We start from the raw sequence: 72,089 nt of genomic DNA on the forward strand, positions 1-72,089 counted from the left end.
TTCCATGCAATGGCAACATATTTCTCTTGCTTGGCGTATCTTGGAATAATTCTTTTGGAATTTTGTTATTTGGTCATTTTAAATGACTAGGGTCTTGCATTGAAGCAAATTGATAAAATGATTCTTAGTTATGCCTTGACAAGAGTTACATTTCATTTTATTCTCTCAATATTTCACCTTTCAATTTGACATTGAATTGAAGAGAATCTGTCCTAATTTGTCACAACTACTTTTCCTTACAATGTATGGAAATCTTATATATCTTTTTGTGTTGACTTCACAGTTGGTCCTTGGCATCTTTAGATGCATCCTTTCCTTCTTTAAGGTTTCTTTTCTTTTTTGAGTGTTCTTTTACAATTTTCCATGGAAATCTACCCCATTCTTTTCAAAATAGGTGCAAAACCTTTTTTTCTTTGAAATTAGAAGAAATGGTCACATATTTAGCACTTCAGCGATGCCAGATAGGAAATTCAAAACTAGACAAAACTAAGAAATTTATGTATCTTGTCTCAATCGTTGGTACTAATTTTAAATTTTAGCGTGTTTGAATTAGCCCAAAAGAGTAAGGTTTTTTGGTAAAATATCCCCCAATCAGTTCCCATGGAATTTTTAGATACCATAAATGGTTACATATTTAACACTTTAGCTATGCTTGATGGGAAATTCAAAACTAAACAAAACTCAGAAAAAGAGGTATCTTAGTATGTTTTACCCGTTGGTACTGAATTTAATTTTCATTGTTTGAAATAACATCAAGGAGGATTTTTCAGTTTCTTTGAATTCAGTGTATTTTGGTAGTTTGTAGATTGCCACATTTTTTTTTGGCTTTACCTCATAACCTATTTGGAAATGAAGTTTATTTGCAGTTTGAAGGATAGAGAAGGGAATGCTATTTCTTACTTGTTTGAATTGTTTTATTGCAAAATTTGATTGACTTTATCATACATTTTTTGGGTATATGTTGAAGTTTATTTGCAGTTTTAAGGATAAAGAAGGGTAAGTTATATATTTCTTGTTCGAATTGTTTTATTATAAAAGTTGATTCACTTTATCATACACTTTTTTGGTATGGAGGCTTGTTTTGTATCAGTGGTTGCCAATAAGTAGATATTTGTAAAGACATTAACTTAAAAGAGCTAGTGAAGGTATTCATTGGAAATACTATATCTAGGGGTAGAGAGTTCTGACTATTTTGACAATGTGAACGCGAAGATTCAGGAATGAAACTCACTGGAAAGCAATTGAAAGATGGATGTGCCCTTGTTGATTAATTATCCAAAAGGATTCTACAATTAATTTGCTGCCTTTCCTCAATTGTGGGATGGAATTCTGTATTTAGCTTTGAGTGGCAAAACCATTCTTTTGAGGTGGAGATCTTGGGCACCATTAAGGAGGGTATACAAGTTAAGCTAGGCAAAGATACAAGTTGAAGAGGGCATACATTCTAGCTACTAACAATGAATCTTGCTAGAAAGAAACTGGAGGATGGTTGTACCTGAAGTGATTATAAACATCCAAAAGAAATCATCTTTTCACTTGGTTTTGTGTTTGAGAGGTGGAATGCATATCTTTGTCGAAACTCTAATTGGGAAGACAATTACTCTTGACGTTGAGATTTCAGATACCATGAACAAGGCCAAAATTCAAGGCAAGGATGGAATTCCTTGAGATCATCAAAGATTGTTCTTTGTTGGGAAAGCAATGTGAAGATGATAGTAGAACTCTGGTTGATTATGGCCGATAATGACAGTTAGAGGAATCTACAATGCTTCTTTTCCTTCATTTTTGAGGGGGTATGCAGATTTTTGTGAAGACATTCATTGATAGGAGTATTACAGTTGACGCTAAGAGCTTCCACAATATTGATATAGTGGAGGCCAAATTTCAAGATGAGGGAATTCCTCTAGATATGCGAAGGTTGATCCTCTGTTAGGAATCATTTTGGAAGGATGCATTTGGTCCTTTGTGGTGGGTTTTAGAAGTTGTATGGCAAGTGATGTTGGGAATCATAAATTTTTAGTTGGGGTTGTAATTCGTTAAGAATTATGGTTTGTTTTAGTACTTAGCTAATTTTCAAATGTAAATTTGGTTTAATATTTATCTAATTTTGTAATATAAGTTTGGTTTTAAATTTTAAAGGTCGTTGCTATTATCTAGTGATCCGTTGAAATCAATTATTATGCCTTCTCATGTAGAATACATGTGTTTTTCCTCTTGGAAAATTCATGAAAAACTTGTTTTATGCTTTTAATGATGCCTAATGTATTTTTTAATTTATCTAAATAGATAATATGCTTCTCAATGTGTTCATGTGGTATGCTATATTTTTAGGAGGCTAAATTTCAAGATAAACAGGGAATTCCTTTAGGTCAACAAAGGTTGATCCTTTTTGGGAAGCAACTTGAACATTTATTCATAAGAATCTTTGGTTGCATTGTGGTATGCAAATAATCTAAGGTGTCTATCAAATCAGTTGATTGTTTGACTTATACCATTGTCTTTAGTTACTCGGTTGATGATATCCGTGTTGATGGATTTATGTAAATGATTAAGCCCTTTGTAAGATTTAGTGGTTTGATTTTAATGTAAAAAAATATTGTCCAAGAAACATTTCTAAAAATATACTAGAATGTTAGTGTGACTTAATGTGATTGTAAGTATGTTATTAATTATTAACAAATTTGCTTTTGTGACACATTTTTCCATTATTATCAGAGTACATGTCTTTTATAGGCATATCCATTTCATGTAGTTTGCATATCTTTTAAAGGCATTTTGCGTGAATTCAAAGTCGCGATGTGCGATGCTAGAGAAGAATGGGCTTCGGTTTATTTGTTTTGTTGTTGAAGGCACTCATTATTGATTGTGGAAAACCTAGGTCTTACGCTAAAAATGATGAATTACCACTTTTTTTTATTATTATCTTACAATAAAAATGATTCAATTTATTTATAAGGTGGTTTAATTGGATTAATATTTTCTTATCAAGTAAATGTAGGGTTTAATTATTTCAATTATTATATTTTAATTGGGTTACTTTTTTTTATATGATATAAATGTTTAGTTGGGAAATCTCTTTATTAGGTTTATTTTTATTTGTTATAATATTTAATATTTTATTTATTATAATATTTAATATTTTATTTATTAGGTTTATTTTAATTCATCATAACAATTATTTAATTACTCTAATAGTTTATATGTTATTTCTAATTTTTATATTTAAACATTTATTATTATTATTATTATTATTTAATGAAAACAGTTATACTTTGTATTAAAATAAAGCCAAAGCTTGTTGGCCGGTTACATTCAGGAGGCCCAAGAATCGGCTATCCTCAACATATAGATAAAATAACACCGTAATCCTAATGTTTTGGATCTTCTTAACTCCGTTAGCTGAGTCGATTTCCTGAATTTCCCGATGCTTGTGAATACAGACAAATTGTTGAAGTAAAAGGCAGTAATACATGAGAAACAAAATTATGGGATTAGATCCCAATCTTCAACCCCATCTCTTATCCGAATGCCAACAGGAAGAAGGACAGCTTTGTTAGCTTCCTCATCTGCTTCCTTATTATTCTGACGAAGAATGTGGAAAAAATTCATCTGAAAAAAGGAGCCAACTAGCTTTCTTATTTTGGAAACCACTCTTGCTAGCTGAAAGTCCCTAGGGGAAGTGTTGTCCACTAGGATTTGAATCAAGGATTGGGATTCACCAAGAATAATGACTTTTCCAATACCAAGATACTATAATTGCTTAAAGTCGTGCAACAGGTCCATGGCCTATGACCCAAACCCAGGCATACCCTGTTCTCTATGCTGCCATCCTATTTAAACATTTATTATTATTCATAATTAATTATTTATTTAATGAAGTAATTATAATTATTATAATAATTTATTTATTGTTTATAATTTATAATTATTATTTGCAATTATTTATTATAATACTAATTTTAATACATATTAGGCTTAAATATTGATTATAATAATTCACATTAATAATTAAAAAACTCTTCATTGTTTTGAGTTTGTAACCTTTACCAACATTAATGTACCCGAAACTTTTAAGCATTGTTGATATGAAGTTCTTATTGAGTAAGATGGTGTTTGATTCATTTTCATTTGTTTGAAATGCTATGTTTTAAATGAGTAAAATTTTGTATAATATTGTTGAGAAATTCATTTATTTTTTATATTTCTTTATTTACCATTTATTATGATAATTATAATAATTTATTATGTTTATTTTTAAATATTTATTATAATAATTTAATATTTATTAGGTTTATTGTTAAATATTTATTATAATTTTTTTATAATAATTATAATTATTTATAATTTATTATGATAATTATAATAATTGATTAGGTTTATTTTTAAATATTTATTATAATAATTTAATATTTATTAGGTTTGTTTTTAAATATTTACTACAATATTTATTTATTTATTTACCATTTATCATGATTATTATGTACCTTATGTACCTCAAAACTTCTAAAGCATTATTGATATAATGTTCTTATTGAGAAAGTTTGTGTTTAATTCATTTTCATTTGTTTCAAACACTATATTTTAAATGGATTAAATTTTATATGATATAAACAGTTATTGTTGGGAAATCATTTATTTTTTATGTTTATAATTATTATTTACAATTATCTATTTATTTATAATTTATTAAGATAATTAGAATGATTTATTATGTTTATTTTTAAATATTTATTATAATTATTTATAATTTATTATAATAATTTATTTATTTTTATTATGTTTATTATAATACTTTTTCATTAACAAATAAAAAAGCTTCTCTTTGCTTCGAGATTGTGATCTCTACTAACAGGGTCAACCACGTGAAGGTGGAAGCTTATGTGTGCCCCAAAAACTTGTGTGCATTGTTGTTGGTATGAGGTTTTTAACATATCAACATGCACAATTGCTTTAAGTTAAATGATTAATAATATTATGATTTGTTTTTAAAATATATTGATTTAATATGTTAAATACATTAATAAAATTTATGTATTTTTTAAAAATATATTAATTTTACAAGTATGAATGGAAATTATGATAAAAATTTATAATTAATCATATTAATGTTTATAAAAATAGTTATTAATAATATTTTTTATTTTTCTCAAGAATAAGTTAAAATTATATGTAATAAAATGTATGTATTTTATTGTAAGTGTTAAAGTTAAATGGTTAGCTTTTAAATGATAAATGCAAAAAATTGCAAGAAAAATCATTTAAAAAAATAAAAATAAAAAAAAATCAAAATATTTAAAAGTTTGAAAATTTAAAAATAATATATATTATTTTATAAAATAATATAGTGACAAATCAATACACCAAACACATTACAATTTCAAATTTTATACAAACATACATCAACAAACATAACATTGATAAAACCTTTCTAACATACACATGCAATATCAACACAAAGAAGATAAACATTGCAAATTCAAATACATGTTCAAATTAGAACACATAACCAGACATTGACCAAACACACCTTTCTAACATACACATGCAATATCAACACAAAGAAGATAAACATTACAAATTCATATACATGTTCAAATCAAAACACAACCAAACATTGACCAAACACTTCATATACATACGTAAACAATTTCAAGTAAACAAACATACATATACAAATTAAAAAACAATGGACTTAACAAACCTATATTAAAAACACAGAATACAATTAATCACAATTACAAATCAATACACCAAGCACATTACAATTTCAAATCACATACAAACATACATCAAGAGACACATTACAATTTCTATTTTGTGTTTAATTCCAAATCACATACAAATATCCATACAACCACTTTGGCATAAACATACAAAATATAAATTCAAATAAACAAACACACACCTACATTATATATACACATTCAATTTTACAAAATAAAATTCATTGCAATCACAATTCAATATAAAAAACACACATTACAATTTCTATTTCATGTTTAATTCCAAATCACATTCAAATATCCATACAACCACTTTGGCATAAACATACAAAATACAAACTCAAATAAGCAAACACACACCTACATTATATATACACATTCAATTCTACAAAACAAAATTCATTGCAATCACAATTCAATCACAAAACACTATATACATACATAAACAAATTCAAATAAACAAACATACATATACAAATTCAAAGGAGTAAGCAAATCTACATTAAATACACACAATAAAACTCATCACAACTACAAATCAATACACTAAGCACATTACAATTTAAAGTCAATACAAAAACAAACACTCAAATATGCTTATGCAATTTTAAATAAGTAAGCACACAATACATTAATTCAAACCTAGATTATATCTACACATTCAATTCTACAAAACAAAATTCATTGCAATCACAATTCAATACAAAAAACACACATTTGCAATCACAATTCAATACACAAAACTCACATTACAATTTCTATTACGTGTTTGATTCCAAATCACATACAAATATCCATACAACAACTTTGGCATACACATAAAAAGTATAAATTCAAATAAGCAAACACACACCTACATTATATTTACACATTCAATTCTACAAAACAAAATTCATTGCAATCACAATTCAATACAAAAAGCACACATTAAAATTTCTATTTCGTCGCTAATTCCAAATCACATACAAATATCCATACAACCACTTTTCCATAAACATACAAAATACAAATTCAAATAAGCAAACACACACCTACATATATATACACATTCAGTTCTTCAAAACAAAATTCATTGCAATCACAATGCAATACAAAAGACACACATTTGCAATCACAATTCAATACAAAACGCACACATTACAATATCTATTTCGTGTTTAATTCCAAATCACATACAAATATCCATACAACCACTTTGGCATAAACATGCAAAATAAAAATTCAAATAAGCAAACACACACCTACATTATATATACAAATTCAATTCTACAAAACAAAATTCATTGCAATCACAATTCAATACAAAAAGCACACATTACAAATTCTATTTCATGTTTAATTCCAAATCACATACAAATCTCCATACAACCACTTTGGCATAAACATACAAAATACAAATTCAAATAAACAAACACACGCCTACATTATATATGCATTCAAATTTACACAACAAAATTCATTGCAATCACAATTCAATACAACAAACACATTACAATTTCAATTTGTGTCCAATTTCAAATCACATACAAATATTTATACAACCACTTTGGCATAAACATACAGAATACAAATTCAAAAAAACAAACACACAACATAGAATTTAGATTCAAAATATTAAAATAAAACATTTTCAAAATCACAAATATCCATACAACCACTTTGGCATAAACATACAAAATACAAATTCAAATAAGCAAACACACACCTACATTATATATGCATTCAAATTTACACAACAAAATTCATTGCAATCACAGTTCAATACAACAAACACATTACAATTTCAATTTGTGTCTGATTTCAAATCACATACAAATATTTATACAACCACTTTGGCACAAACATATAGAATACAAATTCACAAAAACAAACACACAACATAGAATTTAGATTCAAAATATTAAAATAAAACATTTTCAAAATCACACATAGACATACAATTTCAAATGAATAAATACATATTACACAATTCAGAATTTTATCAATTATATATATAATCTTATTTAACTATACAAAATATAAAATTACACACCGGAAACAAAAAAGACCTTTAGAAAATCAATAAAAAAACAAAAATAATATAAAAATGAAAATTAAATTGAATAATTTGTTTAGTAGAGAGATATTTAGTGTTTTTTTATGTATTTGTGTAAAATTGTATAATTTATATGTGTGCAAATTTTTTTTAAATATAAATTCATATAATTGAAATGTAAAATTACATGTTTTAAATATAAATGCTATAAAGTAAATGTATTGTGATATGTATGAGTTTAAGGAAAAATAATCAACCCACAAAAAACTCTACACTACTCTAAGAAGAATGGGGCCCCATCCTCCTCGAGCATTTGGAAGGAGTTAAAACTCCTTCCATTAAAAAAATCACTTTATTAATAAGTGTATGTACATAATTTTCTCACAATATTGAGAAAAGAAAATAACTACATCAATATTTCCATTGATCAAAACCATAATGAGAACACAACCATTGCTGTGAATAAATCTGCAATACAACATATAAATATTACTTTGAGTAGAACCCTAACGAAAAGCCATCTCTGTAAATAAATCTGCCACACAACATATAAATATTAGGAAAAAAACACATGAAAAAATGAAATATTTTTAATGAAGTATATTGCAAATTTTGTATTTTTTCTTATATATATATCTCTTCTATTATATACTCAAATAATGAAAATGAATGTACCTTCATTGGTACTTTTCAGAAAGTATAAGTAAACCCTTATTTAGGTGCAACTTTTGTAAGCAAACCTGCCATTAAAAAAGAAATATAAAAAAACAAAATACAAAATATTCTTTTTCCATATAAAAATGATAAATATAATTTATATAAAATATATATTATAAATTATAATTCCTTTTAATAATATAATTAATATGTTTTCTATTAAAAAAAATCAGAGCTGACATTGACCATCTGCCCTGGAAATCAGTACAAATGGCAGATGATGATTTCATATATACACGGACGTGATGGGGGCGTTGAATTAGACGAAGAGGTTTGTAATCCAGAATTCCCCACTGAAGCGAAAGAGCTGAATTATTAATTTAACCCTAGATAGGATCGAAGAAGAGGATTTCCATTAATGAGTTAAGTTTAATTGACATGTTGCATTGTTTTCGGAAAAAAAAGAAATTTAATAAAATGATGCGATGAGAGCTCTTTAATACCAGGAAGTTGAAATATGGTTTAAATCAACAACAGCTTATACCAACAGGTTACACAGGTTCTGAACAAAAAGAAATTTAATTAAATGATGCGATGAGAGCTCTTTAATACCAGGAAGTTGAAATAGGGTTACACAGGTTCTGAACAAAAAGAAATTTAATTAAATGATGCGATGAGAGCTCTTTAATACCAGGAAGTTGAAATAGGGTTTAAATCAACAACAGGTTATACCAACAGGTTCATCTGAAGATCTAGTTCTATTAGACAAATGATTACCCAAATTGATACCTAAGCTTACCCTAGAATATTGCGTTAACCCTGATCCCTAGCCACACAATTACTCAATATTTCATTCATTCAATCACTTGGTCAATTCACCATAGAGCGAGCTCAATAACACCATAAAGAGTACAGGTGGCACAACACACAGCCAGAGCAGGGTATACCAGAAAATCACGGGAAGCAGATTTACACAAAAAAAAACAGGATATACTGTAAAACTAACACGACAGATTAAACCAAAAAAAGCAGGGTATACAGTTAAGCTAACACACTACATGGTATACCCAAAACCATGGATTAAACTACTAACATACCGCACAACTATAGAGGTTGTACCAAAAAACCATAAACATAACACACCGCACCAATGATGCTTGAATTGGCATGGGGAGATAGTGGTTACATATGATAAAAGCAGATTTGAGAAATGAATGAAAAATTAAATCTACTAAAAGTGGTGGACGCATCAGGTTTAAACCATTGAGAAGGACACCGAGCTTTAAGTTTAATAAAAATGATAGAGATGCAGAGCCCCACACATATATATATATATACCTGGAATTGGGATTCCATACGAATGATTTCATTTTTCAGCGAGGTAGGCTTTCATTTCACTCATTTCTGGTGCAAATGGCTAAGACTTTACAATTAAAAAAGAGTCAGGTTAATTAAAAAGAATTGCTTCTGACAATGGAGCAGATATTGGCAGAAATATCAAAATTAAATGGAGTTCGATTCAAAATACAGGGTAATCAGATAGAATTCCTTCTGACAACGGAGCAATGGAATTCGATTCATACCAATATTGAAAGATTATTGATCTCTATGAAAGAAATAAATGAAAAAATAAATCTAATAAATGTGGTGGACGCATCAGGTATAACTATTGAGGAGGCAGAGCTTTAAATTCAATAAAAATGACTGATGCACCACGTTTAAACTAATTAACAGGGGAGATGCAGGCCAATTTATATATATACCTGGATTTGGGGTTGGTAGTGATGATTCCATTTCTTCAGCGAGGTAGCGTTCGAACCGCAGCAACGCCAATGATCTGTTTCCTTCATTCATTTCTCAGCAACACTAGCGACCTGTTTCCTTCCTCCACTCATTTCTGGTGTAAAAAAGAATACAGAGCAATTAAATAGGATTGTTGCTGACAAGAGAGCAGATAAATTAAATGGAAATCAATTTATACCATACCTAGAAAGATCATTGATCTCCGTGATCCCAAGAATTGTAAACAACTCAACTGCCATTTTTCTTGCCTCCAATATGTTTCACTCTGGCCTCCTCCTCTATCCACACAGACAGACATGGACTCAAACTCGACCTAGACACAGACCGACCCAGACTCGAACCACTCAAACCACAGACTGACCGACCCAGACTCGAACCACTCAAACCACAGACTGACCGCCCCAGACTCAAACCACACAGATAACCCACAAGGATGCCAATCTGAACATAGACAGAGGAGGAGGAAAATGCTGAGAACTGATCAGACTTTGAGATATATATAGCCATTCTCCATCTTCCTTCAACGGCTATATATTTTTGGCGCCTACCTCCTCTGGAACCCTACACCGGATATATATATTTCCGGCGCCTACCTCCTCTGAACCGTCCACTGGATACATATTTCCGGCTGGTACCATCCACCGATTATGGATAGAAACGAATACCTGCTGTCTATTCAAATTTTCAAGTTCCAACTCATCCTTCTTGTTTTTTGGGAAGCCACTACCTCCTCTGAACCGTCCACCAGATACATATTTCCGGCTTCTCCCTTCCCTGAACCATCCACCAGATACATATTTCCGGCCTGAACCTCCTCTGAAACCATCCATCGATAGAAATGGATCTTTGTTGTCTGTTCAATCGAGCTCACCCTGCTTTTTATCCCTTTGCAGCTTTTTCTTTGGTTCAATTTTTTACCTTTTTTAAAGAAATGCCAAATGCACATTTTTGCCATATGGATTTGCATGTTAATTTGTGAAACAATTTTGTTTTTAACAAGTATAAAAAAAGGCAATGGCAAGTGAAATTATATGTATATTATGTGGGGTAACAATTTTTTTCAATGAAAGACTAAAGTTTTTTATTTTGATAGGAACTAGCACAATAAGTTAAATGGTTGGTAAAACTTATTAGGAAAAAAAAAAAAAAACACCTTACCTTATAATATATTTCACATTGCCAAAACTATATATTATTATTATAACAATATAAATTATCTTAGAAAAACCATAAGAATTAATTAAATTATAACTCTATTTAAGATAATAATAATAGTTGTTATTAATGATAAAAAGACTTAATATTAGTATGTTTGAAATAACCGAGATGATTAGGAGATTTTTGTAGAAAATTCCTTAATCAGTTTCCATGTACATTTTGTAGTCATTCGTATTAAGGATTTGATTTCAATATCTTTTGGTAGTTTGTAGAATGGGCCCAAATCTTTCTTCTGGATTTACCTCAAAGCTTGCTAATGGAAACAATTTTTAATTGTAGTTTTAGGAATAGAGAAGGAAAAGTTGTCCTAATTGTTTTAATTTTTTTTATTGCAAAAGTTGTTGATCTCATCATACCCTTTTTTGTATGGGTTAGGTTTGTTTTGTATAATTAATTGTCAATATGGACATATTTTTGAGGTCACTCACTAGAAAATTGAAAGATTTAGTGAAGACATTGGCTAGGGAGACTATAACTCCAGAGGTAGAGAGTTTTAACACAATTGACAATGTGAAAGCCAAGATTCAACACAAGGAAGACATTCTTCTTGAACGAGAAAGACTAACATTTGCTAGAAAGCATTCGGAGGATGGATAAACCATCACTAATTAAAATATGCAAAAGGGATATGCTTCATCCGTTGCTTTCTCTAAGAGGTGGAATGCAAATCTTTCTTAAGACTTTGACTGGAAAAAACCATTATTCTTGAGGTGGACAACTCAAACATCATTCATAATGTTAAGGAAAATATGCAAGATAATTATAATTAGGGCTTACCTACTAACCGAAAATGGTTAACCTTCACTTGCAAACAACTAGAGGATGGTGGTACAATCACTGATTATAACATCCATAAGGAATACATTCCAATTGGTTTTCCATTTGAGAGGTGGAATGGAGATCTCAAAACTCATAAGTAAATCTAATTGGTTTTCTCTTTGAGATGTGGAATGCAGATCTCAAAACTCTAGATGGGAAGAAAATTATTCTTGAGGTTAATAGATCAATTACTATCAATAATGTCAAGGCTAAAATTCAAGACAAGGAATTCCTCCAAATCATCAAAGATTTATTTTTTCTAGAAAGCATTTTGAAGATGACAAGTTTGTAGTTTATTATAATATTCATAGGAATTCATCTTGCTTCTTATCCTTCACCTTCGAGGGAATATGTAGATCTCTGTGAATATGTTGATTTTTAATACTATTATAGTTGATGTTATGATCTCTAATACAATTGACAATATGAAGGCCAATATTCAAGACAAGGAAGGAATTCTTCCATATTAGCAAAGTTTGATCTCTGTTGGGAAGAAACCTTAAGACATAAGGACTTTCACAAATTTATTTTGAAGGAATTGTGGTGTAGGAATTTAGTTCTTGACTGTATTCTAACCACTTGTAGAAAGTGTACTGAGATTTACACTCTCTTGTATGGTAAAGCAAATCATTCAAGAACCTTTTATACAACACGAAAAATAGGGGTTTGAAAATGCTCTGTTTAGTTAGTAGGAATTGTACACACAGAACAAGAACTGAACTATGATCACATGAACATTTCAGGGAATATGAAGTTTTGTAGGCAACGATTTAATTGGTTTTGGTTTGCTGGTTTAATTCAATTCTAGGAATGCCCAAATTCGATTCACTCACCACAATACACAGGGATAACACAATGTTCACTTTAACATCGATTCCAAACAAAACAATAATAATGGTAATGTGTGTTACATGAATCTGCTTTGTATCCACATGTGGAAAGGGAGCTTGGGAAGGTCGTTATACTCAAACTTGAAGATCCAGATTCTACATATCACAATGCGCTCCATTCCTATTATTGTTGGTTTCACCACAACCACAGGATATTGTCCCAACCTTTCAACACATTCATTCACTCATTGACATACAAATTCATAGAAACAAAAATTAAAACCAAAACGCGTTGCGAGAAAGACTAGAAGTTGTTCTGTGTACTATAAATTGTGAATTTTAATAGAACATTAACAAATGTATTTGTAAAGCCTCCAGTTCATTGAGAAAATAATTTCACAGTTCATACCTTGGAACAAAATTCATAGAGGTTCTTTATACTGTTAATTTGTCCATGTTTCATTGCAGAGCCCCTTCGTATTTTTTTTTTTCACTCCCGAAAAGAAACCCCAAATCTAGATTTTTGAAGTTCTTTTTAAATATCCCCCAAATATCTGAGATCAACTACTCATAACCTAACTGGATCCTTTTTTTAAAATTATTAACTGAATCGTACTTGTCTAATCCTTAACAAAAGATATAATTTCTAATTATTATTTTTTCCTCCAATTTATCCCAACAAAATAATGACATTCAACTATTGCTCAAACATGAAACTAAGACTCCTAGAATCAGAGTGGGGAATTTTTTTTAAATCCACTTGCATCAAATTCAATCTCCACCTTGTTCTTTGTCTACATGGTGGCATGTAGATTTTTGTCAAGACATTGAATGAGAAGAAAATCAGGTTTGAACTTGAGAGTTTTGACATAATTGACGAGGACAAGGATTAAGAGGGATTATCTCCATATCAATAGAAGTTTATATTTCTTACGAAGCAACATGAAGATGGAAGGATTCTTGCAGATTACAAAATTAGAATGAATCAACCCTCCACCTTATTCTTTATCTGCATGGTGTTATGGGTATTTCTATCAAGATATTGATTGGTAATACTATTACTCTTTGAGTCGATACCTCCAAATCGATTGATAATGTCAAGGCTAAAATCCAAGACAAAGAAGAGACTCCTCCTAACTAGGGAAGCCTTTTGATTGTTATAACCCTCTTGAGATCAACTTTTACACTTGCTTGAGACATAATCTGACCCAAAATCTTCCCTTTAGTGACACCGAAAATGGTCTTCTTAGGATTTAAGAATATGCCAAACTTATGACATCTCTAAAACAATTGTCTAAGGTGATCAAAGTGACTACTTCCTTCTTTGGAAAATAATAGCATGTCATTGAAGTAGAAAACTATAATTTCATCCATCAAACCCTTGAAAAAGCAATGACCATGGCATGCTAGAATGTACTTCCAACATTAATGAAACAGAAAGGCATCTTATGATATGGATATGTGTCCCAATGAGTAACGAATTTCGATTTATGAAAATTAGAAGGTTTGAGGATATCTAATTGTAGTCTGGGAAACTATTTAAAAGACACATCAATTGGACACGATAGAATTCTTGGAGGATTTCCTCCATAGGTGCGACATGGTAGTTGTATTTTAATGAAAACTTATTCAAATGTAAAAAATAAACACATAAACAAATATCCCTAGTTTTCTTCCTAACTAAGACCAAATTGGATATCCGCTGTGAGTAATGAATTAAGTATATGACTTCTACTGCTTCCGTATTATCTAATTCATCCTTAATTGTTTGTTCCAAACTAGGGTTTTTCTTCCTATGTTTTTCCTTATAAGGCTTTGAATAAAGAATTATAGACATTGAATGAAGTATTTATTACATATTGAATACTTTGAGGTCCTCATAGGACCAAGAAAAAGCATCCTTGAATTCTATTAAGAGTGAATCTATGAAGTAAGTGAAGTGACAAGGGGAACATTCCGACCTTATAAAAATCATCTTTCGATTTTCTCATGTTCCCATGTTTGTAGGGGTAGTTTATTCTGCCTTCCTAATGGATTCACTATTAATATAGGTGTATGGGTAGAAGCATCATTATAACCAAACATGGATATCCCAAGCATACTCTTATTGGTTTTCGATTGAATTATATCATTGGTTCCTCTTCTATCTCATGGAAAACGTGCAAGTCTTTGAATTCCTCATTTGAAGGAATCTACATAAATTTTCATTAGTTTCAAAATATTTCCAAGAGTCAAAATTTATTAGGTAATGCAACCCTTGGGATCACATAGAAAGACTCCAACACTAGATCCTTGCTTGGGTTTGGCACCATCAAAATCCATGTTAAAAACCATTTCATCTTGTTCATGATTAGGAACATGAAGATATTCTTTAGATAGAACACTATAAGCAACCATCCAACTTTCTCAGTAAGGCACATGTATTATGTAGAAGGAAGTAGGTAAAACTTGTTCTCGATATTTTAGCTCTATCATGATGACAACTTTGCAACCTATTGATGAAAGGTGAAGTGGGTTCCTTCCATCAAATAGAAACCCTATTTGACCTTGGTGAACCACTCCCTTCCTAAAAACATGCCATATGCCTTAGGTATTTATGCTACACTCACATGTATGAGCATGCTCACATTAGGAGCTTGATTAAAATAAATGGATAAACCTTTCATATAAACCATTATTTCTACAATTCTTGATTCCAAAGCTAGTAGATATTTACAAGGACCTATGCACTCAATACCTATTCTTCTCATAACTAAAAAAGGCATGACATCATGTCTTGCTTATGTGTCAATGACACAATTATGGAGCAAAAAATTAGAACTCTTTACTAAAACATAAAAAGGAGGAACTCTAGGATCTAAATAAATAACATTATATGACTCCTTTGGTTGAGAGGATGCATCAATCAAGTTAGAGAGTGAGTTGGCATACACCACTTGGTTAGAACTATGAGTGCCCCATGCATTTAAGAGGAGGAGTTATGCTCAAGACCCCTCTGAGGGAATTTGGTTGAACTTACACAAGGAGTGTAGAATTATGATATGAGCTAAACTATTCATAGTTCAACCCTTGAGAATATCCAATGAGAACGATTTGAATCAAGAACTCACTCAATCGACACAAAGTAAACAAATTTTGAGGGGCCCTACTATTGTGAGAATCACCAATACTTCTTCTTGAATCTTGTTAAGCTAAATGAGATAGATGAATCTTGCCCTAGGTTTATAGCCCTTGTATTTTATAAATGATGGAGTAGTGTTTTTGGGTAATAAGTTTTGGGGATTTGCGTAGAGGAGCATCGCACAACAAGATTAGCTAAAGGATAACACACAAAGGTGTGAAGAATAAGGAAAGTCGTTGGCAAAATTTGTATGTACTAGCCCATAGTAATGTTTACTTTCCCATAGTAATATTTACCAACCCGTAGTGATAATTTACTACTAAGGGATTTTGGTCGGTTGGGTCCACATGTAAATCTAAAAATAGATTAAGGTAGAGGGGTAAATGGTATAACTTGTTGGTACATCTTGAGATGGAGACATATAGTCTTGCGCTGCAATGATAAATGATTCACTAGGATGGTGAGCCACAATGGATATGAATGTGATGAAAGATTCATTATGTTAATAGAAAGATCGAAATTTGGCCTATTATGTGTATTTACACAATGCTTAATGGCTTACCTATTTTTCATAATATTATCACTTTAAATGTATGCATAATGGGATTACTATACAAAATTTGGGTATAGTTCACTTTTTTTTATGAATAAACAAGTAATAATATGTTGAAGATAGGCAATGCTAGCTTAAGGTCCCTGCATCCTTCATCACTCAAAATTTTTTTATGTTCCTATAGTTCCCCCCAGATTCCTCTGATGATCCTTCACTTGCTTTAAGGCATTGCCGAAAGAGTTGGTGTCTCTAGGGGTTTTGTTGAAAAATTCTCTCGAACCCCTGGCTTACCCTTGCGTGCTAAAAAATAGTTCCATAGTCAAGATCAAGATTTGTGGATGATGGGGATGTGGATACCTACTAAGGAAGCGATACAACTGGGTGAAGGAAAAAGAATACGAGTTCTCTATACAATAGACTAGAAATCAATGAATTAGCCTTGAGAAATGGATGCAAAAGTATGTTTTTACATATTTTCATGAAATATTATTTGTTGAGTTTCCAATTATTTTGGTTGAGTGGTTAGAAAGTGTTGAAAAGTGTGCAACAAGAAATGCTTGTTGAGAGTGCAACAAGATGATGGAGCTTAGTGAAAAGAGTCGCCTTCACTAAGTGGGCCCGCAGGCTATTTTTGGCGCAAGTCTATTTTTAGACATATGGATCATGTCTATGGATTGCAGGTTGCTGTTTATGGATGATTGGTCAAGTTGGGAAAAATAGATGGACTTCTATTTTTGATGAAAGTTTGAGTGATCACAGTGTGAGTGATCAAAGTCTATTTTTAGACTGACTGTCAAAAATAGAAAAGTCAAATATTATTGTCTCATAATAATATTTGGACTATAAACTTGATCTTATTCTCTTGGAGCACTTCAGTTTGAGCTACAGAGGTGGCACATGCAGCTGTCAGAAGGAAATACGCTTTTCTTATGAGTCAGTTGAGTTGTTGCATGCATGACTTCAGTTAGAACTCAATCAGTTGAGTCTGGTGGAGTTGATTGTGGAGTTGATGGAGTTGTGTTCAGTTTGACTTGGTTAAACTAGTTGTAGTTAGTCTAACTACACATAGACTAATGATGAGTTGTTAAACTAATTATTAACTCATGATGCAGCTAATGAATACATCAGTTAACTCAGTTGCATGTCAGTGCATGTTCAGTTCAACAGGGACAGGTGGTAGAGAATGAGATTGCTATCAGTTGTGACTATAGTTGTGCACCAGATCTTGCACAATCAAGGGATTGAGTATGCCAATGAGTTTGCTCACATATTTTCCCAGTATTGTAGCCTTTTCTCACGTCCAACAAAGTGTGAGTGATTATCTTGAGGTGAAATACAAGTTTGGGAAGCCATTCTCATCAGTTCTTGAGCAGGTATTGAGCAGTGGAGGCAAGCAAGCAGTGGAATAGATTTGGAGATCAGATCTTAGCTGTATTGTGTGTAACAGGTGGAGCTGGTACTGGATTGCTTGTGATAAGCATTGTACTTTGTAATGTTACATGATTCAATCAATATAATATACATATAGTTGGGGTTTTTAGCGAGATGCTTTCCCCGGGATACATACTGTGTTAATGAGTTTGATTGATGCTTCTATGTGCGCCTGTGAATGTTTATGCTTCTGTAAATTGATGATCAACGTAGAGGAGCTTATGTATTGTGTATGTATTCTGCAATAGTACATGATCAGGATAATATCCATTGAATATGTGTCATATTATTCAAAATTTCGACAGAAAGGTTGGTAGAAGAGCACAAAACTTGGTGCACTATTGTAGAGCGTAGTTGGACCCCAAAGGGTTAACAACATAAATAAAAAGGTTTCTCGTGTAGTTGTTTTTTGGTTTAATAGTGTGTTGTAAGGCTATATTGTTGAATTTGTTGTAATTTAGGGTACTTAGTCATATAGTGTAGCTAAATGGAACTTCTTTAAGGGACCACGAGGACGATATTTGATATTGTTGCCTACATGGATAAAAATGATGTTGTGTGAAAAAGGGGTTATGTCACTGGAATCTGACAACATGAGTAGCTAAATTTCTTTGTGTGCAATGGGAAGACTAGGGGATGACCAAAGAATGACCTGAGGGAAACATATTTTTGGGATGCTATAAAGAACTAGTAAAGGCCGAATAAGTTGAGAATGTTGAGGCATCATAGGGATAAAAGTGCAAAGAATTCAAGAAGAGTAAGAGTGCGCGCATCAATGCAGGAGGAAAGTGATACGAAAGAGGTAAGCGAAGTGTTGCATAGTGGGATAAGATCTCAACTATGTTTTTCATCTTTGCAATTATTTCAAGTTATGTGGAATATCCCTAAGAGGCTAAATTGAGAATCAATTTCCCGAATTTTTGGCAAGGTTATGTTATACACAAATATTTATGATAGGATCAATTTGTTTTTATCATACTTCTAAATGAATGGTTAGATTATTGTCAATATTTCATACAATTGAAGTTCTTTTTTTTATTCTAGAACCTTAGGAATATTATTCCTCTACGTTTTCTGCAATAACAAGTCTTAAATCACTTAGTGAATGTTGTAGTATTTGTTAAATTTTCTCTTTTTCCTCCTCTCGCCTTATTTAAAAAAGAAAAAAAAAGAAGAAAAAAAGCCTATCTCAAGGGAACAATAGACTCCATATCCCATGAATACCATAGTTTGTCATTTTTCTCATTTGCAAAATGTCAGATGCAGGATATCTATTCTATGTATCCTCTCTCCCTGCATTATTCACCACCCCACAACACCTCAACACTTATCCAATTTGATGGTTGTAGGATGTCGGATGCAAAAAAACACTTTTCCTCAACAAGCCACTCTTATCCTTCACTTCCACAACCTTTGTTTCGTCTTTTGCAACACCCAAAATATATATTTATCCACTTTGTTAGGCCCCTATACTACTAATGTAACCCCTTATTGTTATTAGTACAACCCCCTTATTATATTTTTGTACCCATGTAGTCCCCATATTGTTACTATTGTGCCCCATAGAAGCCCACTATTGTTATTATTGTGCCCTTATATTATTATTGTTATGTCGGCTCTGATTATATTATGACTCCTTAGACTCCTATATATAGAAAGGAGGTCTTGTCATTTGTATCATCAAAGAATCATTCATTTGTGTAATGTAAAGGAGGTTTCCCCCTCGAAGAGGCTGAATTCTAAGGCGTTGATCTATCTTTTCTATCTTTTTGTGAGCTGGTTTCATAACATTTGGTATTAGAGCTTTGGATTCTAGGGTTTCGCTGCTCCAAATAGTTCATCGTGGCACTTTGGCTATAACTTTTTTTCTGCGACGTTTCAGAAGCGAAAAAAAAAACCCATTTGAGATGAAATCGCACTAAACCTCGGGTCCGAATTTCAGAGCTTTTTGCGCTAAAGTTGCAAAAGATCCCAATTCAAACAATATTTCTAGAACTTGAAGAGGAAGGAAAAATCATATTGGAACCTGGGGCAGTCACAGAAAAAAGAACCCGACAACTACGAAATCGATCAATTTCAGAGTATCTCATCACGTGGAAGAACTTACCCATTGAACATTCCACATGGTAGGACAAGAATATCCTACAGAAGCATCAAGAACTACTCAAGCGTTGAGGACAACACTTTTTGAAGGAGAGGGGCATGTCAGGCCCCTATACTACTAGTGTAACCCCTTATTGTTATTAGTACAACCCCCTTATTATATTTTTGTACCCATGTAGTCCCCATATTGTTACTATTGTGCCCCATAGAAGCCCACTATTGTTATTATTGTGCCCTTATATTATTATTGTTATGTCGGCTCTGATTATATTATGAATCCTTAGACTCCTATATATAGAAAGGAGTTCTTGTCATTTGTATCATCAAAGAATCATTCATTTGTGTAATGTAAAGGAGCTTGCCCCCTTGAAAAGGCTGAATTCTAAGGCATTGATCTATCTTTTTTATCTTTTTGTGAGCTGGTTTCATAACACACTTCCATACTCGAATTCTACACAATGCAAATTATAGGATACCTCATCTGCAACTTCATTGTACCACCCACCCTACATATTGCATTTCCACATCTGTCATTTTTCATCTTGCATTAGTTAGATTATGTAATACCCCTTTTTAAAACCCCAAGTATTTTAATTGTAATTAATACTTATAATGTTGGAGATGGCTAGCATGGATATCTTGATAGACTTTATTTGATGTAATGTGCATTTTATTTTATATATTGCTAAAAGTCTAAATAAGGGAGTAGTCAACACAAATCTTAATACCTGAGAGGAAATTGTGAAGAGGAATGGGAATTTTCCTATCGTACCTTGAATTAAATGTCTAGTTTTCAAATTTGGCAAAAGAAATACCCAACTACCAACAATTATGGAAAGGAGTTAGGAAGTGGTGTTGAACTTATCCAAAGGTATTGGCTACATACCCATTCTAGATACATTTGAAGTAACCATGTAGCCCAAGAGAGGGACCCCAAATTTTGATGCAAATAATTGTGTAGTGTGGTGGTATGTAAATAAGTAGAGTAAATGTAGAGAAGGGTGTGTGAACTAGAGAAAATCCATGGGATCAAATCCACAATGAGTGTTGAGACTATGTCTATGAACAAAATCATCCAATAAGCCTTTGAGTCATAGAAAATCCTATGTGGAATTGTGATTTTAACTAAATTAGGATGAGGAAGTTAGTGTGGAAGATTTTAAGCTAATCTTGAGGAAACTTTTCTAAACAATCGTATTAACTAATCACGTAAGGCACTAAAAGGGGAACTACTAAGGAAAAATTGGATCAATGAGGGACTCCCTTTGTGTTATGTAGTCCCACAATGGTCATACTATGAGTTTTAATATGATTTGTAATGCAAAATTGAAGGTGATGGAAAAATTGCTTCAAGATGCTCACAAATTGCTCCAAGATTTGTTTTGGCAAATGCTTCTTCAAATGCTTCACTGCTTACATACTTTTACTTCATTGTTCAGAGTTATAAGTTCATCACTGTCTCAACATCCAATCTTCACATTCATCACACAAGTCCAAGGTTGCAATGGGTAGAGGCCTAAATGTGTATACACTCCACAGGTCAAAGCTCCACTGAGACTGCAATACCCAAGATCCATCGAGGTTCAATCAAACTACTGTAACTTTTGCACCAGGTCTTAACTCCAAGTATAAAACAAGGTATGAATGTTGAGTACAAGATCTTGTGCCTTATCCAAGAGACTGTGTGGGAATCCAAGCTTCTGTGGAAGATTTTGAGGTTCTCTGAAGGAGTCTGAGGTTCTGTAGTTGCCTGTGGTTAAGTCCAAGCCTCCACTATAGCTGCTTCAGTTGTCGAATAATTCCAATCTGATTTATAACCCAATCAAAATTTGCTTCTTCTTCTTGGCCTTAAGCTTCTGTTCCTCGGTACTATAAAGTTCTTGAGTTGTGAACTGTATCTTACTCTCTGTGATGGATGACCGAGATAGATGATAGAAATGAAGTTTTGTGGTTTTATTTATATACATTGTGTTATGAAAATGAAGGGATGTGACCCTTGGAGGGAGGCCGACATGACTTGGATGGGTATCAAAGGTTTGGGTATCAGAATCTTTAACATGACACAATGTGCAAAACTTGCGATATAGAAAAGTTTCGACGCAGCGGGCGCGATATTATATTAAAATGTTATGATAAATGCAATCGGGTTCACAACCATATCGACAATCAGAGATTAGGTCTTATCGGAGGTGTCATTTCAAAAGTTCCGATAAAGTGGCGGATGCAATTTGATAATTAAATTATTAACTTAAATCAAATCGGGTTTGCATATCGGAAATAAGAGCTTAGGTCTTATCAGAGGTGTCATCTCAAAAGTTCCAATAAAGTGGCAGATGTGATTTAATAATTTAACCATTAACTTAAATCAATTCGGGTTTGCATATCGGAAGTAAGAGAAAATCAGAGGTTATATGATATCACATATCAAAGATCGGAGGTTTTGAGTGGTCACACATAATAAAAACGTCGATATGATGTTTCTCTGATAGGGTTTTATTATATGCGTTGTGTTATATATGATCTCAATTGTCATGTCTTCAACTATGTCATCATATCATCTCCATGTCATCATATGGTCCTCCATATCATCATGTGGTCTCCAACCATGTCATTATATGTCATCATCAAGTGTATTCATTCATGTATGTCATCTTCATAAGAACTTTCATCACTAGGGTATTTTGATCAATGGGAATCTTCATAAGAACTTTCATCAGTATGATCAATGGGAATCTTAGGGAAACATCACGGATCATAAGAATTTTCCATCACAAACAATGTCATATTGACATCAATGACAACCTTGACTAATATGAGGATCCAATATGAGGTTCTGCTATGAGTCCTAATAAACTAGGCAATTTTTTCAGGGGGTACAAGAGTGGTTTGGCGGAATGAGAAGGGGGGTCCCGCAATAGATCTGGGTTGTCCACGTAACTTGGTGGTATTATGAGGTGGTTTCCCATGTTCCCGCCCCCCATGTTAGCCCACGACAATCCTGGGAGGCCCTACAATCTTGTTGGGCCATAAATCTGCTCATTCCCATAATAATGTTATTTAAAGGTGGTCGCTTGTTAAATGAGGGGCCCATGGTAGTCATGGGAGGCATCATAATCCTATTGGGCTATAGATATTTCCATTCTCTTGATCACGTCATTCAAAGGTGGTCGCTCATTAAATGAGGGCCCCATGGTAGTCTTGGGAGGCCCCGTAATACCGTTGGGCCATAGATCAATCCATCCCTGAAATTGTATCATTTAAAGGTTGTTGCCTGTTAAACTAGCACCACACACAATGAAAAGTTGAAAATACACATTGAAAAAATTGGTGGATGAAGGAATTTTCTAGTGGCAACAGTAATGACCAATTCAACATCAAATTCTGGTATCATAGAATATTTGTTCTTGAACATGGCAGAAAGAAACAAAGGAGTAGCTCGAGGAGCAAGTGGAAGGAGATTTGTAGTTAGAGGAGCAGGAAGATGGAGACTTGTAGTGAATGCATCCTTAGAACAGGAGATGAGGCACACTTAAGAAAGGTTGGTAGAAATGCAAATTTCTCAGAGATGCCACTGAAGAAGGAGGGGAATCAACATAAGAGAAAATGCTAAATATGATAGCCAAAATGAGCACCAGATCAAAGATGGAAGTATTTATATATGAAGGTAATTTAAATGTTGATGAATTGATGGATTGGATAGATGCCATGGACAAGTATTTTGATTATGAAGAAGTAAATGAGGCAAATAAAGTGAAGTTTTTTTGTCATAAGGATGAAAGGAAACCAAACCCTATGGTGGGATGAAGTGCAGGTAGATAGGAAAAGAAAAGGTAAGTCCAAAATTAGAATCTCGGATAGAATGGTGGTAAAAATAAAAAATAAATTCATGCCTAAGGATTACCAGTTAAATATTTTCAGGCAGTTGCAGAACCTTAGACAAAAATCCACGATATGAAATAATATACTAAAGAATTTTATAAATTAAACATTAGAGCTAGACACATTGAAGAGGATGTTTAGGAAATTGCTAGATATCTTAATGGCTTGAGGTATGAGATTCAATATGAGATTGGTATCTTGACTATGAACATAGTCGGGATACTTACGAAGCTTCTTTGAAAGATGAGGAAAATATTTCTAGGAAACAAAGTTAGAATAGCAAAGGAAAAGGTCATGCTAGAATCAAAAGACAATCGAGTAGCAAAGAAAGATTTCAACCTCCAAAGGAAGAAGGTGGGAGTTCAAATAAGAAGCCACCAAGAGGAGGTGACTTTAGAGGAAGAATATCTTTCTCTAGAGGCAGAGGCAAATATTACCAATGCATATGCTATAAATGTGGACAATTGGGCCATATGTCATGGGGATTCCAAAAGAATACTCCAACATGTCAGAGGAGTGTACATGTGGCATAAGCTAAAGAGGAGGATGTCAATACAATTTAAATTGAAGAAGTTTTTGAGACATGAGAATCCTTGTTGTTGAAGAGAGTTTTGATTAAATTAGAAATGGAAACTAAGGAACCATCCCAGTGGAAAAGAAATTTCACGACCCTGTGCAAGTCAAGAGGTAAGTGTTGTAAGATTGTAAATGATAGTGGTAGTACAAATAATCTTGTTTCTACAAAGATGGTAAAGTAACTATATTTAAAAAGAACATTGTTTGGTCAATTTAGTGTGTTCTAAATTTCTATTTAAAATGTCAATCCGGGATTCATAAACTGACGAAGTGAAGTGTACTATATGTACAAGATAACCATTTCCTTAGTCTTTTGTCGTTTTTGAGTTTTTTTAGTTTGTTTTTGGATTTATCTTTCCCTAATGTGTGATGGCGAAAATGAAAGTTAAGTATGGATGATAATGGTGATTTCTATAGTGAATTTCCAAAACTTAAAAGTGTTCAAAAAGAAAGCTTTAAAACAACTGTAATGAAATCAATTCTTAAGAGGAAGTAAATGTATCAAACAGTGAACTAATGACAATGGCCCAGTATCCTTGCTGCTGAATGAAAAATAAAGTAAAAACTGAACTTAAAGCAACTCAAACTAAAAGCAAAGCAAATAATTCACACTACTTCAACTCTTCAGATCCTTTACCCTTCAGCGCAATCTACCTTGTGGGAAGCAATCATGAACAAGTCAAGCAATATGATATCTAAATGGCAAGAAATTAAATTGCATAAAGGAAACTAATCACACTACTTCAACTCTTCTGATCCTTTACCCTTCAGCTCAATCTACCTTGTGGGAAGCAATCATGAATAAGTTTAAGCAATATGATAACTAAATCACACTACAATAAATAATATTCTGATTCCTTACTAATAGAGTCACTTGACTATAGAAAGAAACCATAAACAAATGAGTAGTATGATGTCTATGTAGCAGAAAATAAATAAGCAAAACACAATTTGAAAAAGGACAGTGCTGGAATTAAACTTCAAAAAATGAAAATTAGCAGGAAGGACAAGATGATCTCATATGTCAATAGTCATCAAAAAGATGAAAATTCGCTCGTGCTGCGTAAGAAAAACTTTAGAAAAGCATTGATCAGCTGACAGCTATAAGAAAACAGAAGTGAAAATGTAAACAACAGTGAATTAAAAAAACATCAAAACAACATGTTATATACAAGCTAATGATTATGAAACAGAAACATAATAAAATCAAATGAAAACTATACAGGGATTTAGTGCGCAGGGGCCCTGTGCCACCTCAGCCAGTCAACGAACAGTCACAACAACGAGCTCAATAAAGTAGTCTTCTCATGTATTAAAGCAGCAGCAACATATATAAAACAAAGTACAGTGGGGTGATAATAAAAACAGTTCAGAAATTACATCTCCAAAAGCTTTTACACAGCGTTCATCAACGCATTACTTATAATGAAAAAGTGTTGAAACTAACTAACTGAATCCTATGCTGTTAACTACGTTGCCAAAAACACGTAGATCTCCTCAGCCGAGATCTAGTGTAACTGTCATCATGTCTATTAAATCTTCGGAGTGGTAGCTGTTGGATTCAGGTTATGGGGATGATCTCCAGGTGTGCCGATGTCTCCGTGGGTTGAGGACTGTGCCACGTAAACTTTCACGTGCTCAAAACAGAGATGTGCCACCGCTAAATTCCTTGGTTAGATTTTCCTTTGACCCTTATTGACCGTGACCTTCTATGGATGATTTGGCTGATTTGAAGGGACACGTTCCATGTACCCGTCACCTGTAGCTTGCCCATGTGGCTCGTTTCTTCATAGGACACTTGTAGCATAGCTTTTAACAAAATAGCTGCAGAATCATGTGCTGTCAGTTTCCACAGCTACCTGAACAAAAATCTAAACCAAACAACAGTCATAAGCATAGTTAGAAAACCATGTCAGAAGCTCTTTTTAGACTATAATGCAATGATTTAACAGCTCGATGGATGAAGTAAGTGGGAAAAAGAAGGCTGAGAGGGTGTATAGGAAGGTGCAGGTTTGAGGCTCAACAAACACCACATCCTACTCCTTACAAAGTTTCATGGTTACAAAAAGGCCATCAAATCCTAGTCAATGAACAATGTAAAATAGATTTTCGGATTGGACGACACAAATATGAAACATTGTGTGATGTAATGCCTAAGTATGTTTGCCTTTTTTTTTTGGGAAGACGATGGAATTTTGAGAGGATATCTATCCATGAAGGCAAAAGGAACACCTACGCACTTAAGGAAGATGGTCACAAGCATACATGAGTGAGAAGGAGCTGCTATAAGGGGTCAAAAGAAGGAAGTATATTTTGCATCATTGGTAAGTCTGAGGTAATTTGTACCAACACAAGTTTAGATTATTTTCCTAAGGAAGTCAAGGTTATATTGGATGATTTTGTTGACACAAATGTGGATGAATTACCAAGTAAATTACCTCATGTTCAAAGCATTAGCCACCATATGGATTTAATTCCTAGAGCAAGTCTTCCAGATAAACCAGCCTACAAAATGAATCCTAAATAAAATGAAGAAATGAGGAAACATGTACATGAGTTTTTTCACAAGGGCCTCATTAGAGAAAGCCTTAGTCCATGCACTGTTCCCACTGAAGAAGGACGGTGGATGGAGGATTTGCACTAATTCGAGAACCATCATTAAGATAACTATCAAGTACAATTTTCCTCTTCCACATATTGATGATCTAATTGATCATTTGAGTGGTGCTATATATTTCACGAAAATTGATTTGAAGAGTTGATACCATCAAATCCAAATTAGAGAAGGGGATGAATGGAAAATTCCCTTTAAGATAAATCATGGATTATGTACGTTGTAAGATTGTGAGTCTCTAAACAATCACAAAGTCTGAGAATAAAATTGTCATCCTTACCTTGATGAGGTGTCATGATTATCCATTGATGAGTTGTAAATGTGATCTAGATCCATATATAGAAGATCGAGAAGGACAATTGATGTATGATATATTCACATTTTTTAGATCAATAAAATACAATGGAAGGGCTTAATGCCTTTTCCACCATCTTTCTTGTCTCGTCACGGTTGTAGTGAGATTGAAGTTGTCATGAGAAAGTGAGGGTTGTATTGTGAATTGAGTTGCACTACGAAGAGTGAACCGCACTCAACGTGAAGGAGAAGGACACAAAATTTTACCTGAGCATGTGATAGAAATTGTTGAAAGAGGGTTGCATTATTATATGAATTATATGAAAGAGATTGTTTGGAGTAGTGTTATATGATAGAATTTTTTTGGAGTAGCTTTATACGGTTGTGACTGTAGTATCAGGCTCGACATTCAATTCAAAGGTGCTGAAGGATTTGACTTGGGACGAGGGTTCACCATTTTGTGGACACATCATAGTGGTTTGCAACTTTCAACACTACCTCTATAGAGTTTAGTTGAAGCTTGAAGGTTAAAACCAAGCTAGATTCACAAGTTGGACTATTGAATCACGAGTTTATTATATATGGACCTTGCAGAGTGATTGAAGATTAAAAAAAGAAAAAAAAAGCGCTAAGCAGTTGGGATTTTTCAAAAAGACAAAGAAGTTGGTTCACTAAAAAAGGGATTAGTCCACAGCGTGTTCCAGGCCAAAGTTCCATCATCCTAACCAATCTTCACTTGATGTCCAACACTGTCTACATAGTCCCCAAAAGATTGATCTATTCCTAGATCACACCAGATGAGGAGCCGTAATTTGAAAAGATTCACATAGTTGATAGATTCATTATGCAGATAAAGGGAGGATATGTTTTTTTTTCAGTTGTTTTGAATGTAGATCTGGCTTTGCAATTACTGGGTGCTTAATAAGTTTCTTGCTATGTTGAATATATAATAAAAGAGTCACCATGCTAATAAGGTTTTCGATCAAGTTTCCCAGACCCTAATAAAGCATGAAAGGGCTTGGTTAAATCTGATCGAAATTGAATAGAGGGATCTAAGGACATTTTATGTGTATGGTTTATTGATTCTCTATGTTGCGTCGAGTTATATAATAGATTTCAATTTGTCACATTGCTCAAGGGGTGAACTGAAGGATAAGTCATTCAAATGTACAAAGGGTAAAGTATCAAACCCTTTCAAGTCAAATGGTGATGTAACAAGACCTACTTGAAATTGAATAAAGGGGTCAACTGAGTCAATAAAGTCATCAAATTCAAGATTATAATCGAACTTTAGGGTACATGATCAGTAGTACCCGACACCCTAAAGTAACATAACATCAAGCAAGTGTGATAATCAAGCGAGCAAGTACAAGCGAGTGTGATAATCAAGCAAGCAAGTATAAGGGGGCATGTCAAGTGAAAAATGGGTAAAGGAGGAAAGCGTCTGCAACACAGATCTCAAGAAATTAAAGAGTTGCAAGGGTGCAACCATGAATTTCACAATAAAATTAAAGTATTGGAATGGAAATTATAGTGAAATTAAACAATAATTGATCAAATGGTTGACACACTAGCAGTTGCAAAAGATCTTCAAAGGGAAATAAAAATGAAGGATCAATTAATTGATGCACTCCAGATAAAATTAAGGCAAAAGAAAGATCTACTTGATGATATGATTGATGAAAGATCTATAGTAAAGATAGATGCAATTTGTGATACATATATCTCATCCAAACAACACATGCAATTTTTGAAACATATGAACTCATCTAGCAGGTTGATGAAAGTTGTGACACAATGGAGCTACTAGATAAAATTGATGCAACAAGTTGTACTAAAGAGCTAATCCAAAAGTTCGATGCATCATGTAATATAGTTGAAATAATGGGAAAACTTGATGTAACTTGTGATACCCAAGACATAATATAGGTGATTGATGCATAGTGTGATAAAGTTGACTTAATGGAATCAATGAATCAAGCACAAAATATCAACAATAATAGCAATTTTGAAGAAGAAAAAGAACAAGAAAATGACATTTCCAAGATATTTATCAGACCTTGGGAAGAAATACAATTAAAAAAAATTGGCATGGATTGGGATACACCAAAGACAACAATTTCCATATTCCATATTAATCTAAACCACTTCAGTTTGCGAGTGCAGGTTTCCTTGAAGAAGTTCGAAATTTTGTTAAAAAGAGTCAGCATTGTAAAAGAGATGGTCACATGGAGAGTCAGTCTTTTGACCTCCATAATTGTCTTCATTATGGGAAGACAAATCACTTATCAAAGAAATGTCAAAAGGAGAAAAAGACTAAAATATAGTCAAATATGGATGGATAAACCCTTGGAAATGGTATCAAGAAGTAAAAAGGCTACAAAATTTCTACATTTTGGTCAAGGTAGAGGTAAAGATAAAGCTGCCTAAAGAAATGAACATACAAAAAAAAATTCAACCAGTTATTCCAAAGAAAGATGGAACTCTCCACGCCTTAAGGGGTGGAGCACAATGATAAATGAAACTCTCCTCTACCTTTAAGGAGGGGAGTAAATTGATGCTTAGTGGTAAATCATAAATCACCACATTATTGAAAGTAGACTAGTTAGTGGTCATCTAAAATCCACCACCTTAATCAAAGAAGATTGGTTAGTGGTCATCTAGAAACCACCACATCATTCAAAGAAAATTGGTTAGTGGTAAACCTTAAACCACTAGTTTCTATGGAAGATGGTTAGTGGTAAACCTAAAAAACCACCTCCTAAAGAATCCAAATCCCCAGCTTAGATCCTTTCACGAATCAACTATTGAAAGTCGAGTCAGTAAAATCAATCAACATTCAATCAACAATGGAGAATTTCATCATAGCAATTGGGCTCTTCAACAATCATTTTAATGGATGTGTTCAAACATAGTAGCTTATCACTTCCAGATATTCGATATTGGTGATTTTTCAAATATATCTTCATCAAAACTCAGTTCATCAGTTTCATATTGAAGATGAAAAAAGTTATTGATACATGTGTTGTTCATTTATTCAAAGGTGTGATTAAGTGGGGGAATGTTAGATTGTGAGTCCCAAAACAATCACAAAGTCTAAGAATACAATTGTCATTCTTATCTTTATGGGTTGACACAATGATCCACTGATGAGTTGTCAATGTGATCTAGATCTAGATATAGAAGATCTAGAAGGACAATTGATGTATTATATATACACATTTTGAGATAAATAGAATACTATAGAATGACTTAAGGCCTTTTCTCCTATCTTGCGTGTCTTGTCTCACCCATGTTAATTCTTAACATGAGTGGTTATTGATGCCTTTTTCCCTTACTAACACACCTAGTACTTTTATGAGTTCAATGAATGAAATTTTGAAGGAATATATAGGAAAGTTTATCATTGTCTATTTGGATGAGATTTTAGTGTATAATAAAACAAAGGAAAAACATCTAAAACATCTTAGGTTGGTTTTAAATATCTTGCAACAAGAAAAATTGTTAATTAATTTGAAGAAATGCACCTTTATGAAAAAGGAATTGGTATATTTGGGCTTCATACTTTCTAAAAATGGTTTGAAGATGGACCCTAAAAAATTTAGAGCAATCATTGTTGGCATGTCCCATGGAATGTCTTTGAGGTCAAGAGCTTTCATTGTCTCGCAAGTTTTTACATGAAATTCATCTGACATCCTGCAAGCATAAAATCGGCTAAGTGTTGAGGTGTTGTGGGGTGGTGAATAATGCAGGGAGAGAGGATACATAGGATAAGTATTTTGCATCTAACATTTTGCAAATGAAAAAAAAATGACAACCTATGGTATTCACGGGAGATGGAACCTATTATTCCTTTGAGATAGTTTTTTGCTAGAAAATTATGCCAAGGCACGAGAAGTGTTTTTGAAAACAGGTTTTGATCCAAATTAGTCTCTACTCAATGAATGGCAGGACAATACCTTCCAATTATTTAATCAAGAGGAGAGCTTCCAACCAAGGTAGATGACAATTTTTTTAAATAAGGTGAGAGGAGGAAAAGGAGAAAATTTAACAAATACTACAACATTCATGAAGTGCTTTAAGACTTTTTATTGCAGAAAATATAGAGGAATAATATTCCTAAGGTTCTAGCATAAAACAAGAACTTCAATTGTATGAAATATTGACAATAATCTAACCATTCATTTAGAAGTATGATAAAAAAAAAATTGATCCTATCATAAATCTTTGTGTATAACATAACCTTGCCAAAAGTTAGGGAAATTGATTCTCAATTTAGCCTCTTAGGGATGTTCCACATAAGTTGAAATAATTGCAAAGATGAAAAATAGAGTTGAAATCTTATCCCACTATGCAACACTTTGATTACCTCTTTCGTCTCACTTTCCTCCTGCACTGATGTGCGCACTCTTACTCTTCTTGAATTCTTTGCACTTTATCCCTGTGATGCCTCAACATTCTCAACTTATTCGGTCTTTACCGGTTCTTTATAGCATTCCAAAACTATGTTTCCCTCGGGTCATTCTATGGTCATCCCCTAGTATTCCCATTGCACTCAAATAAATTTAGCTACTCATGTTGTGAGATTCCAGTGACATAACACCTTTTTCACACAACATCATTTTTACCCATGTAGGCAACAATATCAAATATCATCCTCATGGCCCCTTAAATAAGTTCCATTTAGCTACATTATATGACTAAGTACCCTAAATTACAACAAATTCAAAAATATAGCCTTACAACACAGTATTCAACCAAAAAACAACTATACGAGAAACCCTTCTATTTATGGTGTTAACACTTTGGAGTCCAACTACACTCTACAATAGGTCATAAATTTTTGTGCTCTTCTGCCAACCTTTGTAACCACTCAACCAAAACAATCGGAAACTCAACAAATAATATTTCATGGAAATATGTAAAATCATACCATTACATCCATTTCTCAGGACTGATTCGTTGATTTCTAGTTTATTGTATAGAGAACTCGTGTTATTTTTCCTTCACCCAGTTGTATCTCTTCCTTAGTAGGTATCCACATCCCCTTCAGCCACAAATCTCGATCTTGGCTATGGAACCTTTTGTTAGCATTCAGGGGTAAACCCGAGGTTCAGAGATTTTTTCAACAAAACCCCTACCAATCAATATCTTGAAAGAAATACCCATACCACCATGTGGATAAAGAATAAGGTGGAGGGTTTATTCCTTCTAATTTTGTAATCTACAAGAATCCTTCCATATTCATGTTGCTTCGTAAGAAATATCAACTTTTATTGATATGGAGATATTCCCTCTTTATCCTGAATCGTTGCCTTGTCCTCATCAATTATGTCAAAACTCTCAAGTTCAAACCTGATTTTCTTCCCATTCAATGTCTTGACAAAAATCTACATACCACCATGTAGACAAAGAACGAGGTGGAGAGTCAATTTGATGCAAGGGGATTTAAAAAAAAAATCCCCACTCAGATTCTAGGAGTCTTAATTTCATGTTTGAGCAATAGTTGAATGTCATTATTTTTGTTGGGATAAATTGGAGGAAAAAATAATAATTAGAAATTAGATCTTTTGTTAAGGATTAGTCAAGTATGATTCAGTTAATAATTTAAAGAAAATGATTCAGTTAGGTTACGAGTAGTTGATCTCATATCTTTAAGGGATATTTAAAAATAACTCCAAACATCCAAATTTGAGTTTTTTTTGGGAGTGAAACAAAAATACGAAGGGGCTTTGCAATGAAACGTGGACAAATTAACAGTATAAAGAACCTCTATGAATTTTGTTCCAAGGTATGAACTGTGAAATTAATTTCTCAATGAACTGGAGGCTTTACAAATACATTTCTTAATGTTCTATTCAGATTCACATTTTATAGTACGCATAACAACTTGTAGTCTTTCTCGCAACACGTTTTGGTTTTAATTTTTGTTTGTATGAATTTGTATGTCAATGAGTGAATGAATGTGTTGAAAGGTTGGGACAATATCCCGTGGTTGTGGTGAAACCAACAATAATTGGAATGGAGCGCATTGTGATCTGTAGAATCCAATAAAAGCGTGGATATTCAAGTTTGAGTATTATGACCTTCCCAGGCTCCCTTTCCACGTGTGGATACAGAGCATATTCATGTAACACACATTATTATTATTATTTCTTTGTTTGGAATTGATGTTAAAGTGAACAGTGTGTTATCACTGTGTATTGTGGTGAGCGAATCGAATTTGGGAATTCCTAGAATGGAATTAAACCGGCAAACCAAAACTAATTAAATTGTTGTCTACAAAACTTCATATTCCCCTGAGACGTTCATGTGATCATAGTTCAATACCTGTTTTGTGTGTACAATTCCTACTAACTAAACAGAGCATTTTTAGATCCCTATTTTTCGTGTTGTAGAAAAGGTTCTTGAATGATTTGTTTTACTATACAAGAGAGTGTAAATCTCAGTACACTTTCTGCAAGTGGTTAGAATATAGTTCGGGTTTCATGCAGGTGAAAGATACGCCTTTCTCGGGCACCACAATTCCTTCAAACTAAATTTGTAAAATTCCTTATGTCTTAAGGTTTCTTCCCAACAAAGATCAAACTTTGCTAATATGGAATAATCCCTTCCTTGTCTTGAATATTGGCCTTCATATTGTCAATTGTATTAGAGATCATAACATCAACTATAATAGTATTAGAATTTAACATATTCACAAAGATCTACATATTCCCTCGGAGATGAAGGATAAGAAGCGAGATGAATTCCTATGAATATTATAATAAACTACAAACTTGTCATCTTCAAAATGCTTTCTAGAAAAAATAAATCTTTGATGATTTGGAGGAATTCCTTGTCTTGAATTTTAGCATTGACATTATTGATAATAATTAAGCTATTAACCTAAAGAATAATTTTCTTCCCATCTAGAGTTTTGAGATCTGCATTCCACATCTCAAAGAGAAAACCAATTAGATTTACTTATGAGTTTTGAGATCTCCATTCTGCCCCTCAAATGGAAAACCAATTGGAATGTATTCCTTCTAGATGTTATAATCAATGAAGGTACCACCATCCTCTAGTTGTTTGCAAGTGAATGTTAACCATTTTTGGTTAGTAGGTAAGTCCTAATTATAATTATCTTGCACATTTTCCTTGACATTAAGAATGATGTTTGAGCTGTCCAGCTCAAGAATAATGCTTTTTTTTAGTCACAATCTTAAGAAAGATTTGCATTGAAGGTACCAGCATCCTCTAGTTGTTTGCAAGTGAAAGTTAACCCTTTTTGGTTAGTAGGTAAGTCCTAATTATAATTATCTTGCATATTTTCCTTGACATTATGAATGATGTTTGAGTTGTCCACCTCAAGAATAATGGTTTTTTTTAGTCACAATCTTAAGAAAGATTTTCATTCCACCTCTTAGAGAAAGCAACAGATGAAGCATATCCCTTTTGCATATTATAAATAGTGAGGATTTATCCATCCTAATGCTTTCTAGCAAACGTTAGCTTTTCTCATTCAAGAAGAATGTCTTCCTTGTGTTGAATCTTGGCTTTCACATTGTCAATTGTGTTAAAACTCTCTACCTACGGAGTTATAGTCTCTCTAGTCAATGTCTTCACTAAATCTTTCAATTTTCTAGTGAGTGTCCTCACAAATATGTCCATATTGAAAATTAATGATACAAAACAAACCTAACCCATACAAAAAAAGGGTATGATGAGGTCAATAACTTTTGCAATATTTTTTTTTAAAGCAATTAAGACAACTTTTCCTTCTCTATTCCTAAAACTACAATTAAAAATTGTTTCCATTAGCAAGCTTTGAGGTAAAGCCAGAAGAAATATTTGGGCTCATTCTACAAACTACCAAAAGATATTGAGATCAAATCTATAATATGGATGACTACAAAATGTACATGGAAACTGATTAAGGAATTTTCTACAAAGTCCTCCTAATCAAACATACTAATATTATATTATTATTATTATTATTATTTTTTAACAACTATTATTATTTTTTTTTCTAGTTAAGACTAACCTACGTACCCGCGAGGGATTTGAACCGGTGACCTATCGCAAGGAGTGCCTTAACAGCGCACCCATTCACCGTCAATCCAAAGCCCCGTGGGCTTAACAACTATTATTATTACTTTAAATAAAGTTATAATTTAATTAATTCTTATGGTTTTTCTAAGTTAATTTATATTGTTATAATACTAATTTAAAATTTTGACAATGTGAAATATATTATGAAGTAGATATTTTACCAACCATTTAACTTAGATCATTATGCTAGTTCCTATCAAAATCAAAAACTTTGCCCTTCATTGAAAAGATTTGTTACCCCACATAATATACATATAATTTCACTTGCCATTTTTTTATACTTGTTAAAAATTGTTTCACAAATTTATTCTATACTACCTTGCATAGATGATATTTGACAATTTAAAATGAAAAATAATATTCCTATCCAACATACTATTGTATAAAACAAAAAATTATAACCTCTTATTTCGATTGAAATGTCGAGCTCTCAAAACATAAACATCCAAGAAATAAATGAAATTTTAAAATAAAAATTTGAAATTAATACGCACATCAATAAAATCTAACCAACATAAAAAGAAGGAATGGAAACTGGAAAAGCCATGAGTTGAAGCCAACTTATTGTGGCAAAAATGTGCATTTGGCATTTCGTTAAAAATGGAAAAATTGAACCCAAGACAAAGCTGCACATATGTAAAATGATAAAAATGCATCGACTGAATTTTTTCCAAAAAAAAAGAAGGATGAGCTAGATTGAATAGACAACAAAGATCCGTTTCTATTGACGGATGGTTTCAGAGCAGGTAGAAGTGGAAATATGTATCCGGTGGATGGTTCAGGGGAGGGAGAAGCCAGAAATATGTATCGAGTGGACGGTTCAGAGGAGGTAGTGGCTTCCCAAAAAAGCAAGGAGGAGGTAGTGGCTTCCCATAAAAGCAAGAAGGATGAGCTGGAACTTGAAAATTTGAATAGACAACAGGTATTCGTTTCTATCCATAATTGGTGGATGGTACCAGCTCATCCAGAGGTGGTAGAAGCCGGAAATATGTATCCAGTGGACGGTTCAGAGGAGGTAGGCGCCAGAAATATATATATCCGGTGTAGGGTTCCAGAGGAGGTAAGTGCTGGAAATATACATATCCAGTGTAGGGTTCCAGAGGAGGTAGGCAGCCAAAAATAAATAGTCGTTGAAGGAGATGGAGAATGGTTATATATATCTCAAAGTCTGATAAGGTCTCAGCATTGAAGGAGATGGAGAATGGTTATATATATCTCAAAGTCTGATAAGGTCTCAGCATTGAAGGAGATGGAGAATGGTTATATATATCTCAAAGTCTGATAAGGTCTCAGCATTTTCCTCCTTTGTCTATGTTCAGATTGGCATCTCTGTGTGCTTGGTTGTCTGTCTGTGTGGTTTGGCTTGGCTGTCTATCTGTCGGTCAGTCTGTCGTTTGAGTCTGGGTCGGTTTATGTCCATGTCTGTCTGTGTGGATAGAGGAGGATGACGCTAGAGTGAAACAGATTGGAGGCAAGAAAAATGGCAGTTAATTTGTTTACAATTCTTGGGATCACGAAGATCAATGATCTTTCTAGGTATGCTGTGAATTGATTTCCATTTAATTTATCTGTTCTCTTGTCAGCATCCATTTTATTTAATTGCCCTGTATTCTTTTTTACACCAGAAATGAGTGGAGGAAGGAAACAGGTCGCTAGTGTTGATAAGAAATGAATGAAGGAAATAGATCATTGGCGTTGCTACTGTACGAACGCTACCTCGTTTAATCCTGGTTCTGGGTATACCCTGTTTTTTTGGGTTTAATGTTGTGTTATTTTTACGGCTTTTCTGATGTAATTTGCTTCCCGTGATTTTCTGGTATTCCCTGCTCTGGCTCTGTGTTGTGCCGCGCATGTGCTCTTTATGGTGTTATCCGAGCTTGCTCCATGGTGAATTCACCAAGCGAGTGTGGCTATGGTATCACTTCTAATTATTTCGTTATGATTGGGTTTCCCGAGCTTTCTTCACAGGATTTACATTCCACTCCATGAACTATTGGGTGATCATCTGTTTAGTAGAACGAGATTCGTGGATGAACCAAATGGCCACGTATAATCCGCATGTTGTTTATTGAGCTCTCAACTTACTTGTATTAAAGATCTCTCATCGCATTCTTTTATTAAATTTCTTTTTGTTCTGAAAACAATGCAACAGGTCAATTAAACTAAAACTCATCGATGGAATTGGGTTTTTTCATGTTTTTTTTCTTAATATTTATATATTGCGTGGAAAATTTATTTACAGAAATGGCTTTTCATTAGGGTTCTACTCAAAGTAATATTTATATGTTGTATTGCAGATTTATTCACAGCAATGGTTGTGTTCTCATTATGGTTTTGATCAATGGAAATATTGATGTAGTTATTTTCTTTTCTCAATATTGTGAGAAAATTATGTACATACACTTATTAATAAAGTGATTTTTTTAATGGAAGGAGTTAATGCTCTAGGAGGATGGGGCCCCATTCTTCTTAGAGTAGTGTAGAGTTTTTTGTGGGTTGATTATTTTTCCTTAAACTCATACATATCACAATACATTTACTTTATAGCATTTATATTTAAAACATGCAATTCTACACTTCAATTATATCAATTTTATATTTTAAAATTCTTAAAATAATTTGGGCACATAGAAATTATACAATTTTACACAAATGCATGAAAAAACACTAAATATCTCTCTACTAAACAAACCATTCATATTATTTTCATTTTTATACTATTTTTGTGTTTTACTATTTTTTTGAAAGTTGTTTTTCTCCATTGGTGTATTAATTTATATTTTATATTATTTTTGTTTTTGATTGATTTTTTGAAAGTTTTTTGTTTTTGGGTATTATTTTATATATTTATATAGTTAAATAAGATGATATATATAATTGATAAAATTCTGAATTGTGTAATATGTATTTATTCTTCTGAAATTGTATATCTATTTGTGGTTTTGAAAATGTTTTATTTTAATATTTTGAATCTAAATTCTATGTTGTGTGTTTGTTTTTTTGAATTTGTATTATGTATGTTTATGCCAGAGTGGTTGTATAAATATTTGTATGTGATTTGAAATTGGACACAAATTGAAATTGTAATGTGTTTGTTGTATTGAATTGTGCTTGCAATGAATTTTGTTGTGTAAATTTGAATGTATATATAATGTAGGTGTGTGTTTGCTTATTTGAATTTGTATTTTGTATGTTTATGCCAAAGTGGTTGTATGGATATTTGTATGTGATTTGGAATTAAACACGAAATATAAATTGTAATGTGAGTTTTGTGTATTGAATTGTGATTGCAAATGTGTGTTTTTTGTATTGAATTGTGATTGCAATGAATTTTGTTTTGTAGAATTGAATGTGTATATGTAATGTAGGTGTGTGTTTGCTTATTTGAATTTGTATTTTGTATGTTTATGCCAAAGTGGTTGTATGGATATTTGTATGTGATTTGGAATTAAACACGAAATAGAAATTGTAATGTGTTTGTTGTATTGAATTTTGTTTTGTAGAATTGAATGTATATATATAATGTAGGTGTGTGTTTGCTTATTTGAATTTGTATTTTGTATGTTTATGCCAAAGTGGTTGTATGGATACTTGTATGTGATTTGGAATTAAACACGAAATAGAAATTGTAATGTGTTTGTTGTATTGAAGTGTGATTGCAATGAATTTTGTTGTGTAAATTTGAATGTGTATATATAATGTAGGTGTGTGTTTGCTTATTTGAATTTGTATTTTGTATGTTTATGCCAAAGTGGTTGTATGGATATTTGTATGTGATTTGGAATTAAACACGAAATAGAAATTGTAATGTGTGCTTTTTGTATTGAATTGTGATTGCAATGAATTTTGTTTTGTAGAATTGAATGTGTATATATAATGTAGGTGCGTGTTTGCTTATTTGAATTTGTATTTTGTATGTTTATGCCAAAGTGGTTGTATGGATATTTGTATGTGATTTGGAATTAAACACGAAATAGAAATTGTAATGTGTTTGTTGTATTGAACTGTGATTGCAATGAATTTTGTTGTGTAAATTTGAATGTGTATATATAATGTAGGTGTGTGTTTGCTTATTTGAATTTGTATTTTGTATGTTTATGCCAAAGTGGTTGTATGGATATTTGTATGTGATTTCGAACTAAACATGAAATAGAAATTGTAATGTGTGCTTTTTGTACTGAATTGTGATTGCAATGAATTTTGTTTTTTAGGTATATATAATATAGGTGTGTGTTTTCTTATTTGAATTTGTATTTTGTATGTTCATGTCAAAGTGGTTGTATGGATATTTGTATGTGATTTGGAATTAAACACGAAATAGAAATTGTAATGTGTTTGTTGTATTGAATTGTGATTGCAATGAATTTTGTTGTGTAACTTTGAATGTGTATATATATAATGTAGGCGTGTGTTTGCTTATTTGAATTTGTATTGTGTATGTTTATGCCAAAGTGGTTGTATGGATATTTGTATGTGATTTGGAATTAAACACGAAACAAAAATTGTAATGTGTGTTTTTGTATTGAATTGTGATTACAAATGTGTGTTTTTTGTATTGAATTGTGATTGCAATAAATTTTGTTTTGTAGAATTGAATGGGTATATATAATGTAGGTGTATGTTTGCTTATTTGAATTTGTATTTTCTATGTTTATGCCAAAGTGGTTGTATGGATATTTGTATGTGATTTGGAATTAAACAAGAAATAGAAACTGTGATGTGTGCTTTTTGTATTGAACTTTAAATTGTATAATGTGTATTCTTACTTATTTGAATTTGTATCTGTGCGTTTGTTTATTCATTTTATGTGTATTCTTACTTATTTGAATTTGTATCTGTGTGTTTGTTTATTCATTTAAAAATTGAAAATTGTGTATTTGCTTATTTGAATTTATGTTTTGATTGTTTATTTATTTTATATTGCATATGTATGTAAGAGTGGTTTTGTCAATGTTATGTCTCTTGATGTATGTTTGTATGTGATTTGAAATTGTAATGTGCTTGGTGTATTGATTTGTAGTTGTGATGAGTTTTATTGTGTGTATTTAATGTAGATTTGCTTACTCCTTTGAATTTGAATATGTATGTTTGTTTATTTGAAATTGTTTATGTATGTATATAGAGTGTTTTGTCAATGGTTTGTTATGTATATTGTTTTGAACTTGTCATGTTGATATTGTTTGTATTTGATGTAGCATATGCATGTAAGAGTGGTTTTATCAATGTTATGTTTGTATGTGATTTGAAATTGTAATGTGCTTGGTGTATTGATTTGTAAGTGTGATTAATTTTATTCACTGTATTTAATGTAGGTTTGTTAAGTCCATTGTTTTTAAATTTGTATATGTATGTTTGTTTACTTGAAATTGTTTATGTATGTATATGAAGTGTTTTGTCAATGTTTGGTTATGTATTTTGATTTGAATTTGTAATGTTTATCTTCTTTGTGTTGATATTGCATGTGTATGTAAGAAGGGTTTTTATCAATGTTATGGTTTATGATGTATGTTTGTATGCAATTTGAAATTGTAATGTGCTTGGTGTATTGATTTCTCATTGTATTATTTTAAAAAATATTATATATTATTTTCAAACTTTTTAAATATTTTGAAACTTTTTTTTTTTCTTTTTTCTTTTCTTCTTTTTAAATGACTTTTCTTGCATTTTTTGCATTTATCATTTAAAAACTAACAAGTTAACTTTAACACTTGCAATAAAATACATACATTTTATTACATATAATTTTAACTCATTCTTGAGAAAAATAAAAAATATTATTAATAACTATTTTTATAAAAATTACAATAACAATATGATTAATTATAATTTTTTATCATAATTTGTTTTCTTCTTTTTTGATCCAGTAAGAGTGGAGCCTTCCATTAATCAAGAAAAAATTACATAATGTACACTTTTTTAACGGAGCCAAGAACAACAACACCAGCTCTGTGAACACTCAGCAGATAGCTGGGTTGACACAACCCCGTACCTGACTCAAACAAAACTACAAAAGGAATGATACTTAAACCACCAAAGAACTACTCATTCTCAAAGCTCTGCACTATAAAACCTGCCTTCCAACCTAACCCGAAAGGTAAATTTGAAAAGTTCTAAGGTACTTTTGGGTCCGCTAAACGTCGTGAGTCTCGAGCCACAAAGAACCTGACAGCTCTTAATGACAAGGGCCCACATAACCTATGACCCACGAAAAACCTACAGCCTACAATTCCTATGGCCCACAAAGCAACATTTAATTACTAGAAACAAGCCTTAACTTGTGGTTGACTTGGCCACCCGATGAACGAGCGATCCCGCCCTCGAAGATCCGACGGTATAAACTGATTTCGGATCAACCAACTAGCCCACTCCTTAATTGCCTTTCAGACTCGATGAGAAACTAAAACCATCTTTCCATAGAATTTCGGGTCCAAATTGTGGATTATCCCTCAATTAGTTTTATGGCCCGACTACTGTGCGATCCAGCCCTCGTAGATATGACGGTCTAGAGTTGATTTCGGGCTGGTAACATGCCCACTCTATATTTTTCCAATCGAACCTGATGGGTGGCCTAAACCACCGCTCTATAGTTTTTCGAGTCCATTTTATGGGATATCCTTCGTGCATCTATTCGCCCGAAATCTGTTGGATGCTGATGCTCTCTGCCATCATCGATCGACTGCCTATCAACCTGCCCACTGTTTACCCCTTGCTTCTTCCTGGTTATTGGTTCATTTTCTCCTTTCTTCATTGGTCAATTTGCTGCTTTACTCCCTGTCTGTGATCGCCTGTCTATGACAGTCCTCGCGTAGATTCCTTGAGGGTGTCGACTCCCACGCATAACTTCTTTTATCTCTTGTACAAAGCACTCCCTCATTCGCTAGACGATCCACTAATCTGTTGGCTGTTCTGGGCATGTGAACAAATCTAAGTGCTCTTAGGTTTCTCAGATGGGATTGTATACGTTGATAGACCTGAAATAACCGCTAATGCTTTGATACTTTTTCTGGTGTTGTGCCATTTCCTATCTTTTTTATCGAATTAATAGTTAGTTCAGAGTCTGCCTCTATTATGGTATTGTGTAAATTGGATTCAATCAAGATTTCTAGGCATTGCTCTAAGGCCTTGAGTTCTGCCATATTATTAATGGCATTCCCCAAACGACTATGAAAGATGAATTTTATGTTTCCCTGCTCATCTCTTATGAATCTTCCATAGCCAGCAACCCCATGGTTTCCCTTGGAGGCTCCATCTATATTAAATTTCAAAAATCCACGAGGGGATGGTTGCCAGAAGTCCTTCCCCACTGTTGGATGTCTTACGATCTTGCTTATGCCTTGGGGAATAGGCGACTGGAGACCCAAATGCAACAAAATAAGAGAATCCTGGTTTAGAGGAGGGTTCTCGGGGGGTTGCTTTAGAAGGGTGCTTACAGTTTCTTTGAGCTGTCTTAAAATATGAGCTATGATGCTCTGGGTTGAGCCAGTTCTATTCTTGAAAATCCTATTATTGCGTTCTTTCCATACATCCCATATCAAAAAACTTGGTACCAGAGTCCAGGCTTTGTTGACTATTTCATTTTCTGAGAAGTCTCTCCTCCAATTCGTTAAAGTGCCAGTGATGCTGTATTCATCCCTGTCAGTTTGCCTGAAGATTGAGGCTACCCAATTCCACAAGGTAGAGGTGAAAGGGAAGAGGTTGAGAAGGTGATTCATCGTTTCTTCTTGTAGACCACACAATTGGCATCTAGATGGACCTGCTAAACCTCTTTTTATGAGATTTTCCCAAGTCAGAACTTTTTTATGATGTACCAACCACATGAACAGTTTGATTTTCATCCAGTGCGGGTTCTGCCATAGGTCCTTCCATATCTTATCAGGGTTTGGAAAGTCAAGCCCAGTGGCAATTCTTTTGGCTTCTTTGAGGTTGAAGTTGCCTTCATTATTTCTTCCCCATCTTAGTTGGTCAGACGATGTTGAAGTCAAAATCTTTCTCTGTTCCAGGATCACTGCAAGAGCTCTTGCCTGGGCCTTCAAAGGGGTCTCTTCACTGTATACTAGGTCCTTCCATGTTCTCCATTTGCCATTGTCCCTTGTCTGATCCTAGAAGTCACTTACCCTGAGCAGCTATTTATTGTCAGTGTCATTCTTGAGGATGTCTAGTTCTTCTCTACATAGGTTAGGCTCCTGCTGCTAGTTATCCTCCCAAAACCAGGTTAGGTTTCCATCTCTAATCTCCCAGAAACTATGCTTCTAAATAATGTCTCTATTTTCCCAAGCATTTTTCCAAATGTGGGAGCCCTTGATGATCTCTGTCATTCGAATATGATCCCTTTCTTGCTAGTTATTTGCATACTTATGCTTCTAGAGCTTGGCCCAAGGAGTTCTCGTTTCCTTTAGCCATCTACACCAAAGTTTTACCCCCAAAACTTTTCTTAGGGTTTCCGGGTCATGAAGTCCCAAAAATCCATGGATCTTGGGTTTGCAGAGATTTTCCCAAGCTATCAGAGCCCATTTCCTTTTCTCTTCCCCTTTGCCCCAAAGAAAATCTCTTTGGATGTTCCTGATGTGTTGTAAAACTCCTTTTGGGGTAGGAAGAGCTGAAAACATGAAGATGGGGATGGTTTGCAGGACAGCCTTTGTAAGCACTAACCGTCCTGCTAAATTCAAAGATCTGCTTGTCCATTTTCTGATTTTGTCCTACAGTTTATTAGTCACTGGCTCCCAAACTTCCTTACTCAGAGGTTTGTCAGTGAGAGGTATTCCTAGATATTTGGAGGGTAGTTTATCTCTTTGAAAGCCGAGAATTCTAGAGAGATTTTTTTGAATTGCAATGTCAGTATTAAAAAATAATTTTTTTATTTTATTTTGTGAGACTTACCTCTGTACCAGTAGCCATAGCAAAATCGTTCAGGATTTGTTTGAAAGCTTTAGCTTCCTTGACCGTGGGTGTACCCTATAGCATGGTATCATCCACAAATTGTTGATGAGTCAAGTTGTCCCCATTCGGGGTTAGTTTGAGACCTTGGATTCTTCCTTCCACATTAGTTGATTTGATCGCTTTGCCTAATCCTTCCATCATGAGAATAAAGAGGAAGGGGGAGGGCAGATCTCCTTTTCTGAGGCCCCTCGAAGGCCTAAATGTTCTGGATGGAGAGACATTAAGTATGATTGAAAAACTAGTTGTGGTAACAAGGCCCATTACCCATCTTATCCAGTTGTGGTTGAAGCCATGTGCTCTTAGTACTTCCCTGATGTACGACCAGCTTAGATTATCATAAGATTTCGCTAGGTCAAGTTGTATGATCATACCCGCTTGCTTATTTCTCTTGAGAGAATGAACCACCTCATGAGCTTGAATGATGTTATTGAGAATTGGCCTTCCTTCCACATATCTAGTTTTCTCCTCAAACACAAGAGTTGGAAGAAGGGGCTTGAGTCTATTTGCAATAACTTTAGAAATAATTTTGTACACCACATTGCATAAAGCTATGGGTCTAAATCTATCTGGTGTCATAGCTTTTTCCTGCTTTGGAATTAAGGCTATGAAAGATGCATTGAGCGCCCTCAAAATTGTTTTAGATTTTCTCGAGTCCTCCACAACATCAAAGATATCTTGTTTGACTATTTCCCAACATGTTTTGAAGAAGTCTACATTGAACCCATTCGGGCCTGGAGCTTTCCCATTTTGCATCTCTTTGATGACTTCATTGACCTTCTCTTCAGTCACTGGCCTATTGAGATTGTAATTTTCTTCCTTGGTTACTAGTTTTGGAATGTACTGTGTGAAGCTGTTGATAAATTGTGACATGTCTAAGAGAGGCTCCTCTGTTATGCTTTGAAAATGTTGTACCAGAGCAGATTCCATTTCTTTGTGGGTACTTAGCTCTTTCCCTTGAGTATCTATGAGTTTTACAATCCTGTTATGTGCCCTATGATCCATGGTTAACTTGTGAAAAAACTTTGTATTTCTTTCCCCTTCTTTAATCCATTGCACTCTCAATTTCTGTCTCCAGAAGATCTCCTCTTGCTGGCATCTGTTTTCCCATTCCTATTCAAGAGAGTCATCTTGCATTTTCCTTTCCTCGATAAGGCAATCTATGATGAGGATTTGGTTAATTCCCTGTAGTTTATGTTCAAATTCTCTTTTGCCTTTAAAAATATTGCCAAACTCATTTTTGTTCCATTCTTTAGGCCTGAGTTTGATGTGTTTCAGTCTCTCTTGCAGTGGGAACATATTCGTGCCTTGAATGGACATGTCTTCCACCCACCATTTTCCAATATTAGTGATGAAGTCAGGGTGAGTGAGCCAGACATTTTCAAACCTAAAAGGTCTGTTCCTCGGAGTGCCTATAAAAGAAGCTTCAAGCTGAATAGGCCAGTGATTCGAGCCTCCGAAAGGAAGGATTAAAGCAGTCAAGTCAAGGCTAGTGAGAAAGAGGTCCTCCGAGATTATGAATTTGTCTATTTTAGAGGCAACTTGATAAGCCCCTCGCCTCTTATTGTTCCAGGTGAAGGTACCATTTATTGTATCTGTATCCACCAGCCTCATGTCGTTTAGGAAGTTCTGGAAGGCAATGGAGTCTCTGCCTAGTATTCTGGTCCTGCTTTTTTTCTGTAAGATATCTGATCATATTAAAGTCCCCTCCTAGAATCCATGGCATAACAGGATTTCTCTCTCTCAACTCCTCCAATTAGGTGAGAAGCCTGAGTTTGTCTTCAAGTTTTTGAGGACCATAGACATTTGTGATCATATATATTTCCTTATTACCCAAAGGTTGGATCACCATTCAAAGGTAGTTCCTAGATGCTTCAACATCCAGGATTCCAAGTTTCTGGGGATTCCAGAGTGTGAGAATCCCTCCTTCCGTGTTGTTTTCCTTAACTTCAAGACACTCATACTTAATGAGCCATTTGTTATGTATCTCTCTGATTTTATCTATTGAACATTTTGTTTCTTGGATAAACATCATATCTAGTTTTTCTTCTTTTATTCTATTGCTAAGGTTTCTTTGTTTCCTTTTACTTCCTAGACCCCTAATGTTCCAAGTCGTGAGCTTCATTATGAAAGATTTGTAAATGAGTAACTAGTAAGATCTTTTATCTTACCTGAGTTAATCATGAGATTCCCACACTCTGTCAACAGCTCATTCTGTCTTTTCCTTCCTCTTTTCCTACCTGGGTTCTTGGTAGAGTGTCCTGATGTTGCCTCCATTGTTTTAACCCCTCTATTTTCCTGTCTGTCATGGTTTCTTTGACTCTAGAGCCCTTTGCTTGAGATATCCAGAGGAAGAGCTGTTGTACTCTGTCAAACTCCTCTTGTGGTAAAGAGTCAACCCCTTTAGTGGTTCCATGCTCCAGGAACTTTTCTAGATCAAGATTCTCCCTCTCAAGAATCTCCTGTAGTTCGTGGTCCTCTATTCCAACTTCACTTGGGGTCATCTCATGGTCCCTGCCAAGTTCCATAATGCTTGGCAGATATTCCTCTAGTTTGATGTTCTCATGTACATCCTCCATGCTAACATCCTTTTCCTTCTCTATAGGATTATCCTCCAATGCTTGGTTCATCCCATTGTTACCACCTTCTTCTTCTAAAATCTTGAAACTGTTATGACTTGGGTGTTTATCCTCACTAGTTTTCCTTTGGTACTTTTTTCCTCCTTTCCCTCTGCCTCCCATCTTGGTAAATCCTTCGGGGTCTTTGCCTATATTGGTTTTCATATTGTCCTCCAGTTTGTTCAAAGGGAAATCTATGATGAGGTGCCCGTGTTCATGACATTTACGACATCTGAATGGGACATGTTCATAGTCCACTGCCTACACCCATTCTTCATCATATACTTCTAGAATGATTTCATCCGGAAGTGCTCCCGATAGGTCCATTTCTACACATATGCGGGCAAAGGAGGTATATTTTCGTCGCAGAGTCGCCTCTGATATTTTTAAAAAATGACCTAATTTATTGCCTATGGCTTTTAAGGATTCAGGCATCCAATAATCTAAAGGTAGGGAGTAGAGTCTTTTCCATACCGGTAGTGATGTGAATGTTTCTCGTTCCGAGACAAAATTCATCACCCATGGTCGCATGTAGAGGCCAGCCACAGCACAAAAGTATGGTCCTCCTTTGAACACTATGTCTTTGTCCTCTAGGTTTGTGAACACCACTGTGAAGAAACCCTTGGACCCAAGGTGGAGGGTTATTTCCCCCTTTGGTTTCCAATGGTTTCTTATCCATACTTGCAAAGCCTTCTCCATTGGCCATATCCCCATAAATTTACATATAACTACGTATGCCGCCATGTGATCCTTGTGCTCCTGTAGCGCTGGATTATTTAAAACAACCCGGGGTTTAATGGTTGACCTGGGTTTGCAGTGTCCTGTCACACTCCTGTGCTCAGTTCTTTGACTGCAGCCTCCTGTTCTCTTCTCTCCTTTGACTTCCTCATGATTCTCTTCCTGCTCATGAGAACTAATGTTTTCCGGCTTTTTTGTGCTAATGCCCTCCGTTTCTGCCTCCATTGGTTTCTTGAAGCGATTCGAACCCCCTTCCTTGCTTCTGTTCGCAACTACATGACTGTAGGAGGGAGTGGAGTTCCCCCCTCCTCGCCCCTCCATGGTTACCAGCAATAATCCCTTGTTGGTCCAAACCCTCGTTCTGCTCTCTCCCCCGCAGTGCCTCCGGTACTCTTATCATAATTTATTTTCATTCATACTTATAAAATTAATATGTTTTTAAAAAAATACATTAATTTTATTAATCATTTAACATATTAAATTAATATATTAAAAAAAATCCATTAATATCATTAATCATTTAACATATTAAATCAATATAATTAAAGCAATTGTGCATGTTGATATGTTAAAAACCCCATATCAACAAAAATGCACACAAGTTTTTGGGGCAAATAAGCTTCCACCTTCACGTGGTTGACCCTGTTAGTAGAGATCACATTCTCGAAGCAAAGAGGAGCTGTTTTTTTTTTTATTTATTAATGAAAAATTATTATAATAAAAATAAATAAATTATTATAAGTTATTATAATAAATAAAAACTATTTATAAAAATAAACATAATAAATAATAAATTATTATAATAAATATTTGAAAATATACCTAATAAATTATAAATAAATAAATAATTGTAATTAATTATTATAAATATAAGTAATTATTATAAAAAAATAAATGATTTCCCAACAATGAAATTTAACCTGTTTAAAATATAGCATTTCAAACCAATGAAAATGAATTAAACACTATCTTACTCAATAAGAACTTCATATCAACAATACTTAGAAGTTTTGGGGTACATAGGCTTCCACCTTCACATGTTGGTAAAGATTACAAACTCAAAACAAAGAGAAGTTTTTTTAATTGTTAATGCAAATTATTATAATCAATATTTAAACCTAATGTATATTAAAATTATTATTATAATAAATAATAAATAATAAATTAATAAATAATTATAAATTATAAACAATAAATAAATTATTATAATTACTATTTTAAATAAATAATTATTGTAAATAATTAATTAATTATGAATAATAAATAAACATTTATAAATTTATTATAATAAATATTTGAAAATAAATCTAATAAATTATAAATAAATAAATAATTGTAAATAATAATTATAAAAAATAAGTGATTTTCCAACAATAAAATTTTATATCAAATAAAATTTAACCTATTTAAAATATATCATTTCAAACAAATGAAAATGAATTAAACGCTATCTTACTCAATAAGAACCTCATATCAATAATGCTTAAAAGTTTTGCAGTACATAGGCTTCCACATTCACATATTGGTAAAGTTTACAAGCTCAAAATAAAACTAAAAAATATTAATGCAAATTATTATAATCAGCATTTAAACCTAATATATATTAAAATTATTATTATAATAAATTATAAATTAATAAATAATTATAAATTATAAATCATAAATAAATTATTATAATTACTATTTTAAATAGATAATTATTGTAAATAATTAATTACTTATGAATAATAAATAAATATTTAAAAATTTATTATAATAAAAATAAATAAATTATAAATAAATATTTAAAAATAAATTAATAAATATTAAATTATTATAATAAATATTTGAAAATAAACCTAATAAATTATAAATAATTGTAAATAATAATTATAAATATAAATAATTATTATAAAAAATAAATAATTTCCCAAGAATAAAATTTTTATATCATATAAAATTTAACCTATTTAAAATATATTATTTCAAACAAATAAAAATGAATTAAACATTACCTTAATCAATAAGAATCCCATATCAACAATGCTTAGAAGTTTTGGGGTACATAGGCTTCCACCTTCACATGTTGGTAAAGATTACAAACTCAAATAAATAAATAAATAAATAAAAATAAAAATAAATTAATTAATTAATTATTAATGCAAATTATTATAATTAATATTTAAACCTAAAATATATTAAAATTATTATTATAATCAATGATAAATTAATAAATAATTATAACTTATAAACATAAATAAATATAATTATTATTTAAAATAAATAATTATTGTAAATAATTAATTAATTATGAATAATAAATAAATATTTAAAAATAAATAACTTTTATAATAATTAAATAATTGTTATAATAAATTATAAATAACTATTATAATTATTATTTAAAAATAAATATGTCCTAATAATAATAAATGTTTACATCATATATAAATTTTAACCTATTTAAAATATAATAATGAAGAAGAATTAAATGCCACATTTACTCAATAAGAAAATATCAATCTAACTAATTCTTTTTTATAAATAAATTGACTATCTTTATTAATCTAACTAAACTTTTTTATAAATAAATTGACTATCTTTATTGTAAGACAAAAAAGTGGTCATTTCATTATTTTAGTATTTTTACACTCAAGAGATCTTGGCAATGTCTAATAAGGACATTGTGTAGTTTACAAGTAATATAATATGTAAAATATGTTACATAAATTATATTAAATTAAGTACTTGCCTATAATTTGTAAAATATGGTACATAAATTATATTAAATTAAGTATTTGTCTTTTATTAAATTAATAATGTAATAAAAATAAAAGAATATTATTCTTCATATGTCTATTTAAAAATAGAAAACAAGAATTACGAAATTTTGTCAACATAATTTGTAAAATTATACATACACCATATTAAATTAGGTCAATATAGTAGAAAGAGAAGACAATTATTTTTCACATGTCTAATAAATAAATAAATAAAACAAGTATTATGACTCAACATAATTTGTAAAATGATACATATACCATATTAAATTAAGTCAATATAGTATAAAGGGAAGACATAATTATTTTTCATATGTCCAATGAATAAATAAAACAAGTATTGACATTTTATCAAGCATGACTGTGAAAAATATAATTTGAAAATTGTGCATACTCCATATTATATTAAATTTTGCCTCCTATTAAATTGACTACATAATAAAAACTAAAGACAGTTTGAAATAACAAAGCAATGTTTCCACCTAACATCTAGGTTCACGAGTCTAATCTCATACAATCCTATTTATAGAAGCCCATTAGTGAGCAAATTATTTTTCTATTCAACTTTGAGGTCATGTGCGGCTAGTAAAAAATATATATAATTCATTTACATAATATAATTTAACTTTCATATAGGTGTTTGTAAGTCCTAATAATTATGCAACATAACAAGAGTGTTATTTATCAAATATTTAGCACTTTGAACAACAATATCCAAAATACATAATATATTCATGGTTATAAAACATGCACATTACGAGTTTGACTTGAAACCTTGTGATCCTTGTCATTGTTGTATAGTATTTGTGTAGTTATATCACATTAATTAAGGCCTCTCTAACCTACCCAATTGCAAGCTTTCTATCAAAAGGGTAGGTGTATATGAGAGGGTCTAATGGTTATGAACACGTGCTTCCTCATATGAGGCCACATGTTCAAATCTAGAGTTGTGGTAGAGTATGTACACTTTTGTGGACCTTAGCAGTCAAATTACTATGTGATCTTTTGGAGACTCAAAAATTGTCATTAAACAGGTAAAAAATATTATCCATTGTCTTTCTGGACATCTTAAGCATTATCAATCATTAGTCCAGGATTTTACATCACATTTTTTGGCATTTAATATTTCTCCTGTACCTGGATTGCAAAATGCCAGTGTTGATCTGTTAGCTAATGTTGCATCAAAACTCATACCATCTAAGGATTATAATCCTGATAAATTTTCCATTGAATTAATTTTTAGACCATCCATTCCTGACAATGTCACTAATTGGCGAGTCTTCAACGATGATTTTGATATTGTAAATTTTCTAACTTCGGAGGGGTCATATGATGACCAAATCATAGATGAAAATGAGCACGACATTCAGTTAAATTAGAACACTGTTGAAAATCCATACCCAAATCTGTAGTCAAATTAGAAGACCTTTATGATCTCAAAGATAGATTTAAGAAGGTAACTAATGCCAAAATCCAAAGCTCAACCTTGAGATTTGAATTAGTAAACCTTGGAACTGATGACAAGCCTCAAAACATTAATCTAGGTCTCGATCTATCCTCTGATGAAAGATAATCATTCATTCGATTGTTAAAGACATACAAAGGTATCTTTGCCTGGGGTTATTCTAATCTCAAAATGTATGATACCTCTATCATATAGCACACCATTCCTATGATCTCTAATGATAAACCAGTGCAGCAGAAACTAAGGAAAATTCACCTGAACCTTGAAAGTCAAATTAAATCGGAGCTGAATAAACTCCTTAAGGCCAAAACCATATTTCCTGTTAGGCATTTGAAATGGGTGTCCAATTTAGTGCTTATTAGGAAAAAGAATGGTGACATTCATATATGTATAGGTTTTAGAAATTTAAATAAAGCATGTCAGAAAGACAACTTTCCACTGCCAACCATGGAATAAGTGTTGCAGTTAGTAGCTGATTCTAAGCTCATGTATTTTCTTGATGGATTTTTGGGATATAACCAAATCCTGGTCCATCCAGATGATAGATTGAAAACCACGTTCATAACTAAATGGGGAACATATGCTTATCAAAAAATGCCTTTTGGTTTGATTAATGCAGGTGCCACATTTCAAAGAGTTATGGATATAACCTTTAAAGGACTCATTAACAAATCAGTTGTTATTTGCGTGGATGATATCACTTTCTATTCTAGGAAGAGAATCAATCATTTAAACGACCTTAAGCAGATCTTTGAACGATGCAAAAAATATGGAATCTCGCTCAATCCAAAGAAGTCTTATTTTGCCTTATGCGAAGGTAAGATTTTAGGATTTGTCGTATCAAAAAAGGGTATTTATATCGATCCAGAAAGGATTAAGGAAATTGAGAAAATCTCCTTACCCCATAATAAGAAATCAATGCAGTGTTTCCTTGGTCAAATAAATTTTGTAAAAAGATTTGTCCCTCACTTTTCACAAATAGTTTTACCTTTACAGTCTATGAAAAAAAAAATTCAGTTTTCAAGTGGGGTCATAATGAAAGAGAAGCATTTGGTTTAATCAAACAAGCTATTATCAACGCTCCCTCCCTCACAACTCCCAATTTTTCCAATCATTTTGTTTTATACACATTTGTGTAAGAAACATCATATGTTGTCATTTTGACACAGCTCAATGATCAACAGATAGAAGCACCAATCTCATTTTTTAGTTCAAATCTACAAGGTGCAAAATTAAATTACTCCCCTCTGGAAAAATAGGTCTTAGCTTTTTTTAAGTCAATAAAGAATTTCAGACCATTTCTCCTTAAAACTCACACCAAAATCATAGTTCCATTCTCAGTGGTAAGGCAATTACTGGTGCAAAGGGAAGTAGGAGAAAAAAGCGCCAACAGGGTAACCGCACTGCAAGAATATGATATCAAAATTAAACTAGCTAAAATTGTTAGGGGTCAAGGTTTTTGCAGAATGCTAGCTGGAGCATCCAAATTACCAACAGAAGAAGATTCAGGTGATGATATACAACGATACTGAATCTCAATATGATGATCTCATCTTTTATTTAAAAAATGGGTATGCCCCTATGCAGCTCAGTTACAAAAGAAAAAGGGCTTTGAGATTGAAAGCAAAGCAATACGAAATCGTCGATGATGTTTTATTTAGAAAAAATAATGACTCTGTTTTGCTAAGGTGCCTTGAAAAATCTAAGGCATAAAAGGTTTTACAGGAACTCCATGATGGACTAGCTGGTGGACATTTTGGAGGAGACACAACATCACATAAAATCCTGCATGTTGGCTATTACTGACCAACCTTGTTCAAGGATGCACACGAATACGTAAGGAAGTACAAAACCTATCAAACTGTTGCTGGAAGACAAAGGAAACCTGCATTTCCATTACATCCAGTCAACATTGAACAACCATTTGAGCAATGGGGACTGGACATAATAGGTGAGATCGTTCCTCACTCTTCAAAGCAGCATAGATACATCCTTACAACAATTTATTACTTTACTAAATGGGTGGAATCAATTCCACTAAAGGTAGCCAATTCTGAGAACATTATCAAATTTATTGATCAATTTATCATTACTAGATTTGGCCTACCAACTGCCCTGATGTTTGACAATGCATCTTACTTCACAAGCAACACTATGACAGAATTCACTCTCAAAATATGTTTCAAACTCAAGTATTCTGCTAACTATTATCCTCAAGGAAATGGTTTAGTAGAATCAACCAATAAAAACCTCATTAGGATCATTAAACGAACTATTGATCAGAGTCAAAGAAACTGACATAAATCTCTAATATTTTCTCTATGGGTAGATCGGATAACACAAAAGGCCTCAATAGGAACTTCTCCATTTAATCTGGTCTATGGGAAAGAAGTTGTTCTTCCTACAAATATAGATATTCACTCTCTAGCCCTAGTTAAATTTATCAAAGAAACTCCATCTTCTTCTTTGCAATTAAGGCAATCACAAATCCTCAAACTCGAAGAAGAAAGAGAGAAAGCCAAAATCATACATGCCCATCATTAATAGTTAGTTAAATCTTCCTTTGATGCAAATTATGTTAGCCCAAAATCATTTCAACTTGGAGACCTTGTATTAAAGTGGGATAAGGCACGTGAGGAAAATAGTAAGCATACCAAATTCCAAAGAATGTGGCTTGGGCCATTTCAGATTATAGAACAAATCGGCCCATCAACGTTTCTATTGCAAGGTTTGTCAGGCAAGAGAGATTCTCTACCTGTGAATGGGTAGATTTTGAAAAAATATTTTTCATAGGAGACAACCTCTTCTATCCCATGTACACTATCGCCTTTACTTTTCCTAGGAAAAAAAAATACTATAACTATTGGCTTTACAATAAAATCCCTTGAAAAATTATTATTATTTCTTTTCGCTTTCTAAACAAAATTTTCAAGGAAATGATTACAACATTTGAAAGTTAGTTAAGTGCCATAAAACTTTGAAAAAAAAAATTCCCACTAAAGTTATAAATTCTTCAGAAAACCTAAAACTTTATAAATTCCTCTAGTCTATTATCAATCAAAGAAAAGTTATCTATAACAAAGTAAAGACTGACTGCAGTTAAGCATTCTTAAACTCCAAAAATTGTCATCCTAAACTCTTAAGGAGTCAATGATCCTCCCCATCCAATTAAATTTACAAATTTTTAGACTAAAAAAAAAAAAACCTAGAAGATAAGAGGTCTCATCACGAGCCTACTTACCATGTTCATAGGAAGGATATAAACTGACATTACCAATACTGACTATCAAACCAGGGTAATGGCTTATGATTGTTACAAATCCTAAGACAAAGGGTCTCATCACGAGCCAACTTGTTCAGTCCAATTACAACCAGTGAATGGCATTGTCACTTTCTGGTCACCAAACCACGACAATGGCTTTTAGGAAATAAAAAATAGAAAAGAAGTAAGAAAAAACAACAAAAAATTGATGCACATATATATTTAAATTATCTCTAAAAATTGTACTCTTATATGGATGGGATTCTGAATCATTGAAGGTTAAAAGGTAACCCTGTCAAGACTATAAATGCCTTTTGAAAATAGTGGCTCTACCTATGACAAAGTGAGTATACAAAAATCTAAGTTGTAAGAAGCCCCCTACTTTATCTTTATAGACTAATCAATGACTGATATCGCCAAAAGGGATTTCATTTATAAGAGGGTACAAAAGGATTGTAATCACGTGAGTTTTGTTTTGTTTCAGAGTAATGCCTCTTAATCAATATTTCATATAGTATTTTTCTTTCCTTAATTATTTTTATTTAGAAAAGTTTTAGAAAGAACTTCATTTTAAATCAGAGATAACTGGTTCTTCCAGTGAATCACCAATTGTTTTATTGTTCAACGACCCCCCCATTTATTATATAATAGTTAGTATTGTATTATTAAATGGGGACCCTTCAAAAAAAATTCAAAAAAATTAGAAAATAAGAGCTTGCCTTTAAATCCATTCGGAATAAAACCTTAAATGGACTTAAGATATTAAGTCGGGTCACTTTATGACTAAGCATTCTCGCTTTATCACAAATCACATGATCCCAAAGTAACAAAGGTTATTCATGAGTCGGAGTCTGCGAAATGCGATAAAAGAACCCCCTTAGAAGACTGAAGGTAGCGTTAAACTCTTTTATAAACCTTAAGGCTTAGAGTATTCTTTATAATATAAAGTACTTATCGCATCGCGGCTTTCACAAAGGCGCAAACGTTCAAACCATAAAAACTACGAATTACGATATGGTCCGGACCCGATGAAATAATAAAAATTGTTATAACTTGAATCAAGTCTGACCTATCGCAAATATCTGTTTCAATGGAATAATCATCCGTTTAGGGAAAAGCGCTTGAAAAAGTTAAAAGCATGTCGCTCATCACAAATTGCAAAAATACCAAAGCGACTTTGAATTGGTCTATTACACATAACCCGACATCACCGACTTGCGATAAAGCCATTTATCGCAATCGCTTGATCAATATCGCACTTAAAACACACTAATTTGAAATATCATTTACAACTTGCGATGTGATGGTTTGATGAGGCATAAAGAAAATCACACGTAGGCCTTAATGAGTAGTTAATAAGGTTTAACCACATTTACTCTTTTCACGGCTCGAGAAGATTGATATCTTTTTTTTACCCGTCTTGAAATAAAATCTTCATCTTTACATCGTTTCAGAGTTTGCTATGTTATCGTGTTTTCACTTTCATTGTCGCTCTGCGTTTCATTCTGTTTTGTCCATTGCCAAAATTTTAGGAAATTTCCAAAGAAAACAACGCTCAGGAAAATGGCTAAGAAAGAAAAGAAGATTGCAGAGGCTACTGCATTTGAAGATTCAGACATGCTTCCATTTTTCTCTAAAACTACATGCAACAAGGATGGTGGAACTACCTCACGGGAAGCAATGTACAATCTATTGGAGGAAGAAAACCCAAGGGTCCTAGTGACTAAAGCAATAACAGATGCTGAGGTCTCATCCGAGGCTTATTATTTTGAAGCAACATGTTCTTTCCTGCATAGAATAGCTGCAAGACCTAAAATCTTGCCATACACTGATATGGTAATATGGATCATCGACAATGTGGACATTTCAGATAGAACATTCAGGAATTCCAAGCACGAAGTCATGGGGTCATTTACTCCAGATAATCTACGTCGAATGTATCATCTGTCAGAACCACAAAAGCTATACGACAAAGCCTTCATTGAGCATTTCACAAAAGAAAATGAAGACCCGATGGACAACATGCAGAATTGGAGGTCTGGCTCCAGCAAGTTCATGTGGGAGAAAATTGGTATGTACCCAATTGCACCTCTGTCAGCGCCACATAATTTTGCAGCCACAATGATGTGTAGGCTATTTGGAAAGGAAAACAGTACCAAGTTTTCTATTGAATGGGTGCCATTAATTGATGCGGATGTTAATTCTATCATTATGAATTGGAGAAATATTTTATCAGATAATTTGGCTATGAACATTAAAGAATATAGGCAAAACAAATTTATCACCTCTCGGGTTATCCCTCCTTTTTATATGAGTGCATATGTGATGGACGTTATATGTTTCTGTTCAAATTTTCCAAACATGGGTTGGAAATGGACTCTACAGGACCCTACTCCTATCCATGTTTATCATAAGATTTTGTGGGAATCACAGTTCAACTCCCACTTTTACAAAATTTGTCATGGTGTTATGTTGCCAATTCACCAAACTATTTATGATAAGAAAGTCCCCAGGCTATCAGAGGAAGCTAAAACAAACATTTTACCATTGGCAAGATGGTTTGGCGATGAATTATTTACTTATGTCAGAGTTTTTGGGAGTATCACAACTCCTCATGTTCTTCCACTATATGTTCCTAATAAGTTATTGGCAAGAGAAATTTCCTATCAAACAGTGGGGGATGGTATTACCAAAACCCTCAAAGAAATGAAGAAGTCTAACCTTCCCGGTGCAATGTGGTGCTTTTGCATTACATGATTTTGGGCATGCGGCAAAGGAGATACAAAATATCACATCCCTAAATCTGGCTACTGTGCCAGGTAGATAGTACAACCCTAACAAGTTCAACCAATGGTTAAAATTAGATAATTTACTCATGAGAACGATGATTTCGATGATCTCTTCGAGTCAGCTGAAATATTTTCGCATGTCTTACATTTGGCATCCATAAAACTGAGCCTAGAAAACCTCAACTGCTTCCATATATATAGGAACAAAAGGCTAACAAAGGTCCCTTTGGACCTATTGCAGATTGAAGAAACAAGTGAATGAAGAGAACCCACTCCCAGCATAAGCCTAGAGGAAGGTTCCGAGCATAATTCTAATATGGAATCTCAAGGGAAATTGGTTCAAAGTTCAAAACATTTTGAACACCAATCTCAAGATATAGAAGAAAGCCCCGAGAAAAACCCTGAGGAGGACACCAAGAAAAGTGCTGAAGAAACGACCAAAAAGGACTTGACTGAGGAACGCATGGAGACTAACTCCACACAAGTTGATGCAGAAAAGACCAAAGTCATTGATTTGGATCAAGAATGGGAGCAATTTAACAAAAAGCTCCAAGTACAGCAAACAAAGACGAGTCTTGAAGGAATGTTTGGATTTTAGAGTCCTCAATAGACTCAGCAAGTCATATGCATGGAGACAACAATACAAGGGGTTACAACTACTGAAGATATTGAAATCATCCCAGCCTACCCAACTTTAGAGATTGTTCTAAAAATTGAGGAAATACCCCCACTAGATATATTCTATAGCCCAACACATAAGGTTGTAGTGAAGATGCAAAGAAAGAAGAGGAAATTGGATACATCAACAACAAAAATTCTTGAAAATGAATCGATGGAGGTAGTATGGAAAGACACCCCCATCGATCCAACAGAAAACCTTGTTAAGTTATCACAATTTGTAGGTGCTTATACAACTGCGACAATTGATAAGGCAGTTGAACTTCAGCTTTTGCTCAAAGAAAAAGAAGAAATAATTCAGTCGTTGGAACAACAACTTGACCTGGAGAGACAGAGCACTAACAGACAAGCAGAGACATAGATGGCACATCTACAAAAATATTTTGAACAGATGAGGTTACAACATCAAGCAGACATCGCAAAAAAGGATTCATGGATTAATCAAATGCATACTATAATAGATAAACGTAGAGACAACCCTCAAATGAAGGAATTTATTAAAGAAGCACTTGAACTAAACTCTCTATTATCACAAAAACTAGAAGTATTTTTCCAAGAAATCTCACTGATCAATCCATATTGTGAAATAAGTGATGCATTAACCAATCAAGTGGTTGATAAGAGATTAGAATATGAGGAGGTCAATAAGAGAATTCCAGAGTTTATTTCTTGGCAGGAATCAGAAGAAGGTAGAAAGGCTGACCTGCCAAAGATCAAGGATTCCACAAGGATATTCTATTCACTGATTAGGACATACAACTGAAACAGGCAGAAAGGACAGTGGCTAGAGTTGCTAGCACAACAAATAATATAATTGAAGTTGTGATTGAAAACCTTCATAGTGTTAATCTCATCAAAGAATGCAATCCGAAAATTCTCCTAGACTTCAAACAATTAGAGAAACAATGGAAAGAGACCGCCAAAATGAAAGAAAAGGTAATAAAAAAATTGTCTAAGCTTGACTGAGAAACTTACTAGCAGTTTCTGGTGAAACTACATAGTCAATGGATGACTTTGCGTTGTCTAACAAATTTCACTCAAAAGATGTTGCCTCCACTCTCTGATGTTGTATTTACGGGCCAATTAAGATCTAGAATCGTCCAATCACCTCAAGTGAAGCCGATGATAGATATTTGTGAACTAAAAGACTGAATGGATGATTAGAAACATTTAAGTTTAAAAAGGTCATCATCATTTTAATTTCTATTTTTAGTTTTTATTTTACTTATTTTGAGGAAGGTTGTTTGAAACCTCCTCAGCTTTTTGTGTAATAATCAATTTTTGATACATATTTTGTATTATTTAAACCTCTCTCATGCATTTAGGGAGGGGTTCAAAATTTTATCAAGAACGCTTATCAAAATCTTGCACTTATGTACTTTTGTGACAGTCTTGATGAAATAATTGGAACAAGGACTTGATTTTCTTAGACACTGAAGCATACTCTACTGAATTTGCACTTTTGTACTCTTAGAGTATATTTAGTTGAAAGGAAGCAGATCAATATTGTTGACTTCATGAGTAGAACCTCTCATATCTGGTACTTCTATCTTTATGGTTGAGTTTTGTTTATGAATTAGCAGTATTCTTTTATTATATTGGATTATGTGTCAAATCTGAGCTACAGTTTGACATTATAGCACTTTTGTAAAATGTTTTAGCTGTAATTCCTTATTAAGTACATGAGCAATTGACATATGCAATATAGTTTTCACAATTATTTTGCCTAACTATTTAGTCAAAATAATTATCAGTAATGATTTCATCTCTTATAGCAATTGAATTATCTTTATTACTTGTTGCTCTAAGATATCTTTGTAGATCGCATGATTTAAGTTATTCCTCGGGTATATATTAAGATAAATGTTAGAATATATAGTTGCATGTGTTTGTTGTTTAATTAGATCATTTTAGTTAATTCATTTCCCATTATACCTTATTTCAAACCACAATCATCATCCTATCAATTCTTGCTCAGAAACTGGTCCCATTATCCCCAGTTGGAGCCACCATATCAAACAGAAAAGGAGTTGCTTCCAAGGTCTGGATCGGGTGGTTACCCCCCATGTTGTTGCGAAGGAATTCCAAGGCTTCAACACATACTTCGCATGTCTTTTTGGTCGTCATGTCGCCTGGTTCACCCGCTGCCCTCCCCCCCTCCCCCACACATCACTCTCATTCCCCCATACCCAATCTATCTACTATAATATATTTGAAAGAAACATAGTAACATTCAAACATAAAAACTAGGAAAATAAAAAATTAAGGTTAATGAAAGAGAACAAACCAACTGAAAACATATAAATACATACCTTGTACTTTTCAACATTTTGATATCATTAATATTCTTCCTCGTCCATCTCATCGTTTGTATCATCCAGGTCAAAATTCAGGTACAAAGGACTCACCATATTAGCATCATCATCATCATTTGGAACATGCTCTTCTATAGGAGTTTCAACTTCTTCAAGTTCTTCGTCTGACATAATTTCAATATCATCTAGTTCATCCAAATAACATTGTCTCGATTAACATATATTCCTTTAACTTCTTCGACGTCTTCGTCTGACACTACATGAACCCCCTGCTCCTCTACATCATTTTTTTCTTCAATTTCATCTTCTTCCGCTACATTATGCTTTACAGGCCTTCCTCTAGGATCATATTTAACAAAATATGACCAACCCACTTTACCTAGAACATCTATGTAAAATACATGTTCACATTGGTTTGGAAGAACATATCGCTCTGATTCTAGCTCAAGATCTCTTGTATCAACCATGGTAAACTCATTAGCATGCTCAATAACAATTCTACCAGGGTCATGTTCATGGATTCGTAACCTAAACCATTTGACATCAAACACAACTATTTTGAAGGATTCAAAGTCACACTTAAGTATATCATGCAAATACCCATAGTATCGGTTGTCAGAGAGTTATGGATGTCTACCACCTCTAGAGGAAACATTTATAACTTGAAATACTATAGTTATCCCACTATCAGAAGTTTTCATCTTTTCATCCAACCTTTTGATGCTAAATTTGTGGCCATTACACCACATTTTGTTGTGTAGTTTCACCTGTTATACGTCAAACACATAAAAAATTGCATTATCAATTGATAAGAATGCATATTTATACTTGAAAAATTTGAAAGTTAAGAAAAAAAATGCCATATGCATCATTATTATTGTATAAAAACTTAGTGTGGGTGAATATGCTTACCTGATAATCTTTTAAACCATGTGCTAAATCAAATTCCCTATGTGTAAGATTAGTATCTCCACTACCTTGAGCTTCTTTGACCAATGTAGACACCCCATACCATGATAACCTACCATTATTAGCTTGTTTGCATCATTTAATCCATACCTTCATCCAATAATTATTATTCACAATGTATAAATGTATTGCATCCCACTCTCGACTGACTGTATTAAAATAAAACAATTCACATATATATAATTAGTTATCGTGTTATACCTTCATAATAATGGATTATGCAGCAAGACTAAAAATTAAATAAGTACGATATACATATAAAAAAACAAAAACAAAACAAAAGTCAAATGTGCTATAAATCTCGACTCTCTACTTACATCTTACTTTGCTCATTCTACCTTTCCCTAATAGGTGCTCCCCTTCAAATTCATCCACGTAGTTGACATCCCAAATGTGATCCAATACATTAATACTTTTTCCTATTTCATCAATATATTGGTGAATATAAACCATGGTTTGATACACCATATATCCCTCTACCATAGAACCCTCAGAACATGCTCTTTGTCTGACCAAATCCTTCAGTGATTTCAAGTGCCTCTCAACCATCCACATTGATCTTGTGTGTATAGGTCCACACTTTTCAATCTCCTCGACTTGTTGTATGAGGTAGTGTTCTTCTGCATTGAAAAATGTCAGAGGTAGATACTTTTGCATTTCACACATTAGACAAGGAATTTGTTTTCTCCAATACCTTATATCTTCTTTATTAATTTATTTGGATGACAACCATCTACATATGAAGCAAGAAAATCACAGGTTTAAAAAAAAAAGTATAATATAGTACATGATGACAAGGAAAACACATGCAGTCAAAAATATGCAACACAACAACTTATTGAACAAATTACACTTTGCACATAAATCTCCACTTACCTCATGTATTTGCTAAGATCATATATAACTTGTTGACATTGTTGTCCAAAGATATCATGCATAGTACAACTACTGGTCTAGAGATATCATACATAGTGACATTGTTCCATAACTCCACTAACTCATTGATAAGAGGCTCGATATATACATTCATATCTTTGACCTGGTACTTACCTAATTTATTGAACATACAATACATAATTGCTACATATATGAGTAAAGAAAAAAATATATATATGAAACAAAATTATAATTAGGCATAATTGAATATATATGAGTAAATTAACAAAAAAAATATAAGACATAATTATGAAACAAACAAGACAAATGAGATTTTGTTGTGCTAAAAAAAATTATTCTAAAATTTTTATAAATACCTGGAACAATCATTGTCAACATTATGTGCTCCCTCTTTATTGACTTCCATGGAGGAATGTTATTGTTGATAACAAAAACGGGCCACACCAAGTAAGTAGATATGGGCTCTCCAAATGAAAGCCTAAGATTACGAGGTTCTCATTTAAACTCTGGCCACTTTTCCTCTATATTCCTAAATGCAGATCCATCTGCAGGCATTTGAAGAACATCGTCTTCACTTCTATTTGTTGCATGGTAATCCATAAGTCTTGGACGCTTTTGCACCTAAACAATTGTTTCAGACATGGAATTATAGGAATATAACGAAGAACCGTGCGAGGCACCTTTTTTGTTACTTTATCGGTTCAATATCTCCTCTCATCACATTTTGGGCATTTGTCTTTCAACACATGTTCTTTATAATAGAGAATATCATCATTAGGGCATGCATGAATAAATTCATACTCCATTCCAATATATTTCATAATGGCATGTAAATCTAAGTACGTATGAGGTAAAACATTTGACTATGGTAACATAAATTCACCTAATAATCTACAAAAAAAAAATAGTAGTGGTTAATGCACTAAACAATATTAATCATACATATTGCATCTAAATGTTACAAATTAATGAAATGATGCAGATCAACGTACTAGCATTAAAAACAATGGAAAATATAATTGCTTTATCATGTATATATATAGTACTAAATGTCACAAAATATATTACATACATTAGGAGTTATGTCACACATGTGTTTGACAAACCATTCACTACCTTTAAGTTTACCAACAATAATACAACAGAGAGAAGAGATGTTTTTGAGCCTTGATAAAGAGGTTTAGTTGCCCTCTCAAGTACAGGAAAATAAAAAGCACGGTCATCATACTGGTTTTCATCATCATCCATTCCAACATTATTAAATGTCTCGTGGATCATGTTGAAGAAAAGTGTAACTAGGTTCGGTATTTGTCAATGTAATTTTGATCTTTGTACTTATCAAGAAAAAGAAATATTATTTTTGTAAATTATATGAATGGGTTTCTTTCTCATTCCATAGGTCTAGGAAAGTCAAAGATTCAAAATCATGTTAAAGAGTTCTTCTTGAGAATTTATGTAATGTACATGGGTCAACCTAGTGTCAAGTAGTCCTCCAAGACAAGCACCATCCTCCAAATAAGAAGTCTTCTTGCAAAAACGATGAGAAAGACAGTCAAGTGAGCTTCAAAGTATATATAGATGATATGTCGGCTCAACAAAAGGACGCAACGGTTCACTGGCTCATGTCAACTTGCATACATGGTCAAATAACTATATATATATATGTAGCTAGAGTGATCAACGAAGACATAGAACCTTGGATCACTCTAAAACTTCCTATGATACATGAAGGGATAATATCTCGGTGATACAAAATAGTGACATACTCGATATAGTATCTCGATGATACAAAACAGTGACATACTCGATATATGATCTCGGTGATACAAAATAGTGATAGAATCTCGGTATATGATCTTGATGGGTACTTTGTTTCGATGACAGAGGAGGACACTCTGTCTCGGCATCCTTATACGATCTCCACACAAACACTACCTCGGCATTCATATCTCAATGTTATCACTATCTTGGTGGATGCTCTGTTTCGGTGGATGATTTGTCTCGATGGTAACAATCTTAGTATCATATTCTCGACACACCTGTGACGAAGAAGGATCACATGATATAGTCTCGGGGTAGTTGTATAACATACAAAACGTGGTCTTGTGAATACAAACGCAGTCGTGTGAGATATATCCTTGGCATACAAAACTCAGTCTTGCGAAATACTGAACGCAGTCACGTGACATCTCAGTCACCGTCTTGGAGTAGCTATGTGATATGTTGGATGCAACATCTCAGTCACAGTCTTGACATAGCTGGTTACAATATCTGCATAGTGACAATTATGATTTTCATGATACTGAAGAAGATAAGGAGAATCTCGGCAATGGAGTAGCAACAGTGAACTAGTTGACATTATGAAGATTTCATTGAAGGAACAATGGTATAGCAGTAGTGATGATCTCTATAGTGACAAATCAGAGGATTGGTGTCTTGGTCTTGGAGTGACATAGTAAGTCAAGGGTTGTGGTCTTGGTGTTCATCAATAAGAATCTCTAGAAGAAGAATTTTGTGTGGGTTTTCCTCTCCAAGAGGGAGAGGTTTTGGCCCTGGAAAAATGCCAATTTCTTGTGTTCTTGTCTCTTTGTTCTGATAGCTATTTGATGAAGTAAGAAATACACACACTAATGAAATCAACAAAATATTGTGCTAATAATCTAAAGATAAAATGCCTCACAAACAATTATCACATATAAGAATGTCACTAAAAACTTATGACCTAGGTTCTTTAACATGGTTTTAGAGCTATGGTTACAGTCAAAGAGAGGGAAAAAAAGAGACATTCAAAGATCAAGTTTCTAGAAAGGCATCAAAGCAAGCTGAAGGACATCAAGATCTACATTGCATAATCAAACCCTAATCTTGATTAAGCCCTAGATCAAAGAGCAAGAGCTCTTGTCTCTATAGTCATAATCAAAAGGCCATCAAGACACTCATCAAGTTGTCCACAAATCAATGTAGCTCGAAGGACTTCAAAACGAAGATCACATCAGCTTGGAGAAAGTTGAAACCCTAGCAGCAATCCTGATCCACACTACGAAAGAAGATCATCTGATGAAGCAACAAATCATCCTCATGAAAAGGAGCAACCTCTCTATTGAGGAAAGGCTTTCTCATTTGAAATAATATCATCAAAGAAGACGCCCTCATACATCTTCTTCATAAACATGATCAAGGTGAAGATTTTGTCTTCACAAATCAAGTAAGTACTTTTCATTAATCAATTTGGTAAAATGACTTCATGATTGCAATGAGATCTACAGGTTGATGAGTCATCAAAAGTCCTTGCATAGAATAAGGAGGATTGTCATAATCCTCATAGAAAATAAAAGTCATTGATGTCTATGGAAAGGTCTTTGAAGGTCAAGAATTATTTGAATGCAACAAGAGACTCATAGGATTTGAATGAAATCACTAAAAGGTACTCTCATTCCTATGTAGCAGAAGAGGAGACATAAAGAGAGATATATGAAATGTTGGAAGATATACTCTTTGAAATTGTAGTAAAGAAGGTCACATCACTTAGACCTACACAAAAATAAAGGTATTACAGAATGAAGGAATATGTTCATGAGATCTCAATTAAGAGATCTGGAAAATATGATAAGAAGGTAGTCATCGTTAAAAAGCAAGGTAACAAATGTCAATGAACAAGAAGGTTACCTCGTCCAGCAATTTGTGGTCTCAATGCTAGATAGAGAAAGACAAGTTGTAGACAAAAGTATTAAAGGTTAAAGAACTCAATCATGTGCAGAAAGGAAAGGAAAGTTTGGTCCTCAAACAAAACATAATAGTATAAGGTTCAATGCTATGAAAATAATATGGAAAGAAGTTCATATCACCGGAAAGATGGAGGAAGCTGAAGAAAAGGTCCAAGGAAAGAGGGATAAACAGATATCCACTATGATTAGATGGCCTCCCTCACAAAAGGGGTCCTATCATAAGATCCTAAATCTTTATATATGGCCATGATATTAAGATGCATCGTGGCTTCATGAAAGCATTAGAAGCAAGAGCTCGTGCCATCACTGTGGGAATCATGGAAAAAAAAATCCATGACAGTCGAACATGAAGGACATAACTCTTGGGAACCTCATTGGACATTGAAGCAAAGGAAGAAGTCATCCAAGACAGGTCTCATTATACATCAAGTCAAAAGGGAAACATCTGCCATATGAGGATATACAAGATCCTCAAAAATTCTCTAATAGAATCATAGTCAAAGGATTCACTAATCAAGAGAGGAAGCAAGTGTTTCATCAGGAACTCCAACTTATGGAATTTATGGGATGATGGTATGATGTGATAAGACATGAAGTAGATCAAGGGATTGAAGACACTTCAATTATGGAAGCTGTTGGAAGAAGCCTAGATGACCTAAAAATAAAATGAGGTATGTATGCTTATATTTAATTTTTATAATGTCATGTCATATGGTTGTAGGTAATATAGATCATCACTTATATCTTAAGAAGCATGATTGAGGGAAAAGGATCTCCTCCTCTAAAAGGATGCAGAAAGGCATAAGTCACACTAGATGAAATCAACATAATATGTCCTCATATGAAGTATGAGGTGATTGACTACAATGAAGAAACTCTGATTAAAAGTTGTTGGGAATGGAATGTGTGAGGAAGGAAGAGATCGTGAGATATGCAACCATGATGAAGGCAATCAACATCCAGAAGACCAAGAAGATTTGAATAGGAAATCTCTCAGAAATATATGAAGACTCTAATGAAAGTCATAAAAAGATGAAGACCCTTGACAATGGATATCTTTGGGAGATATGTCAATATGTGTGCAGGATGCTAATACTTATAGAAAGATGTCATGATGAAGAGCCACCTAGTAAGGTACGATTTGATTTAATCATATACTTCATTTCTTGAATAATATTTGGATAAGTTCATGCAGGACTATGTACAAGTACACCTAGCATTCATGTGATGAATGGAAGAAGCATGATGAGAAAGAATTAGTCATATGACTAAGGTTCCAGATATGAAGAAGGCCACTTTCCATGAAGAAAGGAAAGACATGATGAACTAAGGAGGAAAGTGATAAATTATTGTTGACCTACAAGAAAGAAGCTCAACTAACTTTCATGACATCAAGGAGAGAAGTTGATCAAGAAGCTGAAGGACCCACGAAGAAGAAGTTGTTGATGTATTGAAGACTCCCTAGCTAAGAGGAAGCTTTGACAGGTCCCTAATCAAGAGGGAGCTTGAATTAGATCACCCTTGATTACAAAGGAGTGATGGTTGCATTTTTCTATTTTGTGTGTCATGCATTAGACCAGGACTAACAATCGTAAGTCTAGGTGAAGGCCATGAATGGAAATGTAGACACATAATAGACACGACATTCTTGCCTTCACCTAGGAAGAAATAATGGAGGGTTGGGTAATCATCTGGCATCCGATACTCTTTGAGGATGTTGTTGAGGGCCCCCAAATCGGGTTGACAACAAGGGGGATACCCACCCGGTCCGGAACCTGGTTGGCGGCTCCTTGCCCGTTTGGAGTAACGGGTCCGACTGGGGGTGATGGGACCAGTTTCCCAATGTGAAGGGTGTGCGTGTGTGTAGAGTTTGATGGTATTGATTTAAAGGTTTTTCTAAGCTAGTCCTAATTCTAACTGCTAAACTAACTCTATACTAATGTAATCTAATGAAGAAAAACAATACATCTAATCTACGCTAACCCGGGGTGTTTTCTTTTGTTATGCGATCTAGAAAGATTTCAAACAACAGCTGGTAATAAAGATCATTCAGCTATTATCAGAATATAAATCAATAAAGATAAACCACTTTGCATAAGAAGTTAGGCAGAACAGTTGTGAACAGCATATCGCATAATTAGTTATTCATATGTCAAGCATAAATAAATGACCCCACCGTACAGAAGTGCCAAATGGTAATACACACATTCATACAGTAACATATAAAGAACTCAGCTGCATATTACTTTAGGAATACTAGCAGAATTTAGTCAAGAGATAAAAGTACCATTTATGACTGAGTTCACTAATAAACTTCAAGCAATAATGATTTATTTCTACTTGTTCTAATATCTGCTAAGAGTACAGAAGTGCAACATCAGTAACAGACATTAAAATGCAAACATAAATAAATCTTGATCCGTCCATTCATCAAAAACCTCCTCCGAGGGTGCAGAAGTGCATGTTCTGAGGACAAGTTTTTTGATAGATTTCCGGACCCTTCTCTAAATGCCATGAGAAGGGTTAAATACTACTAACTAATTAATCTTATTTACACGAATTTAGGGAAACGACTTCAAATCACCGCCCTTTACTAAAAGCAAATTTATTTCTAAAACTTAAATCTAATTTCTGACCGTTTCTGTATATTCTCCTTAGTGCTCTAAACAGTGCAACGTTTGCCTGGGAAGAGTCAGCGGGCTGCCTTCTTCTTTCACTCGGGAGATAAAAGTGGAAATAACAAGAGCTGGCAACTCCTTCTGACAGACCAGAAGATATTTTCGAAAAATCTTTCTCTAGCTGGGTGTATTCGCTGCGTATATACTTAGCACAACCCAGGTTCTTCTCGAACTGATTTTGCTATTGCTATTTTGGTTTCTGGTCGTGTGAATGACTGAGTGAGTTAGGAGTCGTGATGTATGGACAACTCCCTGAGTCGAGAATTTCTTCCGTTCTTTGTTCCAGGCTTTTCTGGAGCGTCCTCCTTCTCTTGCGCTTCTTTCTCTACTTTACCAAGTCTGAGCTTCAGGATCTTTTGCAAACACGCTGCTTTTGTGCGCCTTTGACTCTTCGTCTTGGACAGTCTAATTTCATCAGTGCCGGTTGGCGGATAGTTTGGAATCCGCGGTCCTGCTGTATGCGGCATCCATTTGCGGAGGCATCTTCTCTCTGTTATCTGATTGGCGCTTTCCCTTTTTCCTTTGATGTTTCCTGCATATAGATTTATATGAGTTGTGTGTTTTGCAGTCTATGCAAAGAAGAAGGAAAAATGAAAATATTGACATGAAAGCATTAAATTCTAATGAATACATAATCCTGACATTCATCATGACTTGACTCTTCGGGAAATGCAATGCAATCATCTCTGGATACTCAAGCATGCGGTCATTAATTTCATTTAAGGTGCGTGCTCAAACTTGGATCCATCATGTATGTCGGAGAATCCTTGCGATGAGTCTTTTCATATCGCAGATCGCAGATCGCAGACATCGCAGATTGCAGATCACAGATTTCATTCGATGGCTTACGCTTCTTAGTGGGACGTTTGCGATGTGCGATGTCGCATATCGGCAATCGGCGTTTCTTGAAGATCTTCTTTTTAAGAGTGCTTGGACTGTATGCAACGAGATGAACTTCGCGTCGCTCTTTCGCAGTTTTTCTTTTCGCGCTTGGGGAATGCTTCAGCCTTTCCCTGCGATGCGATTTAAGCCTTAGGGAGAAAAATACAAAAATTCTAACAAAATATTTTTTGGATTTTTTGTTCAGGGTGCCCCCTTTGCTTGATGTTATAGCTAATATCAAACAAAGAGGGGGGGTTGTTGGTGACCACAACAATGGCGATTCACTATGAAGAACCAGTTATCTCTGCTTTTTCTATTGCACTTTCACTTCCAAAACAGAAAAATTTTCGTATATCTAAATTTTGTTATGGACAGATAGAGTATTACCCCTTATCCTGTCAATGATGTTTCGTCACAACTTTTATTTCATTCTGATTGTTTGCTCCCTCTGGGTTATTTGTTGTATTCGCACCAGACATTACTCGGTCTTTTTCAAAGATAAAATAAGGTCTTCTCTGCGTACTGGCTTTGTAAAATATGCTCACTTGTCGTAGGTAGAGCCTCTGCTGCCCGCAAGCGTCTATAGCCTCGACAGGGTTACCATGTTATCCAGCAATGATCCTTTTTCCTGCTTGAGGTTATTTACAACATTCCAGAGAAAAATCCCTTCGACCCTTTTTCTTTCTTTCTTAATTTTTTATTCTCTAAAGAACAATGTCTTGGTTTGGTGGCCAAATTATGGCACAGTCATTCACTTGATTTACACTTTTGCTGAACAAGCTGGCTCGTGATGAGACCCCTTGTCTTTTGATTGCAACAATCTTGAGTCGTTGCCCTGTTTTGGTAGACAGTATTGGAAAAGTCAGCTAGTTATATATCTGTGATCATGATAAGCCGGCTCGTGATGAGACCTCTTATTCTTTGAGATATGGTGTTCTCTTGGGTTGTTTCTCTGGATGCTGCTATTTTCCTTAGCAGGGAGGAAGTCATTGTTTTTCCTTAAGAAAGCTCTGGACGACAATAATAGAGTTTTAAAAACAACAGTTTTGCAGAGAATACTTATTTTATTATTGATGATACCTTTCATTGCGTTGGCGCAATTTTTTTTTTTGCCAAAAGTTACTTTCGTCCCAGATTTCTTTGAGGTTGAAACTAACATCATAGTCAGGCTAAAGTTAACCCTATCTGTCAATAATAAAAGCCATATTTTCGAAAAATTTTGCTATTTATACAAGTGAAATCAAAATCTGATAGAGAAATGGTATGTTCCTTCATGAATACTATTTATGATCATTTACAACCAACCTTTATCTATAAGAAATGAAAAACTAAAATAAAACTAAAATTATCCTACAAAAATAGAAGAGTGACCTTCTATGGGAAATACATTTTGAGAATTTGTCCATTCACAGGCAGAGAATATTTCCTGCCTGTTAAGTCCTGCAACACAAAGGTCGAGGGGCCTATGACTTCTACAATCTGAAAAGGACCAAGCCATAGCTTCTGGAATTTCGTATGTTTGCCCTTTTCTTCATGAGCCTTATCCCACTTCAAAACTAAATCTCCCATCTGAAAGTTTTTTCTGGTCATTATGTTCGAGTCAAAAGAGGATTTTATTAGCGCTTGGTGG

At 33.4% G+C, this 72,089-nt stretch overlaps 1 long non-coding RNA gene across 1 annotated transcript; it reads left to right on the forward strand.

Annotated features, from left to right (window-relative positions):
* The first annotated feature begins 36,648 nt into the window (after nucleotides 1-36,648).
* LOC149182449 (uncharacterized) lies at nucleotides 36,649-37,481 on the forward strand. The gene is made up of 3 exons (XR_016257614.1): nucleotides 36,649-36,926; nucleotides 37,037-37,286; nucleotides 37,376-37,481. It is a non-coding gene; the product is annotated as an uncharacterized LOC149182449 (long non-coding RNA).
* The last annotated feature ends 34,608 nt before the right edge of the window (nucleotides 37,482-72,089 follow it).

The sequence above is a fragment of the Pinus tabuliformis genome, chromosome 3_2, assembly GCF_031772625.1.
Source record: "Pinus tabuliformis cultivar Carrire ecotype Pingquan chromosome 3_2, CPIR1, whole genome shotgun sequence".
Lineage (NCBI taxonomy): Eukaryota > Viridiplantae > Streptophyta > Pinopsida > Pinales > Pinaceae > Pinus > Pinus tabuliformis.